The following is a 70,057-nucleotide window of genomic DNA, read 5'->3' on the forward strand; positions in this document are numbered from 1 at the left end:
GTGAGAGTTCATGTGGCCAGTGATTATTGCCTGGCCTAGGGTTATAGCAGCAGAATTAAAGAAAACTGGCCAGATCCTAGAGGTATTTAGGAGAAAAAAATCTCCAGGATTTAGGGAGAGATTTTGTGAGGGAGTGAGAAAGCAGGGGCAGGTCTCAAAGATCCCCAACAATGAAACCGTGTCTCTTACATCAGCCTGCACTGGCAAGCAGGTTCTTTACCACTAGTGTCACCTGGGAAATCTGCTTCATTCCCAGTATGGCTTAAATCTGTTACCTCATGACTTTCTTCCCCAATGCTCCTCCAGTCTGCTCCTGTTTCTAGATTCTTTATTGTGGTTAGTAACAATACAATCACTCAATAATACCACTGCTAAGCTGCTAAGTCGCTTCAGTTGTGTCCGATCCTGTGTGACCCAATGGACGGCAGCCCACGAGGGTCCCCCGTCCCTGGGATTCTCCAGGCAAGAACACTGGAGTGGGTTGCCATTTCCTTCTCCAATGCATGAAAGTGAAAAGTGAAAGTGAAGTCGCTCATACCACTAATAACTGTAATTTATTAAGCACATGTGATACCAGATGTTTTAAAAGAATAATCTTCTTTGATCACCATAACAACTTTATGGGGTATGTGTTATTCATTTTACAGATGGGGAAACTGAGGCTCAGAAAGGTTATGTAACTTCTTCAAGGTTTCTCGTAAATGGCAGTCATGATGAAAATGTCGGTTTGTATGACTCCAAATTCCTTATCCTTACCCCTCACCATACCACCTTCAAGTTCTCTGCCTTACAACCACCCCTCTCAGACTCTTTCCTTCCCTCTCCCACACCAGGTCAGTCATCACAGGTTTACCTTCTCCAGGGTCTGGGTTCCTTGGCCAGGGGCTTCAAGAGGCTGCTCCCAGGCAGACCCCTCCCTCTCCTGGTCCACTCTGCCTATGTCTGCCATCAGAGGCCCCAGAACCACGCATTGACGCGGGGCCGTGCGTCAAGCCTCCTGTATCACTTGCTACTGCCTGCCATGCCCCTCCACCCGCTATGCATGGCTGGCTGTATCCACCAGAGTGGAAGCTCCAGAAGGGCAGGGATCACTATCTGTCTTGTTCTCTGTCTTATCCTCAGGGCCTAGAATGGAGTCAGGCAAACAGCAGGCTAACACTAATTAGTGGTTGAGTGAAGAGATAAATGTCTATCAGAAGATAATTTATGGGGGACTCAAGTTTCCACAGGTCTCAGGGGTAGAGGCACTGATGGCTTTTTGTTCCAGATCATCTTTTTTGAGGAGGTTCACACAGCAAACAGCCTTGAAAGGTAGAGATAGTGTCTCCCCCAGTGGAGGGCAGTTTTGTTTGTCCTCCAGTATAATAAATATAAGGTCTCCCTTGGGGGCAAAGTTGGCAGATTCACAGCCGATTGTAAAAGACTGGGGAGTCTTCACATTAGATGCAAGGGTAAAATCTCAGAACCTTCAGAATTCATGACAATGGTCCTTCTGCCTTTCAGTAGAACAACTGATACAGCCTGCACCTCCCATCACTCCCAGACACCTGCCTCTAGTGCCAACGTCCCCTTAGTGTCCTCTAGAGCTGAGTTAATTCATCCAGGCTGCCCACACAGCCTTCCAAGTCCCCTAGGGATGGCTCCCACCTCCCTAACTGCACCTGCTCTCAGCCCACCCCTGCTCCATATCAGGCAGTCATCCCAACTGCACACCTTCTCCACTCCCTTGCATCTTTGCCGTTATCATGCTGTCCCCTCCACAAGGCTCATCCTTACCCCTTTCCACTGAAACCCTGTCACTGCTTGTGTTCAGGATCCTGTCTCATCTCCTCCATAAGTCCTCACTTTACTACTCTTGTAGGGTTCTCCCATCCTTCTGTCTTGAATTACGGGTTCCTAGGTAAACCCTACTCTGCCTCTCCCAGAGGTTCCACGCCCTCATCTCCCAGAGCAGTGATCTTCGCACCTTCTGCAGCCTCCGCCATACATAGGAGCTCAGGAGATGAGTAATGTCTTGAGGAGTTGAACCACACACGGAAGGATCTTGAGGAGTGGTAAGGTGGAAGGACAGTGGAGTGGGGAATTGAGGAGAAGAGAGTGAACAAAAGCATGGAGGTGGAAGTGGCCAGGGCAGGGGAATAACCAGGTTTGGTTGGTGCTGAGTTCATACCAGACAGCCGAAAGAGATGGGCCTGGAAAGATGAAGGAAGTGAGGCCCAGGCTCAGGAGGGCCGTGGCCATGGGGGTCCCATTCCTTTTTAGGGCAGAATCTGGTACTGCTTCTCCAGGGTCTGAGTTCCTTGGCCGGGGGCTTCAAGAGGCTGCTCCCAGGCAGACCCCTCCCTCTCCTGGCCCACTCCACCTATGTCTGCCATCAGAGGCCCCAGAACCTCGCACTGACGCGGGGCCGCGCGTGAGTCAAGCCTGCGTCACGGCGCCCCGCCGTCAGGGTGGCCTTTCTCAAAGCGAGGGAACAGTGCGCGCAGCGCTGCGCTCCGCCCCGCTCCATTCCGCTCCGCAGAGCCGGCGCGGCCCGAGTGCAGGGAGGGTGGCACTGGGCTCTGGCGCCTGCAGCCTCACGCGCTCCCTCCGCAGCTGTACCTGGGTTTCTGGACCGCTCCCCCGAGGCCCGAGCACGCCGCGGGCGGGAGACCGGGCGGGACCAGCGGCGAGGGAGGGAGCAGAGCGATCAGAGTCGCGTGCGCCCGTGCGCGGCTCCGGGTCTCCTCCCAGCCCCGGCTGGGGCCCGTCGCCGCCACACTCGGACTGCTCGTGGGAGGGGCTGTGAGCCCGCCACCCGTCGGGGACCGAAGCTGCTCGGTCCGAGTGCAGGAGCCGAGACCGCGCTACGACCCACGCGGGACAGGTGAGTCGCCGGCCGCGCCCCGCCTGGCTTTATGGGACCAGCCGCCGCAACTTCAGCTGTTCCGGCCCCACCCCAGCCCGGGAGGCCTAAGGACTGAGGTGCGAGGCGGCGCTGCCCGGGTATCCGCCTGGCTGTGCAAGGGCCCCAGCCACTTGATCCGCCGTTGCCTGGCGACGGAACCTTGGGGCCCGCACTCCTCCGGCGCTTCGCGGGTGCTCTGCGCCCAGCTCACGGGTTGGACACCCGGCTTCACCTTCCCGGACTCAGGAGGGCCGAAGAACTCCAGAGGTAATCAGGCAGAGCTGCAGAGGCAAGCGCACGCGGAGGACCGGGGAGGAGGCCCGGCAAGAACTGCTGCCTAGAGCTGCGCGCCTTAGGGTGCAGTTCTCCCCGGGAGTCTCCTGCGCGGCTGGGGACCCCAGCCCCAGCCACTCGGCTTCAGGCCCATGACCTTGACAGTAACATTGGCAAGAGAAGCAGAGCGCTCGCGCCTGAGATAAATATTTAATTCCCAGTCTTGGGGCTAGTCCTGGCTGAACTCGAAGCCAGATAGCGGAGAGCCCGTGCTCCCTCCAGGGAAGCGCGTCTGGGAACGGAATGGCGGAAATGCGGACGTAGGTGCGCGAGGTGCAAGTCTGGAGGGGGCGCCGCCTCGGGAGCGAGGCCACTGTCACGTTTATGCCTGTGCACACCGTGCTCTCCAGCGATGCGCGATGCTTGTAGTGCTCCAGGGAGGATCGCTCCCTCAGGGGCGCGGCCTCCTGCTCTTTCCTTTTAAGGCTCAAACAGCCCCGTCAGGGCTGCAAGTGTTCAGAAATCCCGAGGCCATTCACCTTACGGAATCCAGTCGCTGTCAAGGAGAGTTTAAAAAAAATTTTTTTTCCCTTTCCTCTTTCGTTCTTTGAGAAAATTTTTATCGGACCGTTTAGATGAAGAAATTTCTAGCCGGAGCTACCTTTGGGGCAATTCAACTGTGAACACGAGGCAGCTGGGTTTGGGTTGGGGAGATAGGTCAGGGGTGTAGAGAAGGAAGCTTGTTTTGAGTGCACTGCCCCTGTTAATGGGAACTTTCAGGAACTAAAAAATCCTGAAATGCTCCCCCTGCCGCAATTCAACCAAAACTTTAGTTACGCTGTATTGGACTGATGTCTGAAGAACAAGGTCAGAGTGAGTGGAGGTTAACAGAGGGCTTCTTGTGTCTCATGCTGTGCTTGCATTATCGCATGATCGGCTGAGGTGGACCTGGGCAGGAAGAGCTTTGAGGTCATACCTACTTGTCCTTGGCCGTGGCCCATCCATGGGGACCATCAGAGGCTCAGCTCCTCTGCTGGCTTTTTCTCTAATGGAGCAGCTGTGGCTAAGTAGGTGGTGAATTTCAGCAAATCCTTGCAGCTCAGCCTGGAGGGTGACTCAGTGCAGAAGGCAGATTGTGCCCACCAGCCTGATTGGAGTGTGTTTGGCCTGAGTCACATGCAGAGTTGTGTGTCAGCTATTTGTGAGTTGAATGGAAGCTCTTTACTGGGACTTGTGAGTGACAAGGACCTGAGCTTCCAGTGTTTTGACATCATTGACCAAAGGTGAGCAAGTCTCCAGAGTGAGCTAAGCAGAGATCTGGCTACTGGGCAAGTGTCCTGGAGCTGTGAGCCCATGGGAAAGGTGAGCAGGACTGGGTTGGGAGAGGGGAGATTGGAGGAGAGGGTTGGGGTGTCGGGGGAGGAGGCCCTATGATTTCAGTGAGAACTGGGCCCAGTGCTCTGCCATGTGCCAGTGTGGGGTGACCTTGGGCAAGTCCCTTACCTCCCAAGGCTCAGTCTCCTCCACTGTAGAGCAGGGATGCCAGTAGTACCTTTTCTGCAGGCTTATTTTTAAGCCCAGTGCTAGACACCTAGCAGATGCTCATTAAATGTTAGTTCCGCATCCCTTTCCTCACGGATCTTAATCAGAAGTGAGTCTTTCTCTTCTTGTCCTTGTTTCTTGGTGTGAGAGGGAGTGTGGAGACAAATGAAAGTGGCAGGGCTTTCCATGTGGTTGAGAAGGACCTATAGTGCAGCTTCAAACTGACTTATTTCCAACCCTCAAGGGTTCCCTGGGAGATCTTGAGTGGAGAAGCCTGAGTAAGAGCAGGGCTGTGGGATGTGGAGTCGGGTGGGGGGGTGGGTAGGGGGTGGGCAGATCTGTGCTGGGGCCTCTGGGTGCTGAGCTAAGATATGTGCACCTCAAGAGCAAAGAAAATAAGGGGATCCCCCCAGGACATCAAGAAAGAAGCCATGCTGACTCAGGGAACTCTAGTCTGCGACTGGAAATGTATGTATGTGAGTGAGTGTGTGTGCGTGCGTGTGTGCGTGTGTGTGTGTGTGCATGCACACGTGTGTGCATGCTCATGAGAGTGAGTGGTACATGCACCCTGGAATCACTACCCTCCCAGTTGGATCTGGGAGCAAATTCCAAGGATGATATAATAAATACAGAGAGGAGAGGAATCCTAAGAAGCAAGTTCTTTCTGTCTGTGCAGCTTCCTTTTCCTCATGCTCCTTCCTGTCCAGATTTGCTGCAGCAGGACGATGCATCATTAATCCCTTCAAAGCTGCTAAGATAAGCAACAGAACATTTTAAAAGGAAGATGGATTTTGGTTTTTTCCTAAACCAGGTCTGAGTTATTGCTCACTCTCAGGCTGGGCTGCAAGAAATCCTTACAACAAAATTTCTGGATGGGGAATTTCACCAGGATGGGGGAAAATTCTGTTATTATAGATTCCTCTTACATCAGCCTTCCTTAGTCTGGTATCCCCTTTGACTTCCAGAGGTCAGAAGCACAGTACCACGGGTAGCTCTCTAGTAGTACATGCCCTGTGATCGCAGGTGGGATGGTCATCTGTGGGGAAATGCCTGTTTGGCCTGCTTTTAGGAGGGCTGGGTGCTGGGTGCTTAGCATACAATGACAGTATCTAAGTTTTTATTGAGGCTTCTGCGCTGTGCTAAATGCTTCATTCATATACTATCTCATTTAACCTTCTTTACAGTCCCAGAAGGCATATTATTGCTCTCAGCAGTTTACAAATGTGGGACTTGAATTCAGAGAGGTTAAATAATTTGCTCAAGGTCACACGGTAGTGGGTGGCAACCTGAGAATTTGCACTCAGGTCTGTTAGATTCCAGACTTCATGTTCTTGATGTCTATGTGATGTGAATCCATAATAAGTTCTTAATAAATTTTTGCTGACGATATAGGTATTTACCCAAACGAGGTTATCTAAACCTGTGAGTTTGTTTCTTTAAGCTGTTGCTCTGAGAAGAGGGACATGAGCCTCCACTAATGGGAAACTGGTAAAGAATGAGCATACCCCAGTTTCTAAGGGGGAATACAGTATGTGGTCCCAGGTTGGTTGGAATCCAAAAGAACATCGCAGGCTCCATCTTGATGCTTTACTGTCCTGTCCATCTTTCTCTTCCTGATCTCTACCACCCCAACCTCATTCCTATAAAGTCTGTCCCAGTCTGGGGTTGTTTCTAGGAGCAGTGAAGGAAGAGTCAGAGCAAATGTGAGGATGCCTGAGGATTTTTGCTTCTGCAGTACCAAGGGCAGCCAGTCACTGGTGGGCTATGATGTGTCAGGTTTCTCTGCTGGAGAATGTGTGCCAGGGACCTGCAGCAGTTTCTGGTGAGGTCCCAGACCCCAGAGCTAAACTGCTAACCCTCCAAGGTCATTGGCAGCAGTGGCGGCAAGGGCTGCCCAGGGGGATGCTGCTTGCTTCCTGGTCCCGCCCCATGGAGCCTGTGCTCCTCACCCTTGGGGCTCTACCACGTGCGTCCTTGACTATTCTGGGAAACTTGGTCTCTGATTCCTTCTGCTTCTCCATCTCTTCTCTCTCTGAGAAATCACCTGGAAGAATAGGTCCCTATTCTCCTAGCCTGCCTCGCATCTTTGAGCCCGCTTTGTTCACGGTGGGGAAGTTTCTGAAAGTGAGAGTGGATTGTTGAAAGATAAGCACCCCCAGGGGACAAAGAGGTCTTCTCGGAAGCCCTTGCTCCATAGACAGCCATTTTGAGGAGATACAGTCTTTGGGTAATTCTCTCTCCCATCCCCCATCCCCCATGAGTAATTTTAAAAATTAAGATATGGTCCATCTCTGGATAAATTCAGTTATTAAAAAATATAGTTAGATATTCACTGTGCACAGAAAACTCACATGTGAAAATGTGAGCTCAGCTGTAAGATGCATTACTGTGCCAAATTATTCTCATGTTTAAAACCAGGTATGTTTTGTTAGAGAACAATTCTGTGTCAGATGAGGCTTGGGCAGCCTGAGTCCCCAACTTGGGAGCTGAGACTGAAAATGCTTTTGCTCTGAGGTCACTTGTGGAGTGAGGATGGGGCAAGCGTGGGGCCAGAGGAAGTAACACCCCAGCTTCCAGGCCTGGAAGTCATCGAATCTACTGCATCTGACCCAGTGAGTTGCCACTCTGTCTTCCACAGCCTACTCACAGTTCATTTGAAGATAAGTTTCCTTTTGCTGTATTCCATCATTTCTAATTATGGGTTTAATTGGAACTTCTGTTGGATTCTGTGAACCACTAATTTGCCACCTATTATTTCACTTGCAAATAGAATCTATTGGTCCACACCCCAAATTCCTGCTGGCTGCATTTTCTCTTTAATTATAAGACTTCTGGGCTCCTGTTTTAAATCCAACTCCAGGCCAGCAGTGCTCTTTGATAAAGCTGACATTCAGGGGATGTGAACAGTCATCTGATGGGATGGCTCCAGCAGGTGCTACCAGGTGAGTGCTCAGGGAGGACATGGATCTCCTCTTGCTGGGGGTCTACAGGGAGGAGAGCATGCTCCTGTAATGGGCAGCGAGCGCTGGCTTTCAGAATGGCCCGATGGGTGCTGTCCACGGTCCTGGCACACCTCTGAGACAACCTGCCTGCTAGTAGTTTGGGGACTCCTTTAGAACCACTGGAAGGAATCTCCTTGACTAGTCCCCCAATTTGCATTATGCTTTTAGCTTTGGGAATGGATCTGGCCAAGTGAGAAAGCTCCTGAACTCCGGGCGGAATGATGGTAGATGGACTTGTTCCATTGTTGACTTGCTGAATGAGATTCACACGTGTCGCTTTGCAGTGTGGCACAGTGCATTGGAGAACTTCCTAACCAGGGCCCCAGATGGGTGGCCCAGAGATAATGACACCTTCATCCCCTGGAATAGCCTTGAATGGCCTAGGATGGAGAAGCCTGCTGCATTTACCCAGTGTGCCATGGCAGTATTCTCCTCTCTGTGCGTCATCATGTGTGGAAGATTGGAAAGCACCAAAGTATGGAAGAGTACGGACTACTGAGTGAGGTGGACCACAGCTTGGATTCTGTCTCTCCGTTTCATGGCTGGGTAATCTAGTGCACGGTAGTAGTCTAGTGTACGGTAGTTATCTTCCCTCAGCTTAGGCTTCTTCATCTGTAAAATGAGCATTCCATCTTACCCCAAGTTGGGGATAAATAACATACGGAAGGACAGTAGGTCTTCAAAAGTGTGCTTCCTCCACTGTGATCTCAGGTGGCTGGCGACTTGCTCCTGATGGGGGTGCCTTTCAGCCCACCCCTCCACAAAGCCTTGCTGAAGGCTGCTGGGGAAAGAGACTCAAATGTTTCTGGTCCTCAGGAAAGAGGCATCATGTTGGGACAGTAATTAAGAGTTTCTGATCACTATTCTTTCAAGTGCTCTTCGGCGGTCTGGTGGGTAATTTAGGTAATTGGACACCCGTGATTCCTTCTGTCTCTCTCTGGAACAAGAGGAAATAGTGGCTGTAAGAAAATCCAGGTCAGAGGATTAAGGCAGAGGTTGTAAGGACCCATCTGTTGCCACTGTGGGCCTCCCACAAATAAGAAAAGCAGGGAATCAGGCTTTTGCTTGTCACTCCTGGAATTTTTTCTTTTCACAACTGACTTAAAAAATAATTTTTTTTTCCTACATCAGGACAGTCTCATGGGTCTTCTGTTCGGGGCCTGTGTACGTTTCAGTACCCTGGGTCCTCTGTTTTCCTCTCTTTAAAACCTCAACCTTATCCAACAGCCTGGCCCAGGTCACCACCATCTCTAACCTACCTGCTTTTTCTTTTTAAAATTTATTTAGTTGACGTACAAGGCTGTGTTAATTTCTGCTGTATAGCAATGTGATTCAGTTATACATATGTATACGTACTTTTTCATATTCTTTTCCACTATGGTTTATCACAGGTTACTGAGTATAGTTCCCTGTGCTGTACAGTAGAACCTTGTCATTTATGCATCCTATATGTAATAGTTTGCATCTGCTAATCCCAAACTCCTAATCCATGTGCTTTTTAACTTGTACTCTATCCATCCCTTTAAAAACAGTTTTCTGTTCGAGGGAAGACCCAAACTCCTTTCCACGGCTGATGGGTCCTGCTTGCTCAGGCTGCCAGCTATTCTCCTGTCTCAGCATATCCTACTCTACCCTGGCTTAGGATGCTCTAAGCACAGGGCCTGTGTGGCTCCTGCCTTGGGACCTTTGCACTTTCTGCTCCCCCTGCCATGATTGCTTCCCCAGGACATCCTGGCTTACACTCTCACATTATCAGGTCTTTAGCAGAGTTGCTTTCCAATACCCCCTATACATTATAGCATCCCTACCTCACTCTATCCCCTGTATATATTTATTTGATATCACTATTGTTATAGTTTATGCCTATATATACGATATTCCCTGGTAACTCAGCTGGTAAAGAATCTACCTGCAATGCAGGGGACACCGGTTCGATTCCTGGGTTGAAGATCTGCTGGAGAAGGGATAGACTACCCACTCCAGTATTCTTGGGCTTCCCTGTTGGCTTGGCTGGTAAAGAATCCACCTGCAATGCGGGAAACCTGGGTTCAATCCCTGGGTTGGGAAGATCCCCTGGAGGAAGACATGGCAACCCACTCCAATATTCTGACCTGGAGAATTCCATGGACTGTATAGTCCATGGGGTTGCAAAGAGTTGGATACGACTGAGCGACTTTCACTTTCCACTTTCATGTGATATTAATTATTATTATATGTGATTTTTATTTGTCCTCTAAATCCTCCAGAGCAGGGACATTGTTTTCTCTGTTCTCTGCTGTACTAGGACAGGGCTTGATGCTCAGCTACTGTTCAGTAAATATCTGTTGAAGGAAATAAAGGACAGGAAAGAGGGAAAGAGAGAGGGAAAATATAGAGAAGTTTTAAAATCCCATATTTCATTAGTATCTCTAGTTCATCAGAGTCTCTGGGCTCCATTCTCCTTCAGTTCAAGAGAGCAGTGGAAATACGCTGGAGCTCCAAACACCTGCATCCCCCACTAGCCCCACACGTCCTCAGGTAACCGTGCTCATTCCATGCTGGTTCCTGGACATTGCAGGCACATGGGTGAGTGGGCGTCTTCCTAGTTTAGCCCATCTCCCCCATGTTCTCATGTGGAGCGGCAGCTGATGGGGTTTATGGTGTGCTCCCTATTTCATTTTATCCTCAAGACAATCCCACGAGGTCAGAGCCTCATCCCCATCTTTTCAGGTCCAGAAGCTGAAACCAAAAGAGGTATAAACCCTCCCAAAGACTCATGACTCGCAAGTGGCTACAGGACTCAGGCCCAGGTATCCCTGACTCCAAACCCATGATCCTCCTGGGACAGTGTGGTGGCTGAGAGATTCTGCAGTCACCTTGTGTTGGTGGTTGGGACTCCGGGCCTCCACTTTTTGACTGTGTGCTATATTTCATCAATCCCAAGATGTGTAATTTTGCACAGTGTCACATCTTAAAATCAGAATGTGCAGTCAACAATGTCTCAGATGGGCTGTTGGTCAAGTGGAGTGACCTAGTTGGGTGAAAACCTCCCACGGACCCTTTCTGGTAAGTTCAAGAAAGTACCAACACCAAAAAGTCTTAAGTTCAATGAAATACAAGTAATGTATCCCCTCTGAGCCTCTACTTCTTCATCTGTAAAATGGGGATAAGAGTGGCACCAGCCTCATACAGCTTTTGGTGGGGTTAAAGGAAATAATGTCTGTTCAATACAATGGCTGCTATGGATAGTCAGCCCTCAAGGAGGATAGCCTATGTGCTGCTGGTCTTTTAAAAACTATTTATTTATTTATATGGTTGCACTGGGTTTTAGCTGTGGCAGTCAGGGTCATTAGTTGTGGCATATGGGATCTAGTTCCCTGACCAGGGATCCAACCTGGGCCCCCTGCATTGGGAGCATGGAGTCTCAGCCACTGGGATCACCAGAGGAGTCCCTGTGTTACTGTTGAAATTGCCGTTATCACCACAGTCCACTTTGCCCTCAGCACCTAAATTCTAGTGCAAGGCTCAGGTGGCTGTGGGGGCAGCCTTGGTGCTGCTCTTGCTTTCACACTCACTGGGCATGCATTCCCCCTCACATGACTTGGTAGAACTGAACCAAAAGCTTTTGTTGGCACTGGCCTCTCCCATATTTTCCAGTGCCAGTTCCTCCCCCCGTGGACCATCTGCCCCTTTTCCTGCTTTCCTTCCTCCTTGACTAAGAAAACAAAATATCAACTGCAGAGAACATGCTCAGTAAATGCAACAGGAAGGTGAGACGAGATGTAGAAGATTCCACTGGCTCCTTTGCCCGTGTGTTAGCCTCTGGAAGGCTCCATGCCAAGACCATGCCCATCCAGTGATTACTTCTCTGTGGTGTGGATGAATCCTGCCTGCAAACTGGAGACAAGGAGGCACAGATCATGGCTCCTATATGAAAGGCAAAATGTCTTTGAGCAATGGCCAGACTTCTTAGTTTATGTTAGTTTCAAACAGATGCTTGGGGCATCACATGCTCCTGGGATCAGAGTATCATGTCAGAAGATGGGAAAATTTGAAGCTGAGAAATAACATCAGATTCTAGAAAATTTGAGGAGTTCAAAATACATCAGTTCCTTGATTCACTCACTCACTTCATTCATATCATATTTATTGAGCACATGTAATAGTTGGTCACTAGAATTTGGCCTTGGGGAAGCAAAGATGCGGTCAGTTAGGATAAGGACTGGGGACCACAGCACAAAGCTGGAAGATCTTTGAAATGGAGTCAGAAGTGGCCGTTCTGTTGACTCGATGTTTCAAGAAGCTTTTCTTTCTCTTTCTCCTTCTATCCATGTGATAACCAGATGCAGTTGGTAGGTAAGAGCTGTTCCCTATTTTCCAGATGAGTCAGGGCTAGAAATCCGTCTTCCAAGGCCTAGGGTCCTCCCCACATGTGCTGTAGGGCTGCGCCAGATTACAGCCCCTGGCTGGGCAGACGACTTCTGGTAGGTTTACCACGTCTCTGCTCAGAGCTGTTAGCTTTTTGCCGTCACATCTTTGTTTCAAAGGAGAAGGGCAAAGTTCCGATTTAACATAGGAAGCAGGGAAGCAGGTTGTTCTTGGAGGGTGGGCAGGCAGAGACCTCGGAGCATCTGTGAATACCATGTCCTGTCCTGTGTGCCAGGCCCTGCTGGGTGTGGGGCAATGGGGAGGGGCATAGAGCTGATCCATCTTGGGTCCTGCCCTCAGGGAGCCTTGTGGTTCGAAAAGGAATCAGTCCTTAAATAACTAGCTATACTAGAAAGCCAGATGGTAAAAGTAGCAAATAGTCTTACAAGAAGTGTGCTGAGGAAGGGAGAGAAAGGGATGTTCTTTCTCACTGGACAGTTGTAGAAGGCGTCACGTCATTGGCTGGGCCTTGAGCTGGACGTTCAAAGACTAGAAGATTGAGGAGGCAGAGGACAAAGAGTGGTAGGTGGGCCGGGGAAGAGGAGGGAGCCAGGGCCAGGGAGGTGGAAGGGGGCCTGCAGGAGGAGCTGCCACGGCGATGCGATGGCAGTGGGCGTGGGGAGACATGGTATCTCCTCCAAAGGCCTGGAGGAGCTGTGAGCTGGGCACCTGGTGCTGGCCTTCCACGGAGAGCATGAGGCTGGGGGAGGACAGATCTGAACCCACTGGCGGGACTTTGCGATGTGGGGATGGAGGGTGGAGGAGGGAGAGGCCAGGAATGTGCTGGCGTCTGGCTGTGCCTCCTGGGCGAGAAAACCCAAGATGAGCGGCCACCCCAGGCCAGGGCCTGCCAGGAGCAGTTTGTATCAGCTGACTGCCAGAGGTTCCAATAAGATAGTTAAAAATAATTCAGAGGACAGCTTGGGTCTGTTAACAGTCTGATCTGTATTGGGCTCAGTGGAAGCCCAGAGGCTCTGAGGTAATTAGAAAAAGTGTGTGGGCCACCACGGCTTGTCACCTGGAAATCAGGAAGCGGTTAAGTTCCCTGAGAGGAAGGGACCTGACCTCACTTTCTTCTCACCACTGCTTAGTCCTGAGTTGGACTTGGCTGTATGGCCCAGGGAGCTGGGCGTTCTCCACTGCTCTTCTCTTCTGGGGTCCCACGGCTTCCCTGTGCTGTGGTGGTGGTTTAGTAGCCAAGTCATGTCCAACTCTTTGTGATCCCATGGACTGCAGTCCGCCAGGCTTCTCTGTTCATGGGACTTTTCAGGCAAGAATACTGGAGTGGAATACATTTCCTTCTGCAGGGGATCTTCCCGACCCAGGGATCTAACCCGGGTCTCCTGTGTTGCAGGTGGATTCTTTACCGCTGAGCCACCGGGAAGCCCTGTGATAGAGGTTTGCATTTACAGACTTGTAACACTCTCTCCAGAGTACCCACCCACTCAAGGCAGCAAGAGTGAGCACCCCAGGGCTTCAGTGAAGTCAGTCCTCGGGGTCTGTGGTCCCCTTGGCTCCTCTTTCCCCAAGATAGCAGCTTGTCCACTCAGTTCATCTGGGAGGCTCATGTGGAAACTGACTCCTTTGAGTTTGTCCTTTAAGTTACCAGATACCACCTTACTGACCTCAGGAGGCAGGTGCTCAGAGGGTCCCCCTTCCCCGGCTCCTGTGGGGTGGAGAAGCCCCTGGCTTGGCCTTGGTTGCAGGGTGAGCAGCCACCCCCTGCCCCCCACCCCGGGGGTAATTACTGAGTGAGTGCTGTGCTTGAAAGGTTGTTGTGGAGCCATCATCCCTCTGGCCCCGAGATATTTTTACCTGTCTGCCTCCTAGTCACACTATTTTTTTCTCTTTTTAAGAAGATTCACAGTTCACTCGCCCATCCTACTTCTCTCACATGCGCTATTCTGAGCTGTAAGCTGCATCTGTTGCTAAGTGACAGATCTGGCAACCGAGGGCTTTCTCGGCATTCGAGCCTCTCTGCATTGTGTTTTAAGTAGTTGAGGCATCCTTCCGGGGTGTACCATGGCACTGCATCCTCTGATGTGCCTCTTGGGAAAGCACCTTTACAACCCACCTCATTTACTGCGGGGGCAGTAATCTGAGAACAGAGGGCTGGTGGTCAAAGCATCACCACAGCGCCCCAGTGAGCTCGCATCCGGAAGAGGGTGGCCTGACAGACAAGCCCAAGGACTTGCAGTGTGTGGTGCCTGGGGCAGGTCACACCTTGCTCACATGCATGTGCGGGAGGAGCACTCCCCGGATATATGCAGAGCTGAAAGGGCCTCAGAGATCATCCAGACCTGCCCGTTGCACACACAGGGAAAGCAAGGTCCAGAGAGGTCAGGTTGATGGTGCCGCTTTGCATAGTTGTCTGGTGGTTGGTCAAGCAAGGCCGGCACCAAATGGGCCTCCCCTTGGCTGGATCACCTCTGGCTCCACGGCAGCAAAGGCAGGGCAGAGAGGAATCTACCTGCCTGGACCGTCTCTGATTCTGGCGCTTGTCCCCGGCCGAGCTTCAGGGTCGCTGGGTACACGTTGGATTCCCGGGCCCTGGGCTGAAAGCTCACCTTTTCCAGCATGGGGTCTCCAGGCTTCAGGGAATTGGAGGGCAGGTTCTTTGAAGTCACTGCTGCTGCCTCCCCTTTAGACATGGAGAGAGCCCAGGAGTGAGGAGACGTGGGTGCTGACAGCTGTGTGATGGTGGCCATGCCCTGTCCCACCTAGGGGCACAGCTGTTCACTGCACTTCTCGGGCCAGGCTGTGAATCCAGTGAGATGATAAGAAGAGGTGACATCTGTGAGCACTTGCTGGGGGCTGGGCCCGCTCCTGAGACCTGTCCTCCCCTTGACATTACCGGGTGGCTATGCTCTGTTCACTGGCACTGAGGGAATCAGCTCAGGGAGGGGAAGAACCCGGCCAGGCTGGTGGCTGGTGAAGAGGGAAGCTGAGATTCGAACCCAGGCAGTTTGGCTTTGGAGCAGAATCACCACCTCATACTGGGCCCATGGACTGTGTAAAGCATGTTTTTAAATGATTTCAAACTATTCCAAATATGAGCTATAGTTCTATTCATAATATTGCCAGGCTTTACTGTGAGGCCATGCTTTTTTTTTTTTTTAATCAGTAATAACATTGCTGATCTTCAGGCCTGGGGCCTGGCCCCGTATGGCCCTTACCTGCTTCCCTTTGACCCCGGGGCCAGGTGGGTGGGCCTGGACCTCGCAGGGTCCACCAGCTTCAGGGTGCTCTCTGCGCTGGTGGTGCCTCACAACGCTCTCCGCTCTCTACCCCACTCCACCCGCAAACTCATTTTGGCTTTTCCTGAGGATAAACAGGGCATTTATGTAATGAAATATAAATAGGGGGACTTACATATTTTTAAATGAATAAAGACAAACAAGACCAGAATTCCAGATTGCGGCCTCCACCCTCGGGGTCCTTCCTAGTGCCAAGCCCTGTGCCAGGCACTCTGCGTACATCTGCTCGTGGAATCCTCACACAGCCCTCCCTGGGAGGCAGGAGCTGTCATCAGATAGAAGCTTTTCACCCAGCAAGGGCCTGACACTCACATAATTCAAGAGAGGTGGCTGCCCACCTCTCTCAGGGCACCAGCCAGTGTCTTTACGGTTGGCGGAGCGGGGTCGTGAAGGGGTGAAAGTGAGAGGTGGGGGAGGTGTGGGCCGGAGGGCAGGGGCTTTGAAGTCACACAGGCACTTCATTCGCTCACTCAGGCACTTGACATACATTTCCTGAGTGCCTCTGCCCCAGTGTCGCCTCCTCAGGGATGCCTCTCCAGATCCTAACATTGCAGCCCTCCGGCTTGCCAGCGACCTCACTCTCCATCCCATGATATTTGTCATTATAGTAAAAATCACCACTGGTTATTTTGTATGTTTATTTCTTTGAGTGTCTGGCCTGTCTGCCAGAAATAGAACTTCCACAAGGGGAAGCTCTGGATTCTTTCGTTTGCTGCCGTATCCCTCACACTTAGAGCCTGCTACAGAGAAAGTCAAAGTGTTAGTTGATCGGTTATGTCCAACTCTTTGCGACCCCATAGACTGTAGCCCGCCAGACTCCCCTGTCCATGGAATTTTCCAGGCAAGGATACTGGAGTGGGTAGCCATTCCCTTCTCCAGGGGATCTTTCCAACCCAGGGATCGAACTCAGGTCTCCCGCATTGCAGGTAGATTCTTCGCTGTTTAAGCCACCAGAAGAAGGCACTTAGTAAATATTTGTCAACTCAGTGAAATGAGTGAGTGAGTGAATGAATGAATGAAATGGGCTCTCAAATCCAGGCCTTTCTGACTTCAAAGCCCTCAAAGAAGATACTGTCTTCTTCCTGTGTTCCACCCCCTGCTGGGTCTGACCCAGTGGCTTTGGGCAATTATTTCCCTCTCTCTTGGCCTCAGTTTCCTCATATATAAAATGAGAATGTTCCTAGGATCCGTCAGACTTTAGTATTCCAAACATTGGACTCCTGTAATATGAACACACTCATGGATGCAGAAGGTTCCAGTCTTGATGGCAGCCTGGCCCAGTGTCTCAGCTTGCAAGTTTGCAGCAGCACTTTGCTGATGGCCCAGAGGACCCCAGGCCCCATCCTGTGGTGCATCACTGATGTCTTGGGAAGGAAGAAGCTCATATTGAGCTGATGCCTGTGGTTTCCGTGATGCTGTTGAGGGTACCCTTCTCTGGGTATATTAGAATGTGCCGGTTTTGTCCTTGAGCCCTCTCAGTTTACAATGGTGCTTTGTTCCCCACCCCCCTTCTCGTGCTGGTGACCAGAGCTGCCACTCACTAATCTATTTATGGGAAAGTGTGTTGTTGAATTGGCCAGCCTCAAGGTAAATTCTGCTGACTTGCAGGAATCCCTGTTTTCTCCAGTTGTGACAAGATGAACAGTACATCATATCGAATGCATTTCAGGTTGTTCTGATCTAATCCTGCTGCGGGCTGGCTACCTGCAGGGAGGCTCCGAGTTCAGGTGCCCTGGTGACTGCGCTCATAGGAGGGACCTACCTGACCCCCCTCCCCAGCTCTAGCTTTTTATAAAACTCCTAACGTGGCTGAGGGATGGCAGACTAGCTGGACAAGCCGCCATCACGTGTGCCTTAGGTTTTGTTCTCCACTTGAGGGCCTGGGGACCACGATCTGATGACTGGGGAGCAGGAGGGGTTTATCTTGGCAGCCTAGGCAAGAACACAGGCCTCCCCCTGGCACAACTCCTAGGGGCACCATCTGCTTCTGCAGCTCAGGCACCATAGCAGCTTGAGGGGAGGCTGAGGGCTTGAGGGTCCACAGACATACAATCCCACCTTGGGGCACCCTCCGGGCCATGATGGAGAGTTCAGCTGACCCACTGTGAAGCAGAGTCCCAACCGAGAGCTGCGTTGCTTATAGGGAATTCTGAGGTCTTTCAGGCAGTCTGGCTCTGTCCCAAACCCTGACTGTGCCTAGAGTAGAAGGGGACAGTCACTAAAGAATCATTGCCCCCCTTAGATGAAGAGGACAAGAAAGCGTCACTTCCTTGTGTGATCCAAAACCTGGCCTGGGGAGGGCTGGCTAACCTGCAGACCAGGGAGGACAGTTGTCCCCATCTGCCAGGTCTCCTAGCTTCGTTACATGTATAATAGGATCTGGCTGGCCAGGTCTCCTCAAAGGTCAGGTGTTGGGTGGAGCCAGCCAGGAGGTCTGGGTCCAGGCCAGCAGCAGGGCAGGTGTGTGCACTTCTGCTACACAGAGCTCTTGCCCGAGTGTTAAGATGGCACGTGCAAGGGGAACAGAGGCAGCTCCTTCGCTTAGTGGAGTAATGACAGAACACGACGATTTACATCCCTAGAAAGATGCAAGGCAACTGCCGGCCGGGGTGTACGTGGTTTAATTTTAAATCCTCCAACCTTCCCTTAACGAGGAGGTGCTTTGATACAAGTAGAGTGTTGGGATCCTTCAAAGGACTAGTTTCCTTGGTGCTCTATTTGTTTAAGGGAAAGCAGGAAAGAAGGATGGGGAATGACAGAAGCAGGGGAGAGTTGTGCCTCCCCCGCCCGCGCTGTGCAGACATTATCTGCTGTAAAACTGTCACAGAAGGATGGAGAACTGGCTCTTGGCTGCGGTGGCCTTCAGATAATGTCACTGCTGAGCGATGACCCAGGATTTGTTGGCACTGAGCAAGCATCTCTAGGTCTCTGCTGCCAGAATCTTTAGCTGAGCCTGGTCAGTACTCTTGCCTGGGGAATGCTGGTGTCCAGGGGCCCTATGTAAGACCGTTAGCCTTTTTTTTTTCTTTTTTGCAAACATGAATGTCCCTCTGAATCACTTGGAGTTTCTGTAGAAATACATTATTCAGTAAGTCTGGGGTGGGACTGAGAGTCTGTGTTACTGACAAGCATGTTGATGCCACTGGCCCCCAGCTGCATTTGGAATGCAGGTGCCGGTTTCCCTGGGTCCCACCAGTCGGTTTGACTCAATAGAACACAAGAGGGCTAGGACTTGGCTACACCTTGTGCTGCCCTAGGAGGGGAGGGCAGTGGAGCCCTCCAAATGTTCTTGAACATTCTAGGATCTATGATGGTGACAGGTGGCCATGTTGTGATGGGTGACCCTTTATTTGGGTTTGGTGTATGGTGTTACCCCTTCCATCAGGCTTGCCTTTCTGATGATGCTCAGCTGAGAAGGCTCATGGGGAAACTGAGGGTGCAGACCTTGAGGCCCTCAGTGGCCCTCACTGAGGAAGAAGGCAAGCTTGAAGTTCAAGGCCACTGACCAGCTTCTGAGTGTGCGAGAGGGAGTTGATTGGGTCGTGTCCACTCGGACTCCCCACCTCTCTGGTGTGGTCAGCAAACCCTCTCCTGCTCTTCTGGTTTCAGAGGTCCCTGGATGAGAAGGAGCTGACGGCAGCCAAGTCCCACCTTCTCCACGTGCTGGGAAGCAGGGCTGCGCCACCCAGGGGGCCCAATGCCGAAGAACAGCAAGGTGACCCAGCGCGAGCATAGCAATGAGCACGTCACGGAGTCGGTGGCCGACCTGCTGGCCCTGGAGGAGCCCGTGGACTATAAGCAGAGTGTTTTGAATGTGGCCGGAGAGGCAGGCGGCAAGCAGAAGGCAGCGGAGGAGGAGCTGGACGCGGAGGATCGGCCGGCCTGGAACAGCAAGCTGCAGTACATCCTGGCCCAGATTGGCTTCTCTGTGGGCCTCGGCAACATCTGGAGGTTCCCTTACCTGTGCCAGAAAAACGGAGGAGGTAAGGGGCAGCCCTGCTTGTCCCAGAGTGCCCTGCATGTGGGCTGGGCTGAGGGGAGAAAAGAAACACCCCTTTATGAGGCAGAGCCAAGGCCCTTGTAGCCTGGAACTCAGGACTCCAGAGTGAGACTGAGACTCTTTCCCAGGAATGGCTAACAGCTCTTAAGAGGCTGCAGGAGAGAATGTGGGCTCTGGCCCTAGACAGCCTGGATTCAAGTCCCAGGGGAGCCATTTGGCTCTGGGACCCTGTGCAAGTTGCTTCATCTCTCTGTGCCTTGCTATCCTGCATCTGTAAGATGAGAATAATAGTTCCTGCCTCACAGCATAGTTGGGAGAATTAAATGAGCTTTGTATTTATTAATGGAATGCTTACCACTATATCTGATGGGGCTTCCGATGTGGTGCTAGTGGTAAAGAATCTGCCTGCCAAGGCAGGAGACATAAGGCACGCGAGTTCAATTCCTGGATCAGAAAGATCCCCTGAAGGAGGGCATGGCAATTCACTCCAGTATTCTTGCCTGGAGAATCCCATGGCAGGAGGAGCCTGGTGGGCTACAGTCTATAGGGTTGTAGAGAGTTGGACACGACTGGAGCGACTGAGCACATATCTGACACACAGTAGTGAAAAGAAGCTATTGGCCATTACTATTAAATGCTTATAGATGCCAGGCACTATCATAAGCTCTTCCTGGATATTAGGTTGAAATGCATGAAACTGCATCTTGGAACAGCCAAAGCACCAATTTCATATGGTTCATATGGTATTGTCCCCAAAAACCCATGTGAGGAAAAGTTATTATCATCCTCATATTAGAGGCTGTTACTTGAGGCACAGAGAGGTTAGATCACTTGTTCAAGGTCACACAGCTGGTGATAAAGTCAGGATTCAAATCTGGACAGCTTGGCCCCAGAGCCTGAGCCCTTAATCACTACACCTGCTGCCTCGCAGGTTGGAGGGGCCCTCATGCTGCCCCTCCAGAGGGGGATTCACTCCCCACAGAGGGTCTTACCCCTGGTATCAGACCATTTCTACTCACTATTCTAGCTCCTGGGGTGGGTAAAAGCCCCCAGGCCTTATCCCCTAGCACCTCTGAGGTAGGCTGGAATGTTCCAAAAGCAATTTGCTTTGAAACCAGGGGGAAATGAACCAAAAATAAACAACAACAACAACAAAACGTACCTAGTGGGCTTTGACAATTCCAAGCTCAGACCTCTGGTCCTGGGAGCCAGCAAAGAACTTTCTTGCCCCTGGGTCCCTGTGCCCTGGGACTGCCACGCTCCAGCCTGAAAGTGTGGGCCCAGCTAGCCCTGTCACTTCCCTCCCTGCCCCATGGATCTGCCATGTGGGCCCCCCAGAGATGCAGCCCTATTCAGAGTCCTTCCCTCCCCTCTGGGATGCTCTCACCAGTCCAGAAGGCAGAGCCTGGCTCGAGACTTCTCCTCCTTTGCCAGTTCTGTTGAAGAGCAGGGAGTGAGAATGTCCACCTGACTTAGGGCCAGAAACTTCCATCTTGCCACCAGGGCACAGTCTCTTCCCTCTGTACTCTCCTTGCTTTGAAGATCTTTATTTTTACTCACCCAATAAATAGCTGCGATCAGAGCTTTCAATCTATATGGCATGCCGTGTTGTGCTGTGCTTAGTTGCTCAATCGTGTCCAAATCTTTGTGACCCCATGGACTGTAGCCCACCAGGCTCTTCTGTCCATGGGGATTATCCAGGCAAGAACACTGGAGTGGGTTGCCCTGCCCTCCTCCAGGGGATCTTCCCAAACCAGGGATCGAACCAAGGTCTCCAACATTGCAGGAGAATTCTTTACGGTCTGAGCCACCAGGGAAGCCCAAGAATACTGGAGTGGGTAGCCTATCCCTTCTCCAGGGGATCTTCCTGACCCAAGAATCGAACCAGAGTCTCCTGCATTGCAGACAGATTCTTTACCAGCTGAGCTACCAGGAAAGCCCCTGTATGACAATGGCCAGGCCTAAGTCACTGAGTTGATATAAGGCCAGCCCAAAGAAAAGTTACAAAGGGAAGTGTGTGATTCCCTCAAGTGCTGTGAGATGTTAAAAGCTCAGAGTACCCAAAATGACTTCATAGGGCACGTTGCATTAGGGGCTCTGGCTGGCAGCCTCCGAGCGCATCCTTCATGGCTGAGATCATCAGTCCGCCTGAGCATCCAGCGCTGAATCACAGAGTCCTTCTCCCACCCCACATTCCACCGCCCCCCTGCCCCCAGGCAGCATTCTTGCCGAAGTCTGTTAGTTCCCAGTGTCATCAGACCGTTGCCATGGCACTAGACATCACTAACAACCCCCAAAAGAAAAGCATTATCAGGTCTCAGGACTCAGCTCCCCATTCCATGCTCCTACCTTCATTTCGCATCCTCTCTAATTCTTGGAATCCCTCTTTATCTCTACCTTTAACTCCTACATTTTACTGGTTTTTATAGTCATCTTAAATGTGTTTTGGAAGGAGGTAGATTGTCACAGGAGATGGTTGGTCTGAGAGTCAAAACTCTGGTTTTGAGCCCTGAGTGATCCAGTGAGAATTGCTTAATTTTGCATGGAAACTCCAAAACTCCACCTAGCTCCACCAGACGTTGACAGTTTCTTTATTCTTCATCCTCGCAGTTTGCTTGTTTTTCTCTTTATTTTTATGAGAAGTAGGCAGATGGTCATCAAGTGCTTACTGTGGGTAAGTCACTCATTTAATCCTCATGGCAGCCCTGTGCAATAGATGTACAGTTGAAGCGTATGAACTGGGCATTTTCTTAAGTAAAAAATGATCAAATATCAGCAATTTCATATGATTCTACCTAATATTTTCATCCTCTTTACATAGATAAGAAAACAATGGCACAGAGAGATCAAGCAATTTGCCCAGTCACAGAACCAGTAAGTGGTGGAACCAGGACTCAGGCCCAGAAGGTCTGACTTCAAGGTCTGGATCTCAGCGCCCACTCAGCATGCATCTCAACAGGCTGAGATCAAGGTGGTCTTTCAAAGCCCACCTTGGAGCTTGCTGTTAATAGCAAGACATGCTAGAGATCCAGGAAGCCTCAGAGATCCCAGAATCTAACTCTCTGTAGTCACGTTCTGCTAAATTTTATAACTCCCTAAACAGTGCTCCCAGCTGTTTAGACTGATGACCTGAGGCCCCAGAAGCCACTGAACCATCAAAGTAAATTCAGATGTGTCCCCAGTTGTATTTTCTAAGGTAGAGGAGGGTGCATGTCCAAATGACTTTAATAAGAGTTGATATGAAAAAGCACCTGTGATGAACCCAGGCAGAATGCTGCTCATCCAGCCTGCAGTCCCCTGAGCCCTGTGGTTAGCTAGACCTCAGTGTGTTGAAGAAACTTCCAGTCCAGTCAGAGTCCTGGGGCCTGAGTGGTGGCTGGTGGCGGCTAAGTCTTTGCAGCAGGACCTGTCTTTGGACAGCAATTACCTGGAGCCTCTCCCTAGTTTCTTGGGAAGAGGAGAAAAGCATCCACAGAAGATGCCATCCTACTTCTCTGACCCTTGAGACCTGTCTCCCTGCACATCTTCCCCGACCTGAGGACTCGTGGGTGAAATACAACACCAGGGAGCCTGTGTCCCTATGCTGTCCTTCAGATCAGTCCTCTCCTCTTCCGTTTCCCAGAGCTGGAGACCACGAGACAGAGCTGGGTTAAAAGATAGAACCAGGGGTCCTTCAGGCCCCCCTCCCTTTATATGATGCAGAGGCTCTTTAGTGACAAGTTAAATTCATGCGTTCATGTGACCGTGTGCACGTGTGTGTTGCATGAATTAGATGCTCTTGTATAAGTTGTGGGGGGTTGCTCCCCTGGGCGCCTTTTCTGACTAGCTCCATTGGACCCACGCCCCTCTCTCAGCAAGTATATGCTCAGTTGCTCGTGTGTGATGCGTGTGCAGATGCTCAGGTGAACCCGAGGTGAACCCGAGGGTCCCACCAGCTCTCCTGGGATAGTGTCTGTGCCTTCCGTGGCCCAGATAGCTCCACTGCACACCCTGGTATAGAATAGCTAACGATGGGCTGTTGCCAAGTGCCGAGTCATGGGCCCCAGAGGTGCCTGACTCCTGGGTTTATTACACATGTTGGGATGTTGCATTATGGGGAACAGAGCAGTGTGGCTGGGGGGTCTTCTAGAGGCTCCCAGCTTGCAGGGCTTGGTCTGGGGATAGTGGGGACCAGAGGCACCTTTAACAGACAGCCAGGGCTGTGCCAATAACACTGCTCACAGGACTGGGTTGTTGGCACAGCTCTCCACCAGGGTCAATTGTCTGTGTCCAGACATGGTTTTAATTCCTCTGCTAAATGCCCTGTCACTTGGAATCGAGATTGTGTCTGCAGTGAGACCTGGGACAGCAAGCTAAATTTATTGTCTGGAATCTTTAGTGAGATCCATTCTATCCTTTATGATTCTCCTGGCTATGCTTTCCTAAGCTGCTAATTTCTCTTCCGTTCCTCCCAATTAGCTATAGATTAATGGCGATGCTTGTCAGACTCTGTGTCCCTGGAGAGCTTCCAAGCTCTGCTTCCCTGGAGCTGTCCAGTCTGCTGTGTCGGCATCTGGTCCCCCCAGACTTGGGGAGGACGGTGCCCCAGGGTCTGTGCCTCTGAGGGGCCAGTGAGTGGGGGCTGCTCCTCTGTGGGCGGGAGGGGGTGTGAACAGGTGTCCACAGAATGCGTAGGGAGGTAGGGCTGTCTGCCTTGTGAATAGCAGGCGTTGACATCCATCTGGCTCCTCCTTTAGTGTTTCAGGTCAGTGGAGCCAAGGGGAAGAAGGAGGTCTGGGCAGCCAGTGTGTAGTAGGTTGCATGTGTAAGCCAGAGCATTCCTGGAGGAGCACAGGGCCTGGAGACAGTTTGAGGATGATTGGAGATGTGGCTGAGGCTGTAGGACCTGGCTGCCACCCCTGCCTTACCTGGCTGCCATGCTCCAGACGCCCTCCCACATTCCTCCCTCCTCCCCAGGTGCCTACCTGGTGCCCTACCTGGTGCTGCTGATCATCATTGGGATCCCGCTCTTCTTCCTGGAGCTGGCTGTGGGCCAGAGGATCCGCCGTGGCAGCATCGGCGTGTGGCACTATGTGTGCCCCCGCCTGGGTGGCATCGGCTTCTCCAGCTGTATAGTAAGTTGGGGGCCGGTGGCGGGCACAGGCTGGGAGGCAGCGGGGCTGCTCTCAGGCACAGGGCTTACAGCCCAGAGTCCTGGGAGGGGTGAAGGGCAGGGAGGGAGACCCTCATCCTGAGTACTGCATCCAACTGGTGTCTCAGGACCACATACTTCCTAAACTGGAAGTTGGCACCACTGCCTGAATGATGTAATATTTGGGATAGTTATGAAGGAGGAAAGGCCTGGGACATCTCAGCCAGAGTCCTCTGGGGACACGTGGACCATCCCAGATACCCGCTCTGCTTACCAGCCCATCAGCACTCTGTGAGGCAGGCCCATCCTTTCTCCTGGGTTAGAGGGTATTTTATTTGGGTGAGAAAAGGCAGCCTTGGGGTATGGTGTCTCCTTTCCAGTTTGCTGTGTGCATGAGCAAAGCTGAAGAAGGCCTCAGGGGTCTGTGGCCGACCCAGGAGGGGTGTGGCTTTGGAACAGTGGGAGATGAGGAGACTCCACTGGCCTGGATGGGAATGCTCCATGAGGGCTCCAGGCTGATCCATGGGGCTGCAGATGAGGCCCTGCTTAGCTCTCCAGGTGGGGAAACCGAGCCTCCCTTAAGAGCAAAGCCTGCAGGTGCCCATGCTCACACCAGGGATAAAAACTGGAATCTGCCTCTGGAAGGATCTGTCAGGCCTGGCAACAGGGCCAGCCCAAACCTGCCTCAGGCAGAGACTAGGAGAGATCACCTCTGCACAGGTTGACATGACCGAATACAGCGCCCTCTGCTGGGGCTGGCTATGTGTATGTGCATGAGTGTGAGTGGGGTCTCCTCCTTGGAGGGCAAGCATTCCAGTAAAGGCAGTGGGTATCCCTCCCACTATATTCCCACACATGTAAGGTATGCTGTAAGAGTGTCTGCTCATGCATACCAGGGCTCAGACAAAATTGATGAAGCCAGGGTCTCTCAGCCCTCACACTGCCCAGCAGTGTCACATACATCAGATAGCCAGGCCCCTGGAAAGAGAGGAGGTCTCTGGCTATAGGCAGGGGTCTGCATCCCAAGTGGATGCAGAAAATCTCTACAGTAGAAGCATTACTTTCAAAGGAAACCCCTTTGACCCTCAGTCAGGATGCATGTGCTTCTGTTTTAAATACAGTTCTACCAAGGTTGATTATCATGTTCTGAAAAATGAGAAGTCATGTCTTTCTAGAGGCAGGCTTCTGACAGTACCAAAGAGAAAGCAGCATCCTGAGAGAAGGGCGGACATGGGAAGCCAATAAGAAGCATCTACAAAACCTCAATAAGCACAGCTGTCTGAGGCCATTTACTGTGGCAGCGATAACTGGGCATGCCTCCATAGCCCCATAGGGCCGTTCTGGAATTATAATCCTGAGTCATCAGGAAATGATGGGGAAGTGCTTCAGGCATCTTAGAGGAATGTCGAACTGGAAAGGATTAACAGTTTAAGACTTCATTGCTTAAAGGAGAGAACTTTAATATCTGAAGCATTCCTTTGTGGATTCCCCAAATAGCAGATGAGTGGAGCATTAGGAGCAGGCCCTCTGCTGCCACCGTCCCATCTCTCCTCTCCCTCCTTCATGGAGGAGGGGATGGGGCGGAGCCGCCTGCAGCCTCTGTGACCCCCCTGGAACCCCGTCTGCAGGTCTGCCTCTTTGTGGGGCTGTACTATAATGTGATCATCGGGTGGAGCATCTTCTACTTCTTCAAGTCGTTCCAGTATCCACTGCCCTGGAGTGAGTGCCCTGTCTCCAGAAATGGGACCGTGGCAGGCAAGTATGGTTCTTCTAAGGAACCCACCTGGGGATTCCAGCTAGCTCTGTCCTAGGAACGAATCCACAGAGCCTAAGAGAGGAGGCTTAGGCTGTTGATGCTACTTTCTCCCTTCATCCCACTCTCTCCTTCCCCCACTGTGTCCACAAATCCATTTTCTACATCTGAGTCTCCATTCCTTCCCTGCAGATTTTGGGATTTCATTGACTTGCTGTGCCACCTTGGATAAGCCACCTAATCTCTCTGATCCTCATCTCTCCCACCTTCTTTTTCTTTTGACCGTGCAGCATGTGGGCTCTGTTTCCCCATTCAGGGATTGAACCCTTTCCTCCTACATTGGAAGCATGGAGTCTTAACCATTAGACCACCATGGAAGTCCCCTCATGTCCCCTTATGATGATCTCTTGCCAGCCTGTCCCACAGAGTTCTTATAGGGGTTGAATGAAATAGTGAGTGTAGGAGTAACTCTGGAAATTGTGAGTTTTGTTTAGTTATTGTTAACTGCCCTGTGTTACTCTAGCACTATTCTGTCTGGAAACAATCTATATTCACATGCCAGTCCTATAAAGGGCTGGGTGATTTATGCCACCTCAGAAATGGGTAAACTGAGGCTCAGAAACAACTTTCCCATGGTCACACCACTGATTTCGCTAAGGATCTAGGATGAGAATGTAGGTGTCTGGCTCCTAGGTCAGGACCTTTCCCAAGGAACTTGAGGCCAGTTCTGCCTAATCCTTCCTGCTTTCCATTGATGAACATGGGCAGGGGGATGGCATGAGCGGGAATTCAGTTAGATCAGTGTGTCCTAAAGCCTCCCAGGATCTGCCAGACCCTGGCTAACCCAGAACAATACAGTCCCTTCCTGTTACCGTGCTCAGCTGCCCTGGATTGGGGTCCAGCCGGGGAGGTGGTCTCACAGGCTCCTGTGGCCGCTGCTGCCATTTCAGTGGTGGAGGCAGAGTGTGAGAAGAGCTCAGCCACTACCTACTTCTGGTACCGAGAGGCCTTGGACATCTCCAACTCCATCTCGGAGAGCGGGGGCCTCAACTGGAAGATGACTCTGTGCCTCCTCGTGGCCTGGAGCATCGTGGGCATGGCTGTCGTCAAGGGCATCCAGTCCTCGGGGAAGGTGAGTGGCCAGGGGGCCGGGACACCCACACTTACTCGGGGAGAGGGTGCTGCAAAAAAAGTGTGAATGGCAGGGGCGGAGAACTCTGGGTCACCCGTGAAAGGTCCGAGATGGGAGTGTCACTGCTGTGGTATTGGTCCCTGTGGACAGCCCACCATGGTGGGTTTGTGGAAGATCATTGCCGTGACCCCAGCTGCCTCCATGCTCGGATAACTCAGGGCTGCTCTGCAAACTTTAAGGAAAAAAAAAAAACAGGAATATTGAGCTAGAATGTTTGGCTAGACCCTTGCCCCTCATCTTCCCTAGCAAAAATCCTAGAAGAGCCTGCTCAGCAATTTTTGGTGAAAACCAACAGTTCACTGTATATGTAACTAACGGGCTCTGTGAATAGGTGGGTGCTCTGAGTGAAGGGGACTTTGAGAGCCTCTGAGGATGCAGACCAGCATAACCCCACACAGCTTCTCCCAGCAGGTCATTTTCCCTTCAAATAAGGACCCTTTCTTCTTTGTCATGTATCAATATTCATGGACTGCCAGGGCTGGAAAAGATGTTAGAAATCCTATAGCTCAATCTACCCATTTTACAAATGAGGAAACTGAGGCTTGGAAAAGGGAAAAAAATCTCACCCGTGGTCAAACAGCCCCAGGGCTCAAACTAGAACCTTGTTTGTCTGTCTGAGGCTCCAGGTTCTTTGGTGGATTTGATGAGCAGGGAAACTAAGCCCTGGAAAGGTAGTGTGATCTCAGCTACCGCCTCTTCTCTCTCCAAAGGCCAGACTAGTAGCTAGCACTTCATGTCACTCATCACACACTGCCACATTTATGAGCGCATTTGGACCACAACAACCCTCAGAATCATTATACCCATTTTACAGATGAAGAAATGGAGGCACCCTGAGGTTAAATAAATAGCTCAAGGTGACATGGTTGGAAAATGGTAGAGCTGGGATCAGAGCTCAGGTGGTCTAACTCTGGACATGTGTGCTTTTAACCTTTACACCATCCTCCCCCAAAAGCCCTCTTGGTTTGTTTCAGCCAGTAAACTTTTTGTAAGCATCTCCTTTGTGGGTGGCTCTGTGCCAGGCACATGGGGATATAGAAATGTTCAAGAAATGCATGTGCTAGAAAATAACATATACTTTATAATCACAAGAGGCAGGACCTTCTTCTGATGCTTTTGTTTGGGAGCCGTGCCTGTACCCTCCTGGATGCTTTCTGTCAAAGGAGCTCCAAGGACAGGGGAGATCCTTAGGGAGTCCCCTGGAGTCAGGGACATGAAGACATTAAAAAAATGAAGAGGGAAGAGCAAAGGGTTCCTCACCCCAGTGGCAGCCTTTGGGGGTGGGGAGGCTGCGGGCCCAGCCCCAGCAACCCTTGAAAGGAGAAAACAAGCCTCAGGCACAGCCACACTGACTCCAGCCTGTCTGTGTGCCTGCTTCTGCCGTGGCTCAGTGCCAGACGTGTGGTGGGTTTGGCAGCATGCCCGGGGGGGCCTGGGGCTCTGCTTTCTACTGCCATCAGAGGCAGCTCGTGCACCCCAGCTGGAGCAGCGAGGGGGGTGGCAGCTGCAGGAGGGGCTGTGCCCCACAGTGGGTTCTTGTTCTCTCTGCAGGTGATGTACTTCAGCTCCCTCTTCCCCTACGTGGTGCTGGCCTGCTTCCTGGTCCGGGGGCTGCTGCTGCGGGGGGCCATCGATGGCATCCTACACATGTTCACTCCCAAGGTAAGGGTCACAGGCTCCTGGGGAACATGGACAGCTCTGCTGGGCCTCATCTGTTTCATGCAGTTTAACAGTCGCTGAGGGCCTGCTGCGTGGCGGGCTCTGTGTTGGTTGCTGGACGGAGGCACCAGGGACAGGAGCACAGGCCCTGCACGCAGGGTTCCAAGGAGAGAGACAACACATCAGTGTGGGTGAAATCCGAAGCTTCAGCGGGGAGTGACATCTGAAACAGCCTCGGGGTGCAGATAGATTTCAGCGGAACTATATGTGCAAGTGTGGAAAGGCACTGGACGTGCTTAAGGCCATAGTGGAAAGTCAGCTTTGGCCAGGCTGTGGGGGTGGGGGTGGGGGTTCCTTGAGTGAATCTGTGACAGTAGGAACCAAGAAGATGCCCAAGAGAAAAAAGCTCCCTGGGAACCCCAACTTGTACCCAAATCAGGGGAATGGGGTTACTATTTTATTAAAGGTAAATGACCACGTGAATCATGATTTTACCCATACTGAAGCCAGCCACGTTGCTCTCATTTAATCCTCCCAAGAGCCCAGTGAGGGAAGAGCAGGATCATGGTGCATGGCTCCCAGGGCTGCCTCAGGGGCATAAATGTCCTGAAAGTGGACGCCCAATTTCCTAAGCATGGTCTCTGCCCACCAGGTGGCCCTGTCTCTCTGTTGCTCTTCAGACCACTAGGCACAGCTGGCATGCACCAGTTCACTGAGGAATAAGAGAATTTCAAATGCACATTGGCATGCCCTTCAAGGTAACCCTAGGCAAGAAGTTCACCCTAGTGGGCAGGCTAGAAAGTTCAGTTCCAAATGCCAGCTGATCAGTAGCAATATCAGGGGCCTGGTGAAGCTTCAGTCTGGCCTGGCAGGGTTCTGGCCCTGTGCCTGCAGACTGGACCTTGTCCAGTCCTGTACCTTGACCTTGTCCCTTAATAGTGCTGTCTCACACATATGTTTGAGTAAACACACACACACATTAATGATTACACAGAAGCTCCATACAAATGACACAGAGAGAAGAATCCAGATCTAGTGGAGTTTGAAAGCCCCATTCCCTCCCAGTTCCCCTGCTCTGCAGCTACAAACAGCTGATGTTTAGGGGTGGGTGACAAGGCGCAGGACACACACCCTTCCACATTCATCAGACAGTGATGATTGGCCCTCGGCATTCTTGGATGTAACATTTGGGATTTCTGTGTGAACGAGCACAGAGGTCTGCTCTATGAAGCACTTAGGAATCTCCTGAGGCATTAGTGTGACTCTGGAGCCACCTGGCTCGGGTATGTTGTTGTGAACATGTGATGTCTGACAAAGAAGAGAAAAATGCAAACCTGGGTTCTTTGGGGTAAAACAGCCATGAGAAGAAAGTCAGTGGTTTTTATGAATGAATTCAACTGTATTTCTAGAAACGTGATCAGTCTACTGTGTTCATTTGAGACTTTCCGTTATACTTTGTTGAATTTTATGAGAAAATTATATACTCTAGAGATGATCATAAACGTGGAGATTCACACAGGTCTAATAGGCCCCTGGGTGGCGTTAGGAGAGCCTGGGACTTAACTCTAGAAGCCAGTGGAACCGATTCATAAGATTAGCTACCAGGCCCAACACACACAATACTGTTCCCTTCTGATTCACTGATTTACCACTCTTTAAAACATCTTTTTAAGTGAAACATCTCAGACATATAAACACACATATAATAATATAATAAACATTCTTAAGAAACAAAATATTACAGATGCCATAAAAGTGCCCCTGGAGAAGGAAATAGCAACCCACTCCAGTATTCTTGCCTGGGAAGCCCCCTGGTGGGCAGCTGTCCATGGGACTGCAAAAGTGTCAGACACAACTTAGCAACTATGCAGCAACAATAGCAAGTATCCATTCTCTTCCCATTCACTTCCCTTTCCCTAAAATAACCACTATCTTGAATTTGGGGTTTATTCTACTAATACACTTAAAAATTTTTGTACTATATATATGTGTATCCTTAAACAATATAACATATGTGCATACTTTAAATTTTTATATAAAATGCATTATATGCAATCTTCTGCAGCTTGCTTTTATTTTTGCTAAATACTCTTTTTTGAGATTTTAGCTATATTGATACATGTAACTCTAGTGCATCCATTTTTATGACTATTGTATTCCACTGTAATGAATTTATTCATTACATGGCCAGTTGATGGTCAAGCTAGAGGATTAATTTACTTATTCATCCTCTAGTTGATGGTCATTTAAGTTGTTTTCAATTCTCACCATTGCTACTAATGCTAATAAACATATGACACAGATGTTCATGAGTACATGTTTCTCTAGGGTGTATATGTTTTGCAATAGAATTGATGTCTCAGAGGGTATGCATGTCTTCAGTTTTACTAGATGTTGGCTGAATCGCTGTCCAAAGTGGTTGCATCTATTATCACTCCCACCAGTTGTTGATGGGAGTCCCACTTGCTCCATGTTTGTTACACTCAAATTTTTGCCAATTGCAGTGTACATCTGATTTTTGCCAATCAGATGGATGCAAAAAGTTGATGTGCACTTTGAATAATAGGAGTGCTCCTTTCCCACACCTTTTCTTGGATATTCAGAGAACAGTGTGGTCCCACTTTAGCATTTGCAGAGGACCAGAGTCTTCATGAGGTGAAGCTTAAAGAAATCAAATCTGAAAGGCTCTAGAGGAACCAGGTCAAGAACCAGCAGGTGTGGGACCTGCTCCATCTAGCTCTTGTGAGTTTCAAGTATGCACAGAACCTGGGGGTTGGGGGGGGGTGCATCTTGAGACCTTGAGCAGGAAGCTCCTACCTTTGACCCTGGAGGGATGAATTGAGTAGGGAAGGGGAGGCTTGAGGGCCTCAGAGGTCAAAGGATCAAGAATCTCCTTCAAAGTCTGTGCCATTATTTGTTTTAGGCAAGTGAGGCTCAGTGGTGATAGCTGGAGTGAAGTTCCTATTTATTACAAAACTTTCCAACCATCTGCAAAAAGTGTGGACCCATGCTCAGACACAAATGTCTGTCTGTACATGGCAAACTGCTGTTGCACATCTGGGACTGTTTCAGCATGGGCCTGGTGAGATATGGGGAACCGGGAGGCATTTCAAGTCCATGCTCTAGTAGAGTGCTATAGAGTGCCAGGGTGGCTGTACACGGGCGCCCTGCCTGTGAACTGCTCCATTCAGATCGACCACAGTGTAAATGACATCACCAGGGGTTATGCCATTTGGCAGTGGTGGGAGAGTCCAAGATTTCTGGCCAGGGCATCTCAGAATCAACCTTAACAGAGCATAGGCCCTCCATGGTGTACTGAATAATCAGGAAGATGCCCCCTCCTATTCAGTCTTCCAACATGAGAAATAACCCAAGCTAGAGGCCCTGGACTTTCAGTCCATGTTTTCAAGCTGTTACTGGGTGTGATGAATACAGTGTGGCCAGGACACCTTGATAACCCACTAGCACCTTTGATGGGAGTCCCTCATGTTAGTGGCTAATGAACTTCTTGAACTCTTTGGGCTGCTTCTCTCCATCCAGTTAAAAACCCAAGTCAGTATGGGGTACCATACATTAAATGATGTGAGCTGCCCAATATACAATGGATTAGAATAGATTATCTAACCACCAAAACCTCCAGGGAATGTTTATCAAAATTACAACTGTTCACTGAATTCCTGTTATGTTCTGGGCACTGTTGTGGATCCCGGAATCCAGCAGTGAACAAAGCAGATAAATTTTCTGGCCTTGAAGGAACTTATATTTTAGTGAAGGGAGACGGCTAATATAAGATAAAGGAGTTGTTGGATGATGTTGCTAAGGAGGAAAAGAAAAAGCAGAGAAAGAAAGATTCAGAGCACTGGGGAGAGGGCTGCATAGCTAGTGTGCTCAAGGAAGGCCTCCCTGAGAAAGTGACATTTGAGTGAAGACCTGATGGAGGTGAGGGAGCAGAGCGTGTGGATATTTGGAAGGAGCACGTTCCATTCCAAAATAAAACAATAAATGAAAAGCCCTTGAGATTGGACAAGTCTGGCATTCTCAAGGAGGCTGTTGTGGCTGGAGTGGGAGGGGAGAGAGAGAGGACATGCGGTCAAGGGGGCAATGAGGAGCCAGGCCAGGTGAGGACTCTGCTGTTTACTCAGGGTGTCGTGGGGCCTATTGGAAAGTTCTGAGCGGAGTAGTGACATGATCTGACTTCCATCTTCCCAAAGTCACTCTGGTTGCCATAGATGTCTGAGGGGGCAAGGGTAAAATAGGAAGACCTGCTAGAAGGCTCCATCCAGGTGCCAGAATTCATCCAGGTGGGAGGTGACTATGGACGGAGCCCAGGTGACATCAATGGAAGTGATGAGAAGTAGTCAGATTGAGGATATATTTAGAAAGTAGAGTTGTCAGTATTTGCTGCTGGATTGGATGTGACGTGTGAGAGAGAGGGATGACAAGGACAACGGCAAAGCCTTTTGCCTGACCAACTAGAAGGATGGGGTTGACATTTATAGACATGGGGGAAGATGGTGGGGAGAGACGGTTTGATGGGGAACTCTGAGAGTACTTTTGGAACATGGCGGAAGTATACATTTGGGAGTTTAAAGTTGTGACTGGTTATAGTCACTTGGAGAGTCAACATAGAGAAAAGGACTGAACACTGAACAGTGGGGTCCCAGCTTGTAGAGGTTGGGGGAGAGATAGTCATTGAGGGAGGTGGAGAAGACAGGGAGATAGAGAGAAGTGGAGAGAATTCCATCCAAGTGGAGAAAGTGCTTTAAGAAGGAGGGTCAAGTCCGAAGCTGCTGAAAGGTCAGATGATGGGGACTGAGAAAGGGCCAAGGCGTTTGGCCGCAGCAGGATCACTGGTGCTTTGACAAGAGCAGTGGGTTCAAGGGAAAATAGGAGGGGAGGAACTGGAGACAAGTAACAAAGACCACTTATTTTCAGGAGTTTTGCTGTGAGGGGAGCAGAGGAATGGAAAATGCAGTGGTAACCAGAAGAGAACTGTGAGATCAAAGGTGTTATTTCAGAATGTTATGAATTCTGATGATAAAAATAACCCCTCATATATTACTAGTGGGAATGTAAAATAGTGTAGCCGCTTTGGAAAACAGTCTGGCAGTTCCTCAGAAGGTTAGACAGAGTTAGCATGTGACCCAGCAATTCCACTCCTAGGCACATATCCAAGAGAACTGAAAACATATGTTCAAAAACTTGTGCACAAGTGTTCCTAGCAGCATTATTCATAATAGCCAGAAGTAGACACCCCCCAAATGTCCATCAACTGATGAATGGAAAAATAAAAGGTAGTGTAGTCATACAATGGAATATTGGCTGGCCATACAAAGGAGTGAAGTACGTGCCACACATGGATGATTTCATCCTTGAAGACGTTATGCTGAGGAAAAGAAGCCAGTCACAAAAGACCGCTTATTATGTGAATCTGTTTGTATAAGATGTCCAGAATAGGGGACTCTGTAGAGACTGAAAACAGACAAGTGGTCACTTAGGACTGGGCTTCTGAGAGGTTGGGGGGGAAGTGGGGAGCAGTGGTTAATGAATATGGGCTTTCTTTTCGGAGTGACGATATTCTAAAATTGGTTGTGGGAATGGTTGTACAGCCCTGTGATACACTAAAAACCATTGTATTGCACACTTTTTTGAAAATAAAAAAGGGGGGGGGGATTGATGCTATGGGAGAGGAGGGAACGAAGTCCTTGAATAAGCAGGAGAGATGGGACGCAGCGCCCGGGCGGAGGGGTTGGTCTTAGCTCAGAGCAGACGTTGTCCCCCAGAAGCAGGAGCGACGGGCCGGCCAGCCTATGGCACAATGCTGTCAGCTGAGAAGCGCTGGCCAGAAGCTTCTCACTGTGGGAACTCTCTTCTCATTGGGTCATTTTTCGATGTGAAGTGGGCAGCAAGGTCATCAGCTGAGAGTAGAGATGGTGGGGGGGGATGGGGTTGGAGGCCTAAGGAGGGATGAGTGTGACGTAATTGCACACGAGATGGGGAGTGTGTTCACGCAGGGTGGGTGGGGGACAATGGAGGTTAAGGGTCGAGCGCCGCGGTGAAGACGGCAAGTGTGGTTCCAGTTCCACGGTGGACAGCTATTCACACTTTACCAGCTCTGAAGGCAGGCTGCTCCTACAGTGAAGCAGTTAAACCAATCATGTTTTCCAGCAGACAGTATTTACTATGTAAGGCATCTTATGTATATTAACTCATTTAAATTCATAATGATTCTAGAAGTGTTATTGTTAAAAGATTTTTTAAAAAATCTTTTTGCCTCGCGACACAGAATGTGAGATCTGAGTTCCCTGACCAGGCATCAGCCCCACTCCCCCGGCACTGGCAGTGCAGAGTTTTAACCACTGGACTGCTAGCAAGGTCCCAAAGTATTATTATTCTTCCCATTTTGCAGCTGGGGAGTCTGAAGCACAGAGAGGTAAATAATCAGTCTGAGGTCCCATGTGTCAGGGCCCAAGATTTACATTGTGTCCAGCACTGCTGCTTGGGGACAGCCCAGAGGAGAGGGAGGCTGGACATCACCCGGGTCAGGAGCTTATCAAGGTGACAATGGAGAGATTGCTGGGCAGATGAGAGTGTGAGGAAGGAGTATGAAAAGGATGGATATTGACTAAGTCGGTGATGAAGGGAAGTTAGGATCCAAACAGGGTGAGGGGCAGTGAAATGGAGGGAAGCCAAAGGGCTGGAGTTCCCAGCAAGGCTGAAGAATGTTGTAGAGTCTAGATACTAGAGGTGAGCTAGAAAGTTGGGTGTTTTGGAAGATGGGATCTTTAAAATTAAGGTTTACTTGGAGCACAGCTACTAGTCATGACAAAGGCCATGGTGTGACTGTAGAAGTGGGGGGAAGGAGAAGAGTGGGGAAGGTTGCAGGAAAATGGGGTGCCAGAGGATGGTTAGGTTCTAGATCTCATGAGTCCTTCTGATGGGCTACCAAGTAAGGGTTCTTGGCTTCCCTCAGGAAGAATTCAAGAATGAGCCATGAATGAATAAGTGAAAGCAGGTTTATTAAGGTACACAAAGGTAGAATGCAGTCTGTCTCAGCAGGCAAGAGGAGTCCCAGGGAATGGAAAGTTCAGTTCAGTTCAGTTCAGTCACTCAGACGTTTCCGACTCTCTGCGACCCCATGAATTGCAGCACGCCAGGCCTCCCTGTCCATCACCAACTCCCGGAGTTCACTCAGACTCACGTCCATCGAGTCAGTGATGCCATCCAGCCATCTCATCCTCTGTCGTCCCCTTCTCCTCCTGCCCCCAATCCCTCCCAGCATCAGGGTCTTTTCCAATGAGTCAACTCATCGCATGAGGTGGCCAAAGTACTGAAGTTTCAGCTTTAGCATCATTCCTTCCAAAGAAATCTCAGGGCTGATCTCCTTCAGAATGGACTGGCTGGATCTCCTTGCAGTCCAAGGGACTCTCAAGAGTCTTCTCCAACACCACAGTTCAAAAGCATCAATTCTTCGGTGCTCAGCTTTCTTCACAATCCAACTCTCACATCCATACATGACCACAGGAAAAACCATAGCCTTGACTAGACGGACCTTTGTTGACAAATAATGTCTCTGCTTTTGAATATGCTATCTAGGTTGCTCATAACTTTCCTTCCAAGGAAAGTTCAAGTGGCCCCCACATATAGGGTGGTTAGTTTTTCTGGGCTGGGTAATCTCATAGGCAACTGTTTCGGGGAAGAGGGTGGGGATTTCCAGAAATTAGGCCATCACCCACTTTTTGGTCTTTCGTGCTATCTGGAAACTGTCCTGGTGTCTGTGTGTATCTGTCATGAAGCTAATATATTACAGTGGGCATATAAGGAGGTTCAGGGTCCACTGAAAGTGGAATCTCCTGCCATCTTGGGCCTAACTGGCTCTAACCAGCTTTTGTCGTATCCTCAACAGCTCTGGCATTCTTTTAATGGTTGTGCCCTGCCCCCTTCCCTCCTGTCTCAGAAGGGAGAAGGAAAAGGGACCCAGAGGCAGATTGTTGGAGGGGACGTTGATGGAGATACGGAACTCACTCAGATGACGATTCTCATCACTCAGATGACGATTCTCATCATTCAGATGACGGCAGCAGTAGTGCTGGGAGGCGAGGCAGTGCACAGGGGAAGGTGAGCGAGTGGACTGGAGATCAGGCAGCACCCTGTCCACCCAGGCCCAGTGGTCCCAAATGTGCAAGAAAACAGCCTTCACCCGAGAAGCTGCCGGGGCCACCTCGGCTTTACGGTCATTTGCTCAGCCCTTCCCTGCGTATCAGGCTCCCCTGGGAGCTGCAAGAACCAGGAAAAGCTACCAGTGCTCAGGCCCACCCTGACTAACCAGAATCCAGCAAGCAGACTCGTTGATCAGGATCGCTGGGGGTGGGGTCCAGATGGAAGCAGATTGTCAGAGCTCCCCGGATGATTCTACTGTGCAGCCAGGATGGTGAGCTGCTGAGTCACAGCAAGAAGGTAAAGAGAACATCCAGAGATGGTTTGCAGCAGTGGGGGATTGTGCTGATGACAGAGCCCAGTGGTAGGGTGCAGGCAGTTGGAGAGGGGCATGGAGGCTCTAGTCAGAGCAGGGGACAGACCTGGCCATCCTGGGGTTGAAGTCCTTGTGAAGAATGACCCAGGAGTCATGGGCATCTTGCAGCAGCCGAGCTAAACTGGGCCCTGGGACCAAGGACCTGGCCTGGTGGTCTCTCAGTCTGACTGTGGAGATGAGGGTATGAGCGGGCAGGGGTAGAGGGGGAAGCTTGTCAGGAGCCCTGGAACCCTGTGGATTCCCAACTTTGTAGGATGGGAGAGTGTTGAAATTTGGGGTGATATCTCCAGTGGACAGTAGGGAAAATATGAGGAGAAAAACAATAAATATGCATGTGTGTGATGTGTGTGTGTGGTGTGTGTGTGATGTGTGTGTGTGATGCGTGTGTGATGTGTGTGTGTGATGTGTATGTGTGATGTGTGTGTGTGTTGTGCGTGTGTGTGTGATGTGATGTGTGTCTGTGTGATGTGTGTGATTGTGTGTGTGATGTGTGTGTGTGTGATGTGTGTGTGATGTGTGATGTGTGTGTGATGTATGTGTGTATAATATTTATGGTGGTGGTAGTGTAGTCGTTAAGTTGTGTCTGATACTTTGGGACTGTAACTTGTCAAGCTCCTCTGTCCATGGGATTCTCCAGGCAAGAATACTATAGTGGGTTGCTATTTCCTTCTCCAGGGGATCTTCCCAACCCAGGGATTGAACCTGAGTCTCCTGCATTACAGGTGGATTCTTTACTGCTGACCCACCAGGGAAGCCCCTTAGTAGTTGGACAAAAGTTCATTTGGTTTTTTCCATAACATCTTTACCAAAAAGCCCTGAATGAACTTTTTGGCCAACTCAATATACATCATTGATATACATATGAAATATCACAGGAAGGGTAGGCAAGATACTGGTACCATGGTTACATCTTGGGAAGACGAATTGAGTGTCTGGAATACAGGGGTGAATACCTTTTTGTGCCTTTTCAGTTTCAAGCCACATAACCCCTTTACTATTAATCAGTCGTGATAGAAGCCACACTTTTTCAGGGCTGTAGCCCAGCACAACCTGAACCAGGCAGGAGCTTTGGGCATCCGCTTTGTGGCCTCTGGATGAGACGAGTGAATGGTTCTGCCTGATGAGGATGGGCCTCAGGGTCAAAGGTGTATGGTAACCCCTAGAGAAGAGAAGTGGGTTCCCTGCAAAGGCCCAGGCATAGCAGTTCGTGGAGGAACTTTGTGATCCCCACAATCAGAGTCAGGCTTCTGAGCAGGATGGTAAGGCAGCCTTGATCCCAGGGGTAGGCTCTGGAGTTGGACGGTCTAGTTCCAAGCCCAGCTTATCAGTCAGTCATGGGAAGACTAGTTCCTTGTCCCCTTGGGGCCTCAGTTTCCTCAGCTGCAAGATAGGGGGACCCATGGCAGCTTGTTCACAGCACCACCAGGAGAGCATGTAGGATTGTCCTGGGGTGCAGAGACGGTGTGGTGAGCGTTAGCTAGTATTTCTTCTCATCCATCGTGAAGGTGACACTGTTCTTGGGCAGCGGGAACCTGGTGCCTCTGTGCCATCTGGTGTCTATGGGCCCATCTGTACTGAAGCAAGGGCACGCGCTTCTTTTTTGCACCAGTCCAGGCGAGGGCTCATCAGCTTCTTGTTGATTCAAAAAGCATCTTCATGCCGCTGAGTCAAAAGCCGTGGAACACCTTGCTCCCTGCGTCAGCAAGTGACTCAGCTGTATGCCTAGCAAATGGCAGGAAGCTACTGCTCTGTGCCAGGGAGGGCACCCAGAAGCAGGTTCGAGCCTCGACTTCAGTGAGGAAAGCCCATTTCCCACCTCTCCTCTTGCAGTCACATCCTGACGTCTGGAAAAGACTCTGGGCTTTCTGAGGTCTGGCTGTGGGCTCATCCTCTGAACAGTATCATCAGGACCTTGTTGAAATCAGGCACCATGATCCCTAAAATCCTGAAAGAGCACCTTTAAATTTAAGGAACACAGGCATTCGATGGTGAAGGTGCCTGTTTATCCCCAGATGAGCACTGGGCTTCTGGTCATTTCCACTGGCAAGGGTGCCCATCCATGCTGCAGGCTGGAAGCAGGGATGCCCAGGAACCACTCACCAAAGGCCAAGCTTTGGCTCTCTCGGCTGCTTTCCTGGGGGCTTATTAATGTCAGATTTGGATCCATTACTGTACTTCAGAGGAGTCTAGAGGTGGGAGGGGGAGGAGAGAGAGTTGGGATACAGAGGAAGCAAGAGTGGCCATGTGTTGATAATATGCTGAAGCTGGGCGATAGGTACATGGGGGTTCATGACACTATCCTTTCCACATTTGTACATTACACAATCAATGTCTCATAGTTTTAAAAATGGAACAAGAACAGCAACCAGGTATAATCTTAATATACAAACAAACACAAACCAGTTTTTGTTTCTATCCAAAGTCCTTGCATGTAAGACAGTCCTAGCCCATGTGTATGCATGCTCAGTCACGTCTGACTCTTTGCGACTCGATAGACTGCAGCCTGCTGTGCTCCTCTGTCCATGGGATTCTCCAGGCAAGAATACTGGAGTGGGTTGCCCTTTCCTCCTCCAGGGCATCTTCCCGACCCAGGGATCGAACCCGAACCTCTTGTGTCTCCTGCATTGGCAGACAGTTTCTCTATACCTCCTCCGAGAAATCCCACACACCATGGAGCCAGCTCTGTTGGTAGTTTGGGATGATGGTGTCCTTCCTTAGGTGGCTGCCTCCCTTTTTGAGATTTGGCCCTGATGGTGGCCTAGGAATTTATCCACATCTTAGTTTTAGGCTTAGGGAATGGTGAAAATCCTAATGATGATGTGTGTTTAGGTCTCACACATGGCCCTGACCTTTTTGTAAAAACTTTAGTAATGACTGTTGTTCAGTTGCTAAATCTTGTCCATCTCTTTGCCACCCCATGGACTGTAGCCCTTCAGGCTCCTCTGTCCATAGGGCTCTCCAGGCAAGAATACTGGAGTGGGTTGCTATTTCCTCCTCCAGGGAATCTTCCCAACCCAGGAATCAAACCCGAGTCTCCTGAGTTGGCAGGCAGATTCTTTACTGCTGGGCCACCAGGGAAGCCTGGTAATGACTGACCTAGATCAAAAAGGAAAAAAATCACTTTAGAAAGAGAGAGGGAGAAAAGAGAATGAAAGGAAGCCAGCTTGGAAATAGCCTTGTTTTATAAAGTAGAAATTTAAATTCTAAGGATCTTCTTGTCCTAGAAGACTGGATCTTAGCACAAAAGGGCTGGCACTTCATAGCCCCTGATCTGGTCCTTCCTGCTCAGCTCACCTCCAGGACACAGGTCAGACTCTGTCTGTCTCTTTCTTACCCTCCATCACTTTTCCCTTCTCTCCTGTGTGCCAGGCACTGCTCACACAAAGATGAACAGGAGATGGGCTCCACCCCTAAGAAGCACAGAGTGTGGAAAGAAAGACAGACACATAAGCCTGTCATGCGGCTGTTGACAAGAGCTGTGAGAGCCCAGGGACCACAACTGGCTCTGCCAGAGGCAGTCAGGAAAAGCTTAAAGAGCAGGTGATATTTGTACTGGGTTTTGAGAAATAAATATGTGTTCACCAGAAAGTGAATGGGTGCAAGGGAATTCCAGGCAGAGGAAACAGCCTGGACGAAGACCAGACTGTAAGGTCATGATGCTTTTGAGGGGTAGTTCGGATGTTCAGAACGTAGGATGGAAACAGATTTTCCAGCAGACAGTGCTGCTGCTCAGTTGCTCAGTCATGTCCAACTCTTTGCGACTCCATGGATTGTAGCCTGCCAGGCTCTTCAGTCCATGGGATTTTTCAGGCTAGAATACTGGAGCGGGTTGCCATGCCCTCTTCCAGGGATCTTCCTGATCCAGGGATCAAACCCTCATCTCCCATATCTCCTGCTTTGCAGGTGGATTCTTTACCCAATGAGCCACCAAGAAAACCCCAGTAGATAGTGGGGAGCCATCAAAGATACTTCAACATGCAAATGACATGACCAGAGCTGTGTCTGTTTCAACTGGTCCTGTCTTACAAAATTTTGTGCTCCTTCCTGGTTGGAACTCTCCAAACTACCCAGAGCCCTCCCACTCTGTCTAGGTTTCTAGCCTGAGGTTCGAGCAGCTTGGTAGGACAGTCATGACTGACATCCATGAACTTAGATGGCATGCCTTCTAAGCGTAGGTAGTCCACCCACTGGGCTTCCCTGGTGGCTTAGATGGTAAAGAATCTGCCTGCGATGCAGGAGACCCAGGTTCAGACGCTGGGTCAGGAGGATCCCCTGGAGAAGGGAGTGGCTACCCACTCCAGTATCCTTGCCTGAAGAATCCCATGGATGGAGGAGCCTGGCAGACTATAGTCCATGGGATTGCAAAGAGTCAGACTGAGAGGATCATTTAAAAAAAAAAAAAAGCCATGCAGGAGAAGGGAGGTACCGAAGCTCTTTCCCACTGAGACTATGATTATTTTATTTTAAAAATAATCTCCAAATTTCTGTTAGGAGCATGTATAGGTCCCTAAAACTTTACTCACAATGCCAAAATCCAAATTGCCCTGAAATACAGAAAAAATGTTTATTCTTTCTCCCATAACTCATTTGGCAGTAAGTGACCTGAACAGATGTGAGGCTATTTATAGTCTTTATTCACTTGGTGTGAATTTTCATATTCTGCTTCAGAAATACAAATGTATCTGATTAAGGGTGCTGCCCCAGACCCTACAGGGGGTGTCATGCAATTATGTGGTATACACACCATATTATCCTTCTAAAATAAAATTAGAAGCAAAGCCTGATTTCCAAAACCAGTCTGGCCTTCAGGTTTTTAGATGAGAAGATGCAGGTCTGTATTACCTTTGTAAAGAAGATGACTCGGCAAGCAGAGCAGGCCCTCAGCAGTGTGGGATGACTCTGTGCCATTTCTCTGGCCATCTTTCTTTCCCGGGTTCCATAGTGAACATTTTAAACCGCTTCCACTGTCTGAACCTTCTGACCTCTCTTCCCAGCACACCTCACCCTTAACAGATGATTTGGCCTCCTGCTTTATGGGAAAAACAGGGGCCACCAAGACAGCAACTCCCTTAGATGACAGAGACAGAAACGAGATATACAAGTTTATCCACAGCTGCCCCATGCTGTCCTCCTTCCCTCATCTCCTATGGATGACAGCTCCCCTTCTCTCCTCTAGATCCCCTGCTCTCCATCAGCTGTCAAGTCACTGCATTAAAAACAAAAACGAAACAGCAGATCTAAAAGCGACCCTCCAGTGATTTCTTAGCCTTCCCCCGACACTGCCCTGTCTTTCACTCCCAGCCTAGCTTCCCCACCGAGTGTCCACCTTTTCTCCCCGTTTCTCACCTCTCCTCCTTCCTCCTTGTCTTCTGGCCCCAGGACTCCCTGAACATCTCCAGCTAAGCTCACCCCTGCTCTCGTAGCACCTTTCACTCTGTGACACGGGTCCCCCTCCTCCCTGGTAGGCTGTTTTCCCACGGCCTCCATGACCTCTGTCGCTTTTCCTCCTGCCTCCACTGCTGCTGCTCCTCTCCCTCCCTTGTTTGAGCTTCTTCCCTGCTGGCTTTTTTGGCTACATTAGTTGCAGTGAGCAGGGGCTACTCCCTAGTTGCGGTGCATGGGCTTCTCATGGCGGTGGCTTCTCTTGTTACAGAGCACAAGCTCTAGAACATGGGCTCAGTAGTTGCGGCACACAGGTTTAGTTACCCCGTGTCATGTGGGCTCTTCCCAGACCAGGGATTGAACCCGTGTCCCCTGCACTGGTAGGTAATTCCTAACTCCTGGACCAGGAAAGTCCCCTCCTTCCTGCTTTAAACTCGCAGACCTTGACTTGGCCCCGGCTCTTGCCTCTTCTCGCTCTACCCACAGCCTCAGCTGCAGTCCCTTCTGGTCCATCTGCTTCTCACACATCATGCCTCAAGCTCTGTGCTCCCCTCGAAGCTCCGAACTCAGTTGTCTGACTGCTGGCTTGATATCTCCTTGTAGAGATCTCAAGGACACATTAAACTCAGTATCTCTAGGAGGGATGTCTGGACCTCCCCTGTTCAAACCCCATCGAGTCTTGCCCCTCTTCCACTGTTTCCATCTCCACCCACTAGGGTCTGCAGGCCAGAGATGTGGCCGTCACCCTGGCATCTCTGCCTCCAGCGCCCCCATCAGCAGTCCATCACTAAAGCAGGCTTGGGTTTTCCCGCTATAGCCTCTCCATCTGTGCCTCCCTGACCCCAGACAATGCCACCATTATCTCCCACCTGGGCCCCAGAAAGTGTTTCCTTGCAGGTCTGCTGCATTCGCTGGTTTCTTTTAGAAATGCCCACCTGACAGTTTCCTACCTCTTTCACACCCCTCACTGCTTTCCCTGTTCAGTGCTTTTTTAGGATCAAGACAGGATCCTCACGCTCGTCTGCTCAGGCTCCACTGACTCTCCCAGCCTCTCCTGTTCCACTCCGGCCTGTCCTCAGCACTCCAGTCAGGCTGGCCTCCTCTACTTCCCTTCTTCCACACACCCCATGTGAAAAAGGTATCCTTCCTTTTCCCCCCTCAGGGCCTCTGCACACACTGTTCCCTCTGTCTGAGTCCTCTTCTCTCCCTTTAGTGAGGGCAGCTCTAACAACCCTTTCTGGACTCCCTGGTGGCACAGTGGATAAGAATCTGTCTGCCAGTGCAGGAGACACGGGTTCAATCCGTGGTCTGGTAGATTCCACGTGCCACCATGCGCCACAGCTACTGATCCTGCGTGCTGCAGCTACTAAGGCCTGTGCACCTAGAGCCCATGCTTCACAACCAGAGAAGCCAGCACAGTGAGAAAGCCTGTGCACTGCTACAAAGAGTAACTGCCCCCCCCACTTGCTGCAATTCAAGAAAGCCCAAGTGCAGCAATGAAGACCCAGTGCAACCAAAAAAAAAAAAGATCTCTTCCTCTGGAAGCTTTCCCTGACCTGACTCAACTCAAATCCCCCATCACACGCTCTCCTAGAATTAGGTACCTGGCTTTCTCAGCCCTTGTCACTTTTGGAACTTAGCATCTGTTTATAGGCTCGTCTGACCAATGTCCATCTCTCCAACTAGAACGTCAGCTCCATGAGAGCTGGGACCTTACCTGCTGTGGACCAGGCCTGGTCCACAGGGTTTGCTGAGCAAGTGGCTGATGTCGTATCCACAGGGAGCCCCCAGCACGTTATAGCTGTTGAGAGTACAGTGAGGGAGAGGGGGTGGGAGGATGCAAGGGGCTCTTGGCTCCTTAAGGTCTGCACATTGGGCTTTCTTGGTGGGCCAAAGATGGCTTTATCTCTTCAGCACATGATGGGAGACTGTAATCTCCCTGGAATTCGAATACTAGCCAGCCAGGCAGTGCTCCTGGGCCTCCACCTGTGTACAGGACCCGAAGCCAGAAGGCTCTGCTGTCACCTTCCTCTTCTTCTCCTCCTCCCTGAACCCATCATTCTGCCAACCTCCATGCATGCCACCACCTTCTCAGCTGGGGAGTGACTCCTGGTGCTCAGACATGCCTGGGAAGCTGCTGAGATGCTGAGCTTCTGCCCTCAGTGTTAGGGCTGAAATATCAGAGCTGGAAGAACCCAAGCCCATCATTTTACTGTGCCCACAAGGAACAGACTCCCTCACAGGCATACAGCAAGGGGCAGCCGGCCTGGGACCATGTGGGGCTGTCCCCGCAGGGGAGGCAGATTTTCTAGTTCACCCCTTGCCTTCCTCATCTGTGTGGAGTCAAGTCACTTTGGTCAGCCTCAGCAGCAGAGGTCTGAGGGGAAAGTGGTCAGAGGAGTATAGCTGCAGGCCAGCTGTGTCAGGAGCTGGAGCTGGGAGGATGCCGCTGCCCAGTGTCGGACAGTCTGTATTTAGTAACTCCTGAGTCTCAGCGGGCTGGCTCCAGTGCTTTGAGTGAGTTATTTCATCCTTGGTCTTAGTTTACTCTTTCCAAATATGAATAACAATTCCTTCCCCTCCACCAAAAAAATTCCCCCAAACACCCGCAAAAACCAAAAGCCCACCCCTGGCTTGACCTGGTCAGAGGCCTTTTGTCAGGATTAAATGATCCTGTGCACGAGGCACTGCTTAAGACTGTACATTTGATCTTCACAATCACTTTGGGAGGGAGTTGTTCAGTCGCTAAGTCATGTCCAACTCTGCAGCCCTATGGACTGCAGCAGGCCAGGCTTCCCTGTCTTTCACTGCATCCTGAAGTTTGCTCAGACTCGTGTCCATTGAGTCGGTGATGCCATCCAACCATCTCATCCTCTGTCGTCCCCTTTCCTCCTGCCTGCATTCTTTCCCAGCATCAGGGTCTTTTCCATTGAGTTATCTCTTCACATCAGATGGCCAAAGTGAAGCTTGGAGCTTCAGCTTCAGCATCAGTCCTTCCAACAAATATTCAGGTTTGATTTTCTTTAGGATTGACTGGTTTGGTCTCCTTGCTGTGCCATCCAAGGGACTCTCAAGAGTCTTCTCCAGCACCACAGTTTGAAAGCATCAATTCTTTGGCACTCAGCCTTCTTTATGGTCTAACTCTCAAATCCGTACATGCCTAATGGAAAACTCATAGCTTTGACTATATGGACCTTTGTCAGCAAAGTAATGTCTCTGCTTTTTAACATGCTTTCTAGGTTTGTCACAGCTTTTCTTCCAAGGAGCAAGTGTGTTTTAATTTCATGGCTGCAGTCATTGTCCACAGTGATTTTGGAGCCCAGGAAAATAAAATCTGCCACTGTTTCCACTTTCCCCCCATCTATTTCCAGTGCAGTGATGGGACCAGATGCCATGACCTTTGTTTTATGAATGTTGAGTTTTAAGCCAGCTTTTTCACTCTCCTCTTTCACCTTCATCAAGAGGCTCTTTAGTTCCTCTTTGCTTTCTGCCAGAATAGTGGTATCATCTGCATATCTGAGGTTGTTGATATTTCTCCTAGCAATCTTGATTCCAACTTATGATTCATCCAGCCCGGCATTTCACATGATATACTCTGCATATAAGTTAAATAACAGGTGACAGTATATAGCCTTGATGTACTCCTTTCCCAACTTTGAACCAGTCTGTTGTTTCATGTCTCATTCTAACTGTTGCTTTGTGACCTGTGTACGTTTCTCAGGAGATAGGTAAGGTGATCTGGTATTCTCATCTCTTTAAGAACTTTCCACAGTTTGTTGTGATCAACACAGTCAAAAGCTGTAGCATAGTAATGAAGCAGAAGTAGATGTTTTTGTGGCATTCCCTTGCTTTTTCTATGATCCCACAGATGCTGGCAATTTGGTCTCTGGTTTCTCTGCCTTTTTAAAATCCAGCTTGTACATCTGGAAGTTCCCGGTTCATGTACTATTAAAGCCTAACTTGAAGGATTTTGAGCATTACCTTGGTAGCATGTGAAATGGGTGCAATTGTATGGTAGAACATTCTTTGGCCTTTTGGGACAAAGACTTTATTATTATTCCCATTTTTCAGCTGAGAGAACAGAAGCTCATAAAACAGGCACCATCACTTGCCTAAGCCTTCTCAACGGTTTCAAGAGGGAGTCAGACTTAGATCTGGGTCTGTCTGACTCTAAAATCCTATGCCGGGCCCAAGCCCTAGTCGCCGCCTTGAGGAGCAAACAGTAAAAGGAAAACAGACATGAAAATGTTTGGAAGTTACTCCATGCCCTCTAGATGCTGTGGAGGCCCTGACTCCTCTCACGTCTGAGGGTCTGGCAAGGGGTCCCCTCTCTCAGAAGTGTCTGAGTTCTATGCTTCGAGTTGGGTGAGCTGAGGGGGTGGTTCTTCTGTGATCTAGGGCATGTGCAAATGAACTTTAGGTCTTTTTCTTTTTTGGAAAAGGGAGTTTGGGTGAGCAAGAGGGAGAAGTTGGTGTCTTTCTCATGGTTGGAAGTGGAGGAGGTATCGGAGATATTGGTGTTCTTACTTGTCTTGTACTATTGTGTGGGCTGTACGCTGCATGACTCCAGGAGGCACCATTCACACTGTAGTCTGAGTGAATGACACTCCCTAGAGTTTGCCCTACACATCATTGCTGATAGCCTTGAAGATGTTCCTTGATATGATAGCTCCATGGTAAGCAGTGATAGCAGTTAAAATTAACTTGGAACTTACTATTAAGCACACAGCATTGATTTTATCTTACCTAGGGCCCACAACAATCATCTGAAGTTGATACTATTTTTTTTATTAAAGTAGAGTTGATGTACAGACTTCCCAGGTGGCGCAGGGGTTAGGAATCTGCCTGCCGATGCAGAAGATGCAAGAGGTGCAAGTTCAGTCCTGGGTCAGGAAGATCCCCTGGAGGAGGACATGGCCACCAGGAAAATGCCATGGACAGAGGAGCCTGGCAGGCTGTAGTAGTAGTCGTCCATGGGGTCACAAAGAGTTGGACATGACTGAGCGCACGCATGGGCGTACACACACACGGGCACACACACACTGGCACACACACACGGGCACATACACACACATGCACACACACAGTTTTTGTACGATATTATTAAAGTTACAGGTGTACAATATAGTGATTCACAGTGTTTAAAGGTTATACTCCATTTATAGTTATTATAAAACATTGGCTGTGTTCCCTGTGAGGTACAGTACATCCTTGCAGTTTATTTGAAGCCTAATAGTTTGTGCCTCTTCACCCCTACTCCTATGTTGCCCCTCCCCACCTTCTCCAGCTGGTAACCACTGCTTTGTTCTCTGTGTCTGTGAGTCTGTTTCTTTTTTGTAATGTTCACTAGTTCATTGTATGCTTTAGATTCCTGATACGCTTGTTTTCTGCGTTTCACCTGTGGGGAACATGAGGCTCAGGGGGCTGGGGGAGTTGCCCGAGGTCACACAGCCACAGTTCTTTACCACTGTGCCACGCTGCCTCTGTGAGGCTGAGGAAAGGGGGTGTGGTGGAAATTCTACTGCAGGTGAATAAAGCTCTTTTTTTTTTTTGGCTACCCCACGTGGCTTGTGGGATCTTAGTTCCCCCCATCAGGAATGGAAACCAGGCCACGGCAGTGGAGGTGCTGAGTCCTAATCACTGGACTGCCAGGGAATTCGCTAAAGCCGTTATCTCTGTGTCTCTTTTCTTCGCCCTGCCATGGCTCCCCCTCCCCGGCTGTAGCTGGACAAGATGTTGGACCCCCAGGTCTGGCGGGAGGCAGCCACACAGGTCTTCTTCGCTCTGGGGCTGGGCTTCGGGGGCGTCATAGCCTTCTCCAGCTACAACAAGCAGGACAACAACTGCCACTTTGATGCCGCCCTGGTGTCCTTCATCAACTTCTTCACCTCGGTGCTGGCCACCCTCGTGGTGTTCGCTGTGCTGGGCTTCAAGGCCAACATCATGAACGAGAAGTGTGTGGTCGAGTAGGTGGCACCTCTCCTCCTGTCCTCTCTTCTCCAGTCCACCTTCCCCTGGGAGAGCCCCCCTCCACCCGGGCTGGGGGATGGAGGTCAGAGCAGCTCTCTGTCCTCAGCCCTGGACGACAGGGCCAGCTTCAGAGATATCTGTGTCCATGGTCTTCAGTGACCTTCCTGGGTGTCTGCGAGGTGCCCCTGGATGGTGCCCAGTCCTGCCTTTTTACCTGCACTTTTTTTTTTTAATGTTTTTACTTTGCTGTCTCTTTTGTGCTGCAGAAATGCTGAGAAAATCCTGGGGTACCTCAACAACGACGTCCTGAGCCGGGCCCTCATCCCTCCCCACGTCAATTTCTCCCACCTCACCACCAAGGACTATGCAGAGATGTACAAGGTCATCAAGACTGTAAAGGAGGACCATTTCTCAGCCCTGGGCCTCGATCCCTGCCTTCTGGAGGATGAGCTAGATAAGGTATGGGGGAGGCTGTCCTTCCATGGACGGGCAGGAAGACAGATGTGGGAGTGCAGGGCCCAGAGACAGGCTATGGGTGGCTGGAGCTTGGGTGCAGAAAGCCACCAGGGACTCATTCTTTGGCTTGATAAGCAAGGATCTACTATGTGCCCAGAGTGAAAGGTACTGGCCAAAACCCCTGCCCTGAGGTAGGCTGAGTCTCACTGAGAAGACAAGACAGACACATCCCAGAAATCCCAGGGAATGGGACAGCTCTCCCGTTTCTTGAACGGGTTTCCTGTGCAGCCATCACTGCCACGTGGAATGCACTGGGACCTGTGCCTTAGACACGGCATACAGGATGCGAGTCTTTGCATTAGTGTCTACCCCTTGCTGCCTGTCCCTCCGGGCCCTCATGGCAGCTCTGAGAGCTGAGTGTTAATGTTGTCTCCTGTTTCACAGGCAAGCAGCCTTTAAGCTGGGAGCATGCTCGAGATCTCATAGCTAGGAAGTTGGGGAGCCAGGGTTCAAGTCTTGATGCTTCTGCCCCTCCCCCACTGGCATGGCCACAATGACCTTTAGCCCCTGGGGAAGGCAAGGATATGCTGCCCTTCGTTGACAAGCAGGCCCAAGCTTAGACACTCTGCTTCTGTCCCCGTTTGCACAGCCAGAGACTTTCAAAGTGTTCCGTGAGAAGGGGTAACAGGAGACAGACATGCCCATGGGGTCCTGGGATCCAGCTCATGCCAGGGCGCACTGGGGGCTGCGCCAGCTCCCGTCTGTCAGCCTCTGCCAGCCTCCATGGAGCCAGGGATGGTGAAGCTTTCCCTGCTTGTTGAAAAGTCATTGTTCAGTTGCTCAGTCACATCTGACTCTTTGCAACCCCGTAGACTGCAGCACACCAGGCTTCTCTGTCCTTCGCTATCTCCAGGAGTTTGTTCAAACATCAAGAACCCCATGAATAGTTGAAAAGTTAGCTGCATTCTACTGGCACCGACCTAATGCTCAGGGACTGAGTCCCCTGTCACCTCTCTCATGTGATCAAGAGCTAAAAGGCCCTGTCTGGGCTCCCCCGCCCTGGTTTCTTCCCCTGACAGTATAAAGGATGGCCCCCTTCCTTGAGACCCTGCCCCATTCTCACAGGTGGGGCCTGGTCCTCTGGATAGAAGTAGGATTTTTTTAAAATATAATACAATCTTGATAACAACCAAATAACAAGAACTACTCTCACACAGTTGGGGTGGGTGTTCCCTGACCCTGACGCTACAAGGAGAGCACAGAAGTGACGTCAGTGGACAGTGTGTGGTCAGATCCCCATGAGCGGGGGCCCCAACATTGCAGCAGTGGTTCTCTACCTTGGCTGCCCATCAGATTCCCCTGGGAGCTTTATAAAACCTTAATATCCAGCTTTACCCCTAAGCCAAGCAGATCATTGTCCTTGGGGAGGGACTCAGGCATCAGTGTTTTTTAAAGGCTCCAATGTGAGTCCATTGGGCAGCAGAGGCTGAGACCACTACGGTAAGGTCTGGAATTCAGAGCTGGGGGGGGCTGCACTACTCAGAGGAGGAGAGTCTTGAGCTGGTTATGTTTCTAAAAGAGAGTATCTTCATGTGAATCGCTGGGGGTCCTTGGACAATGCGTAGATTCCAGGTCTCACAGGTGAAGTCCCGAATTAGTGTTTTACTCCCTGGGGTGTATTCTGATGCCCACTCAAGTTTGAGACCCACTGGCCAGAAACAAGAGAATTTAGGTGGGGGCAGGGATCACTGGGAAAGAGGGAACGGTTATTCCTAAAGCTCCAAGGGCAGAGAGAAGGAAGCAGGAGGCTCCCAGGTGGGCATGGCCCCCACTGAGCCCCACCCTCTGCCCCCACCCTCAGTCTGTGCAGGGCACAGGCCTGGCCTTCATTGCTTTCACCGAGGCCATGACGCACTTCCCTGCATCCCCCTTCTGGTCTGTTATGTTCTTCCTGATGCTCATCAACCTGGGCCTGGGCAGTATGATCGGCACCATGGCGGGCATCACCACACCCATCATTGACACTTTCAAGGTGCCCAAGGAGATGTTCACAGGTAACTCCTCCCAGTGGTCCCCAGTGGCCTTGTGGGCTGCCCCGGGAGGGTGGGGGGAAGTGATCAGGTGGTGGTTTTGACTTTGGAAAGATTTGGTTCCCACTGGGTTATTCATGACTCCATACTTAGAAAGCTTCCCTACCCCCACCCAACCCGGGATGCATCTGGAACCACCCCAAGAAGAGCAGTTCAGAGCCAGAAGGGAGAAGGCTATTTGGGAATCTGTGCCAAACCTGGGCTGGGAACTAGGCCTCTTTCTTGGTTCACTTGCCCCTCTCCCCAAGGGCCTGCTGAGGTGTCTGGGCAGGATGGCCTCCTTCCTTGCCAGCCCTGCACCCTGTTTCATCCTGATCACTCCCAGCTCCAGGGTGCTCCCCACCTAGTGGAGTGGGAGCTCAGAACCTGGGCATCTGGACCCCTGCCCCACTCCATGCAGGGCTGGGCCTTCTGGAGGGTGAGCTGCAGGCCTGCTGGGGGGAGGGCTGGGATGGGAGGAACCTGGGGGCCCTGAAGACACCCCAGGCCCCACCCACCCTGCACCTTTGCCCCCACACTGGCCTCCCGGCTCTCTGTAGTGGGCTGCTGTGTCTTTGCATTCTTCGTGGGGCTGTTGTTCGTCCAGCGCTCCGGAAACTATTTCGTCACCATGTTTGATGACTACTCGGCCACCCTGCCACTCACCGTCATCGTCATCCTCGAGAATGTCGCGGTGGCCTGGATCTATGGGACCAAGAAGTAAGGGGTGGGGGTGCGTGGGGAGAGGTAGGGAACAGGAGGAGAGGTCCGTCCCCTCATGACTCCCTGGAGAGTGCTGTTTCCAGGGCTGCTTGTGATTTAGGCAGGAGGTCACAGAGTCAGAATGTTAGCCAGAAAGTGCCCCCCTACAAATCATTTAGGGAAACCAAGTCTCAGAGAGAGGATGCAATTGCCCAAGGCTGCTTGGCTGGAGTGAGGCCATTCTAGTTGCAGTGCGTGGGCTTCTCCTTGCAGTGGCTTCTTCTGTTGCAGGGCATGGGCTCAGGCACGCAGGCTCAGTGGTTGTGGTTCTCTGGCTCTAGAGCACAGGCTCAGTGGTTGTAGTGCATGGGCCTAGTTGCCCTGAGGCATGCGGGATCTTCCTGGACCAGGGACCGAACTCGTGTCTCCTGCATTGGCAGGCGGATTCTTAACCACTGAGCCACCAGGGAAGCCCTTAATAATGTTTTAAATCTGTGATTACACATGTGCTTTATTCTTAACTGCATTAAGTTACAAGATCTAGCTGTGGGTCTAATAACAGTGGTAATTTCTAAGTAGTGATGAGCATGAATGAGATTTGTAGGTATCTCAATTGTAATGTGATAAAATATCTGTGATTTAAGCAACTCTTTACAGCCTCATGGGTACTGATAATACTGCTGTCATTGCTTGCTCTTGTAATAGAAAGAAACACAAGATTTCAGTTAGGTGTTACGGAGGTAAAGATGATTTTTTAAATGCTATTCATGTACACAGTCTGCCAGTCTTCCGAATTCCACCCATAGGCCCAATGGTTAGAAACCTGAGTCGGGGCAGCCTTCTGCCTTTGGACGCCAGGGACAGGCACTTCTACCTCTCTTCCAGCAGGGGGAGTCTAGAGCCAGGTCGGTGTGAGTGGGGTTGGGTGCCCAGGGCATGTCCTGTGGCCTGTACCCTTTCCCTGGGTGAGATGTGATGTGACATAGTCAGAGTAAGTTAGAGGAGGTCAGCAGAGGCTTTTCAGAGGCCAGCAGGGCCGCAGAATAATGTACTGAATGTGAAGAGTAGAAGAGCCTGGAGAGAAGGGACTGGGGAGTGAAGGCTTTGGAAGAGGAGTCTGGGGGTATTGGGCAAGTGCAGTGGGGGTGCCAACTTCTGGACTCTCTGCTGCTCCTGGCAGGTTCATGCAGGAGCTGACGGAGATGCTGGGCTTCCAGCCCTACCGCTTCTATTTCTACATGTGGAAGTTCGTGTCTCCGCTGTGCATGGCTGTGCTCACCACAGCCAGCATCATCCAGCTTGGGGTCACGCCCCCAGGCTACAGCGCCTGGATCAGGGAGGAGGTGAGAGCGGGGGCCTGAAACCCCAGGGATCTGGGGTGGCATCTTCCCAGGCCTTTAATACAACAGGAAACAGAGATAAACCCTTACAGGGCGACTACTCGATGCCGGGCCCCACCAGGGGCTCTGTACATCTGATCTGTAACTTTTCAGCAACCCAAAGAGAGAGGTGGTTTTATTGCTATCACACACATGGGAAAACAGGCAGAAAGCTGAATGCACTTGTCCAGTCTTTCTAACCCATGTTTCCCCTCCCTGTGGATGACTCTGTGACCAGCCCAACTTTACACAAGTATAGAAACTTGGGGAGGCTCAGCCCTTAGCCAAGGGGACCAGCTGACCCGAGGATCAGCGCCTGATGACCCCAACTCTGCCAGTGCCTGGGCAGTGCGGGAGGGGTGGGAGTGGGGAGGAGTCTGAGATGGTGAGGCTGCTGCAGAGCGAGGCAGGCAGCAGCACTCACCCGTGTGCACCCCTAGGCTGCCGAGCGCTACCTGTATTTCCCCAACTGGGCAATGGCTATCCTGATCACACTCATTGTCGTGGCCGTCCTGCCCATCCCTGTGGTGTTCGTCCTGCGGCACTTCCACCTGCTCTCTGACGGCTCCAACACCCTTTCCGTGTCCTACAAGAAGGGCCGCATGATGAAGGACATCTCCAACCTGGAGGAGAATGACGAGACCCGCTTCATCCTCAGCAAGGTGCCCAGCGAGGCACCCTCCCCCATGCCCACTCACCGCTCCTATCTAGGGCCTGGCAGTACATCACCCCTGGAGACCAGCGGCAACCCCAATGGACGCTATGGAAGCGGCTACCTCCTGGCCGGCACCCCTGAGTCAGAGCTGTGACCACTGCCCTGCTCTGCCCGCCTCACCCCTACCCCCAACACACACACCTAGCCAGCCCACGTGTCCCCATCTAACCTCGCCTTCAGGCCAGGCCCTCAGCCCAAGGAGTGGGGCTCTGCCCTGCCTCATGCCCCACCCCTGTCCCAGCCGACTTGTGCTCCCTAGATCTGAGTGGGGGCTGGGAGAAGCTCTGTCCCCCGAACTAAGCCCCCACCCCAGCTAACCTTCTGAGATCGTCTTACCAAATTGCAGCTGAGTAGCTGGAACCACCCAGAAGTCCCAACTCCTGGCACAGGGGAGTCTCCAAGCGGCTGCTCTCGAGTCCCTCCCTCTCTTGCTGGTGCCTGCAGTTCTTAGGTCTTGGGGCCCCTTAGGTCTGTGCTGCCAGGTGGTGGCTGTGGTGAGGGGCATCGGGATGGGTTAGGCAGGGTGTCCTGGCCCAGAGGTGCCCAACTGCAGGTTAGTGATGGGACAGAGGTGCCAGGACTCAGGGCTCTGATTTGGGGATGGAGTCTGCAGAAATCCCCAGAGGGCTCTGATTTGGGGATGGAGTCTGCAGAAATCCCCAGGCTCGGCTTGGTGAGGCAGATGGCTCCCGCTGGTTTGAGCATGAGCTACGGCAGCAGAGGTGGTGAAATGAGGGAGCTCCTAAGCACCTTAGCACCCAGCTCAAGACGGACCTTCCAGTGTCCTCGGCCTTGCCTGGGTGGGTGGGGAGTGCTCCCACATCCTGCCTGAGAGGGCGATGACTGGCCCCAGAATCATTCCCCCTCCCTTAGGGCTGAGCCTGCCTGCCCTCCTCCCACCCCTGTCCTGGAGCCCAGAGTGGTGCCTCTGCCTCTGCCTTCGGAGAGGAGAGGTTTCCAGAGCACACCTAATGGTTCCCAGCACAATTCAGGTGATTTGGAGCACAATTGTGAAGCACACCCCCTCCCCTCTCGCCCAGGGCCTGCCTGTCTTGCTAGTGGCAGCTTCTCTCCTGGAACAGGGGGCCCTGGAGTTCAGGGGCTCACACCTGGAGAAAGTGATAATTTCACTGCCCCTCTGGGCCACCTCCACTCTCCTTGGATAAGCACAGCCACCCGGTGTGCACGGCATGTGTGGACACCTCAGAAACCTTTCCCAGGCTGCCTGGCCAGTGGTAGGGAGGGCCACATGCAGTGCTGGGGACACCGAAGCTGCCCAGGGCAAGGGCCGAGACTGTCCTGTGTCCCAGCCTTGAAGCATCCCCACCCATGCTTACATTCACTCCCCCAGGATAGGGTTGTAGGTTAAGAGGATTAGGTTCTGATCGGAGGTCAGAAGTGTGCGAAGCGATGAATGGACTGATGAAAGGATGCAAGGATGGGTGGATGGAAGGAAGGAGAGAAGGGACGGAGGGAGGGAGCAAGACTGGCTGGGACAGCAGACGTCCAGCTTTGAGAGCTGTGGTGGGCACGGAGGGGACAGGCCCTGGTGCTCGGCCTGACTCCCTTCACAGAGGGTCCTGAGTCAGTCTTGTGCCTCTGAGTGCTCTCAGCACTGGGGCACAAGAGCCCCAGATCCTCTCCTCACCTCTTAGTCCCTTGGCTTCCCCCCCACATTTGGGGTCCACTCGCCATCTCTCTTCCTCATCCCTCCCCCGCACATGCTCCCATTACCAGCCTTCTCAGCCCCACCCATCCTTCCTGAGTGTATGAGGGGAGGGGGGCCCACATCTACACAAAGACATGAGCTTTGGGGCACAGCATCCCGCCTTAGGCACCCCTTCACCTGACAGCACCTCCTACCTGGCCCTATGCCTGATCCCGAGCAGAAATAGCAACAGGAAAAGCAAGGCCCTAGGAGAGACACTACTATATATACTCTTCTATATATTCTGTTTCTATTGTATATTCAATCTGTACATGTGGGTGTAAATGCTGTTAAATGACAAACCCAATATTATGCTGTGGCTGGTGGACTATTTTCATCCTCAGTGCTGTACAGATCTATTTTCATTGTATATTTGATATATTTTTAATTTTGTAGCGTGTGGCTGGACCAGGCCCTATCGTGCCAGCCTGTGACAGGGTGGCTGAGCTGGGGCCGTCTGCTTGATCCTGTGGGCTTGATAGTGCTTAGAGCTGCTGCTGCAGGCTGGGCCCATCCCGTCGTGTCTCTGCCATTAGACGTAGGGCCCAGAGCTTTGTGTGTGTGCGTGTGTGTGCGTGTGTGTGTGTGCACATATGTGGGTGTGCGTAGGGTGCTGATCTATGACTCCTAGTGTGCACGTTCCTGAAGACCATGCTGCCTCCTCCTCTCAGCTACGTTGGGCAAGGCCTCAGGGTAAAGTCTTGTGGGAAGCCTGTGAGAAAAGCATATGCCTCTTGCTGGTGACTTACTGCCTTCACACCGTCAGGCTTGCCAGAGACAGGAAATCAGGGGTCTTAAGGGGTGGGAGAAGTCTGCACATTTATTTTCCAGCCAGACTTCTGGCTGTACCCACTGGCGTCACAAGCTCTTCATCCCCTGGGAGAGTGCTGGGTTTCTGACGATGCTCAGGCCCCCAGAGGGCCTCATCTCAGAGTGCCTCTGTCCTGCATTTGCCCTTGAGACATCCCTGACTGCTTAGAGAAGGCTGCCCCTCCTCTGTGCTTCTGACACACACACCTCTCTGCTCACTCTCAGGAGAGCTGGGAGTGGGCGGGGCCAGTGGGGTCAAGGGTAAGTGGGGCATCTGACAGGTAAGAGCCAGCCCCAAATTCTCTGGAGGAGCAGGAGGTGGCCAGAGAGGGCTGGGCCCCTGTGTTCCTGCACAGAGTCCCCAGGTGGCTCACTTTGGTGCTGTCCATGCAGTGTCCACAGGGAACAGAGCAGACTCCTGGGCGGGGCGGGGCAGGGTGGGGCAGGGGTGTCCCTGAAGGAGTCCCTGGTCCCTGGTCCCACCTCTGCCTGGCCTCCAGCCCCCATCACCAGCTTCTTGCTCAGGGAGCCCTCTCTGCTGAGGCAACCTGAAGCCTGAGTGAGACCCATGTTGGGTGGACAAGTGGGCACACAGGTTGATGCCCACTAGACTGACTTTTGCCCTTGAGCAATAAGTCCGTGGGGACTGCTGCTTTCCTAGTGCCAGGAAGAGACCCCTCGAGTCAGCCTATAGGACGTGAGGCTAGGGGTCAGAGCCTGCATAGTCCGGGCCCGAGTAGGCCTGCAGTGTTACAGGCAGGGGACTGCCCTCTGCCTTTCTTCTCAGCCGCACTACCCCCACCCCTTGCCACCAGAATACAGGTTGGGACACGCTTGACACCCTGAGCCCCCGCCTGGCCCCTTCACTGGGGCTTGCTGCCTCTTCACTGGGGCCTAGTGACTGGGGGTGGAGAAGGAGAGCCCAGACTCCCTTCTCTTCGCAGGCACTGCTTTGTACAGACCCAAGCACACACGGCCAGCAACCCTTTCAGTTCTGGCTTCAGTTCAGAGCGATTCCAGTCCACGTGTCCCACGCTGGTCAGAACCCTGGGTCAAGGACGCTCGGCCAGGGGAGGGGATGAGGCACCGTCACCCCTGCAGCCCCTCCTTCCTCTCTACTCCCCACATGGTGTACAATAAAGCATCTGTTCTTACCAAACGCCTCTTGCCTTTCTGACCTGCTCCGGGATGAGGGAGAGGGGATGGGGAGGTCACAGATCCTGAGGACAGCTTTGGGGTGAATGCCCGGATTGGCGGGGGTGGGCGAGGACCGCTGTGGGAGTCTGGAAGCTGCCTGGCTGTCCAGTTGAGGAGTCCGAGGGGCATGAAGAAGGGCACGCATTTATTTCCCTAGGAATCGTCCAGAGTGATTGATAGCACATACGCTGGCAGCAGGCCTTATGGATTCCGAGTAGTTCACACATCTCATCTCCTGTGATCACAGAGTAACAGCTCAGAAATGCACCGTTGTCCAGGTTTTTCCAAGTGAGGGAAATGAGGCTCCAGCTGATGGTGTTTGGTGTCTGTGTACAAGATGTCATAGGGGAAATTCTTGTCCTGCTTTACTGCCAGGAAGAAAGCCAGTAAGTTCTGCCAGGGTGGAGGTGGGAAGGGCTGGGGGTGGGAAGGTGCCTGTGTCCAGAGGCCTGGGACTCAGGTAGGGGGCAGTTCTCCAGGAGCAGGCCGTGGTGTAAATTCTGAGGGAATGGCCCATCTCTTCAAGGTAGCTATCTCTTTCGCAAACTTCATTAGAAGGTAGAGATGAAATATGAGACTGTACATTGCTTGTTTTCTCAAAGTTCAGTCTCAAGTATTTATTGAGCATCTGCTGAATGCTCAGCTCTGAAGAACAGAATGAACTGGGGGGATAGGGGAAGCGCTACTTTGCTCACTCTCAAGGAGCACAGACATTGGAAGAAACAAAAAGTCTGGCTCCTGGAGGAGGCCCCATCCCACAGCACCCCACTCCAGTCTAGAATGAGGCTGCCTGATCCCTGACACAGCCTAAGTCCCCCAAGGAACTTGCATTTCCTTTTCCTGCCACAGAAAAGAAAGTGGTGTTCCAAGAATGGCCACCAGATGGCATAACAACCTCTCGCTCCAGCTCCTACTCCACTTAACAGTTTCCATCTCTTATTCCTTTGTGGGCTAGTTTATTCTTGAACAATCATTTATTAAGTGTCCACCATGAACAGACTCTGTGCCAGCTATGGATATACAAAGATAAATAAATCAGCACCCACTGTCCTGAGTTTGGAGAAAGGAGCCCCTCCTCTCCCACCCACCATCTCCAAATCTCCTCTCTCTCAAACAGGGGAATGTCTTGGTACTAAAAATATCACTCCTTGAAAATTAATTCAGTTCTTTGTTTGGAGGTAATGTTTGGGGTTGGAATGCCAGCCCTAAAGGACACATTGATTCACTAAGAAGCAGTATCACAAATTCTTGAGTTTGAGGGAGTTAAGAGTCAGATGTCCCAAGTTCAAGTTCAAATGACAACTAGACTTCCGCTTCCTGAGAGAATAATTAGAGAAAGTTATTTAAGCCCTCTGAACTTTAATTTTCTAGTCTGTAAGACAGGTATAATGAATGGATTGAATGAGATAACATGTTGTTATGTATCAATTTACTCCAAAGCTTAGCGGCTTGAAACACCCATTTTATTATACCGCGTGGTTTTTTGGGTGAGGAATTCAGGCAGGGCTTATCTGTGTGGCTCTTCTAGTGGCAACTGAGGTTGCTCAGTGGTATTCAACTAGCAGATAAGCTGGTCCAGAGGACCCAAGGCAGGCTTACTCACATTCATTCAAATGACCGGCACCTCAGTGAGAACAGTTGGCAAGCTAAGCTCACGCACTCCCCAGACAACTAGACTCCACAGCTCAGTTCATATCTGGGTGGCCAGACTTGTATGCGATGGCTCAGGTTACCCAGAGAGACCATTTCAAGAGACAGGAGGTGGAAGCTGCCAATTTCTTAAGGCCCAGGCCTGGAAAATGGCAGTGTCACTTCAGCCGTACTCTGTGGGCCACAGCATCTGCCCAGAGTTATGCTAAGTCACTTCAGTCATGTCCGACTCTGTGTGATCCCATAGACGGCAGCCCACCAGGCTCCCCCGTCCCTGGGATTCTCCAGGCAAGAACACTGGAGTGGGTTGCCATTTCCTTCTCCAGTGCATGAAAGTGAAAAGTGAAAGTGAAGTCGCTCAGTCGTGTCCGACCCTCAGCGATCCCATGGACTGCAGCCCTCCAGGCTCCTCCATCCATGGAATTTTCCAGGCAAGAGCACTGGAGTGGGGTGCCATTGCCTTCTCCGGCCCAGAGTTAATGGAAGGGCATACAGACCTCGCCTATTGATGGGAAGGGGACCAAAGGAATTGTGGCGTATTGGAGGATGCAGAGATCATCAGTCATTGGCACCTGAGTTGGGCACAAACAAGTAAGTTCTCACAGGAGGTGAATTGTTAAACTTGGGCCCTGCCCTGGGAGCAGACAGGGAGGAAGAGAAGGGCATGTGGGCAGGGGACATGGGAGACAACTTCTTTCGCTGCATGTTTGCCCAGGCAGGTGGCATGAGCTAGGTTTGAGTCATGGCTCTATTGTCAACCCTGCCACATGAGGCAAGTCCCTGAACCCTCTAAACCTCCACTTTCTAAAATGAGGATAACAATAAAATCCCTTCCTCACAGAGACGTTGGGAAGGAAAAATGAACTCCTTGTAGTAAACCTGCTGGAATACAGTATAGAATTCTTTCTAAACTGGAAAAGAATAAGAGTTCATTAAATATTAGCTTCCTTTCTTCTTGCGACTAGAGTACATTCATGCACCTGCTTCATTCCAGGGCCCCCGTTACCCTTGCAGTGAGTCATTCTCCAAGAGCTATTCAGAAAGGTCAGTCTCAGCCTAAAACTCAATGAAATCAAGGAAGGAGGGGAGAGAAGGCATCATTTGAAGGAAAGGGAGTATCAAAGTGTGGAGGTCTCACCAATCCCACACACCTTCCTGCTCCCCCAACAACCATTACCAGCCAAACAGCCTCACCCAGCCCCACCCTGAGGGCCTTGGACAGAAGGAGAAGGCTTCTACAGATCATAGGCATGTGGTGGCTTTTTTTTTTTTTTAAGGCCTCAAATTCTTTAACACTCAAGGGAGCAGAGTCCATGCTCCACCCCTGGAATCTGGTGGGCAAAAGCTTCCTTTGACCAATAGTATATGGCAGAAGTGATGCTACATGACTTCTGAGTCTAGATTAGAATAGGTTATGCCACTCCCACTGGGAGTTCTGGGGAAACCCAGCTACCTTCTAAGAAGTGCAACTATCCAGAGACCAGCCTGTGCCAGAGAGGACATGTGTTTGCAGGTATTCTGTTGACAGCTTCAGCCAAGCTCCCAGCCAACAACCAGCATCAACTGCCAGCCACATGGATGCACCACGGTGAACATTCAGCCCAGCTGAGCTTCAGATGTCTGCAGCCCCAGCTGACACATCTGCTTGCAGCTGTATGAGGGACTCTAAGCAAGGGCTGTCTAATAGTCTTTCCTAACTCCTGACCCATAAAATCATGAGCAAAATACAAAGCTTGTTGGATTTACACCATGAAATCTGGGTAATTTGTTTCACAGCAATAGTAACCAGAATATGAACCTTAGTGCTGATCTGGCCCAACTTTCTCATAGAACAGTCAGGGAAATCAGAGCCTCATAAACCATGGAGTTAGAGTCAAAGAGCTGAAAGGGACCTGAGTGTCAACCAAGTGGGGGCAAAACTGAGCCAAAGACTGCGTTTCTCCCAATCCAATGCACCCTCCAGTATAGCAAGATGCTGACAGGGAGGGCTCCGGCCCTCTTCTACCCTCATCTCACTGCCTCATTAATTCCATCCATCAAACATAAACCACATGTTCTGAGCACCTGGGACTGTGCTAAGCACTGAGAATATACAAAGAAGGATCAGGCAGGGGTCCCTGCTTTTGTAGAAGCAATAATAATCTGACTTGGCATGTCCTGTCCCTGTTATATTCCCCAGTGCTAGGGACTCTCCTGCATTTACTTACATAGTGGGAAGAAACCCTGGGAAATGGGGAGAAGACAATGTCTGCCACTTAACAACTACCCAGCCATTATTAGGATTACTCCATGTGAGCCATGGTGCCAGCTACAGAGAAGAGCTCCGCCCTTGGCTCCCTGGGTTAGAGCTGGCTGCCTTCTAGGTCTATCTGCTCTTCCCAGAGCTGACCCAAGCAGGGGAGGACCCTTAGGCTTCATGAGCATCCAAGAGAACCCAAAGTTCTTTCTGCCTCTCCAGACACCGCTTTCCTTTCTCCAAGACCCTGCTAGAGGGGACCGGGCCCATGGGGACTAATGAATACACCAATGGAATAAACCAGTTTTGCTGGAATTAGGCCCAAGTGGGAATAATCTGTACTCTTCTAGATGGAGAAGCACTGAGTGCCAAGGAGTCTTACCAGCTGGGCCCTGAGCTACTGTGTGTGCACGGGCACTCTCGCTCTCTACCCCCAGGCTAGGTCTCTACCTCAGCAGCCTTGAGCCAGGAGGGCTCTGGGGGTCCACTTAGCTGCCCCAGTCCTGTGATTCCCATGAATACTGTTCTACCTGCAGAAGCCACATGGACCCTGGGTCTTTCTTGACCCTTGGTGCAACCCCAGGCCCAGCTCAGTCTCCCAGCAATCACTGCTGCTCCTCAGGCCTGGACTCTCCCAAGGAGAATGTGCCTGTGAGTTGACACCCAGGTCCCTTCCAGTCTTTTGACTCCAAGTTCATGGTTTATGATACTCTCAGTCCTGGCTAGGCCTGAGCTTGTAGTCTACACCATTCTGGTCCTTTTCCTTTAAGAGCTGGACCACCAAAAGGCCATCTTTGGAATTCCCCTGGGGCCCCAAATATACCTTCACTAGGATTTTCACTGCAACCCAGCCCTGTCTCTGTCTTGTGCAGAGCCCTTCCGGCTGACCTCTGCAAGGCCTGGTGGGCTGTCCTAACGTCTGGGTTCTTCCCAGATCCCTCCTGGAAGGCTATCAGCATTTGATTTGGAGCCTGCAAGTCTCTGCAGGCTGCTTGGGGGTGGGGGTGGGAGTCAAGATAAAGTGAAGTGATAAGCACAAAGGAGATTTCAGCCTCCACTCATCCCCCCTACTCTCCCTCCACAAGGGGAAAAGCTCTATCACCCTCTGCCTCCATGATGATGGCTGATAAAGCAATTCAATTAACCAGTCTGGGAAGCAGGGAAGGCTGGGAGAGGATGCTGGCTCCTTGACCTGTATCTGAGGGAAGAGAGGTCAGTCCTTGGCTGGAGCTGGAATACCGAAACAGGGGTATATGAATAGCAATGGTTAGGCCCTTGGCTTGGAACCTACTGGCCTGTTGCTAGGCCTGGAGCCCCCCAAAACAACCAGAGTCCAAAGCAAAAAATGGAGAGGAGACTGGGTGGCTCATGTCCTCCCAAAGTGCTCGAGCCCTGCACCAGGTAGGAAATCAGGAAGTGTAAATAACTTTGGTGTCAGGCTTTCAAGCCTTCCGTATCAGCCTCAGCTCTAGAAGAGAAAGGGCCTTATAGGGGCCATTCCAGAGCCGACACCCCCCATCCAGGCCACTCTGGGATCAAACACTACTCTCTTTTCTTTTTATTTGCCATACCTTTATTCCTACTGAGGAAGGCGCACTGTGGCTGACACCTAAGCATGAACTGGCTCCCAGATGGATGTCATTTCCAGCCAGCCAGAAGAAACTTGGGCGTCCAGGGAAGGAAAGTGGAGAAAAGGTGATAATGAAGGGAAAGAAGTTTGTGGAATTCAGAATTTCCAACTGTGACTGCTTTGTGGTCTTGCTTAAAACTGTCAGTTATCAAGGTCTTAGAACAACGGAAAAGGGAGAGAGCAAGCTGAGTCCCAGATGGGAGAGATAATCTGAGGTCCTGGAATTGAGGGACCCTTTTTCTCCCAGGACCACAGCCAAGTGAGGTCTGGAGCATGGTATCCTAGCACCACCAGGGGGCAGCACCCACCCATCTACAGTAGGCTGTCACATGGTTGGCTGAGCAGGGGGCTCTCTCCTTCCTGAGTTCTGAGCTGTGAGGAAATAGGAGGTCCTCATACACACAGAATAGAGGGAGACAAGCCCTATGAGGCCAACTGCCACATGCTCAATTCTCCGGAAAATTTCAGAGAGGCTCAGGTAACAGATTAGCCCAGAGCTCTAGGATAAAACCTTCAGCAAGTGGTGAGGTCTTCTCTGGAGGCCTCTGGCCTGAGGCAGAGTCCCCTACTCCAGAAGCTGGGCAGTGTGCTGAGTCAGAGGCCCTCCTACCCAGTTCCCTTTCTCCCCACTGCCTCTCCCAGGCTAGGCCCTCTGTTTTCGGTTACTCCTTTTGGGTTCCCCTATCTCCATCCCAGTTTTCTGATCTCCAGGCCTCCTTTTTCCCTGGTAGCCTTCTCCCTCCACCCATCTCCCCACAGGCTTCTCACCATCTATACACCCTGCAGTGTGGAAACACCAAGAGAGCAGAGATTTACCAGGGCGAGGCTGGAGACATGTTTTGTTCATTGTTTTCCAGTGCCTGGAATAGCTTCTGGGACATAGTAGATATTCAAGAAATATTTATTGAATGAACAAGTGACTTAGGAGTGGGATGCTGGCAAGACTTTTTTCACCTCTCCCACCTACCCTCAACATCCTCTCTCTTTTCTTGGAATGACTGAGTTTAACCACCCTGAAGAATGGAAAGTAGGGGAGAGACCCCAAGGGAGTTTGCCAGGATACAGTCAGCTAGGGCTTTAAAGCTATTCATTACAGTCAATTCTTTAATACCCTTGTTGTGATTCTTCCTCATTCTAGCTTCTGGCTTGTCCTGGGTCTTCTCTTCCCAGTCACGTTTGGGAGATTTCTTTTTCACTGCAGCAAACTCAAAGCCAGCTAAACTCTGAAATGCAGACATCATATCCAAGGGGTAGGGAGACTAGACACAAAATGAGTGCCAGCAAATTTGGGTTTCTGATAACAGTCCAGAATGCTGTTTAACTTGTCTGTGTGTTAGTAGAGATTACTGTTCATCATCACATTATTTTGCTTTTTCTGACCTCATTAAAATGAGACTTTTGCTTATAAGGATTCCCCACATTTGTACTGGGCTTCTAACCTTTCCTCAGAGCTATAGCCAGATGGTGAACCGGGGTCTGGGGAGGTGTGTCAATCACCTTGCATTTCTGCTTTAAAATCCTTCTTACAGTGATCTGGACAGATATGGAGAAGGCTTGCCTAAAACTGTAAAAAAAAAAAAAAAATCATTAAAAAAGAGGACTAATTTAAAGATGTGGAAGAGTTCTGGACTTAACAAATAAAAACAAATGAATCTAGACATTGCTTTTGGATTGAAGCCAATGCAGTCGGGCTAGTGCCTAATATTTTGGATATGGTACCTTCTCAATCACTTAGCAAACAGGTTCTCAGAGGCAGGCACTGTGGGAGCTGTCAAGATGAAAAAGCAGTGTGGCCTGTAAGAGCTCAGGGTCGGAGAGCGGAGATGTGACAGAAAAAGGGCAAAGTCAATTTGCAATGAGTGAAACAGTAGAACCTGGAGGGAGTCACAAGGTGTGGCATGGACGCTTCCTATGTGCCCCCTGGGACAACGATGAGCCACGGCTTTAACCTAACGATCTTTCAGGGCCACCTGCCCCACACCCGTAACAGCGCCGGACTACGCTTTTCTTCCACCCAGAACAGGAGCTGCTTTTCTGCCAAGGCCGCCGGTGCCTTATTCCCGGCGGGGGCTTCGGTGACTGTGACAGAAGCCAGCATCAGGACGACGGGGATCTTGGACCCAGTTTGGGGCGGAGTCGTCAGGAGGCCCTAACACAGTGTCTGGGGCAGGAGGGGGCAGCCTCTTCCTAGCGACACTGTCTCTCCACTCTTCCGCCCTCCCCCGCCGCCCCCGGCCTCCAGTCGGCCACAATTAAACCGCAACAAAGCGATCGGCTTGATCGGGAGGAGGAAACGGGAGTGGCCAGAAGGGACAGGCGGAGGTTAGAGGTCAGAGGTCGAGAGCGCTTCGTTGGCCGCGGGACTGCAGTGGGAGGAGCTGCGGGTTCTAGGAAGGCGGGGAGTGGGGCCTAAGGGGGCGGGAGAGGATGGTGGCGGAGGCGCGCAAGAGCGGCGCGCCTGGCTGAGCTGGGCTCGGCTCGGCTCCGCGGAGGAACGCAGAGCTCGGCCGCCTGGGCCCTGCAGCTAGCCGGGTCGGCCCGGAGCCGCGCCCCGCCCACCCCGCCCCGCGGAGGGCGCGCCCGAGCGAGGCGGGGCCGGGAGGAAAAGGTGCCAGCGGAGTGGCGTCTGCTGCCAACGCCGGAGGGAGACGGAGAACCCTCGGAGCCGCAACCCACCGGCGTGGAGGCAACCCCCGTCCCTAGGCCACCTCTCGCTCGCCCCCTGCTGCGGGCCAAGGCCAGCGCCCCGCCCAGAGATGGGTAAACGCTTGGATGGCGTGGCTCCCAACGCCGCCAGATCGCAGGAGCCCGGCGCCGGGGCGCTGCGCTGAGGCTCCCTCTCGGCGCAGCCCAGGAAGCCTGCAGGTGTCCTTGGCTGCTCGGCCGCCACCCGGGAGACTCCTTCACCAGTGCCCAGAGCCCTGTTCCCTGGAGCTGCCCCGCCCCCCAAGCTCGGCGCCGCGCAGGACGCCCCGTCTGAGGCCCCCCCGCCCCGGCACGGCCCCCGCAGCGCCCAGCCCAGCGCAGCTCCCCGCCGCTGTCGAGCCGCGGACGCAGGACCAGAGGCTCGCTCCAGCGGGCGCGCTTGTTTTCCTTCTGCCGCCTCACCCTGCGCAGCACCCGCCTGTCTGAAAGCCGCGTTCCGCCCCGCCCGCCATCCGTGTCCTGCGCTGGATTTATGAATGGGGGGAAGAGGCCACATGCCGCCGCCGCCTCTTGTTGACCGCACGCAGCCCGGGCCCGCGGAGCTCCGGCTACCGTGAGAGCGCCGGCCCGGCCCCGGCAGCCGCTCCCAGGACTTGTTGCTGCTGCGCTGCCGCCGCCGCTGCGGCGGGGAAGCCGGCTGCTCCGGGGCTCGGCGCGGACTGGGAGCAGGAGGGTGGCCCGTGTGGGTGTGAGCGCGCGCACTGCCCGGACCCTCGCAGTGCGCCTGGACAGTGCACTTCCCCGTCTTTTGGGAGGTGAAAGGGGGGCGTGTCCCGGGCCTCTAGCGTCTGAGTGCCTCGGGTCCTAGCGGGGGGAACGTGTGTGTGCTTGCCCTGCTTCCCCGGGCGCCTCGCTTGGGTCCTCGGCTCTCCTTTTCCCCTCCTGACTCCCTCCCCGGCGCTGCCAGCCCAAACCCCAACCACCTGTGCACCCGAGAAATCCAACTCCTCTCGCTCCGTGCCCCGGGGGGCAGGCAGGGGCAGGGCCACGCCGCAGAGGGGGCCGCCGCCGCCTCCTGCCTCCTCGTCTCCTTCCCCTCCCCCGTCTGACGCTGCCTCCTCGGGAAGGGTGTTTGGAGGGCAGCGGCCGCCCCAAGCCGAAGCCCCGCAGCGCTTCTTATGATCAGCTCGGTGTGTGTCTCCTCCTACCGCGGGCGCAAGTCGGGGAACAAGCCTCCGTCCAAAACATGTCTGAAGGAGGAGATGGCCAAGGGCGAGGCGTCGGAGAAGATCATCATCAACGTGGGCGGCACGCGACATGAGACCTACCGCAGCACCCTGCGCACCCTACCGGGCACCCGCCTCGCCTGGCTGGCCGATCCCGACGGCGGGGGCCGGCCCGAGTCCGATGGCGGTGGTGCAGGCAGCAGCTGCGGCGGGGGCTGTGAGTTCTTCTTCGACCGGCACCCGGGCGTCTTTGCTTACGTGCTCAACTACTACCGCACGGGCAAGCTGCACTGCCCCGCCGACGTATGCGGCCCCCTCTTTGAGGAGGAGCTCACTTTCTGGGGCATCGACGAGACCGACGTGGAGCCCTGCTGCTGGATGACCTACCGGCAGCACCGCGACGCCGAGGAGGCGCTTGACATCTTCGAGAGCCCGGACGGAGGCGGTGGGGGTGCGGGACCCGGCGACGAGGCCGGCGACGACGAGCGGGAGCTGGCATTGCAGCGCCTGGGGCCCCACGAAGGAGGCGCGGGCCCTGGCGCGGGGCCCGGGGGCTGCCGCGGCTGGCAGCCCCGCATGTGGGCGCTCTTCGAGGATCCCTACTCCTCACGGGCGGCCAGGGTGAGTGGCAGGAGCCTGGGTCTCCTCTCGACAGAGACTGACTGACTTGACCACCACCTCCTTCCCAAATTACCTTACTTTACATGGGGCCCTGTGGAAATTATACCTTTACCCCACATCGCGCCCCCTGCACGCTTCAGGAGAGTGCACCCACCTGACTTACTACTTGGACCTAATCCAGCTCCTACTTTAAGGCATCCCCCCTCGCAGCGAGTAGACAACCCATAGCTGCGCTCTTGCTTTTCCACCCCCTCCTTCCTGCTCAGGCGGCCTCTCTACATCTACCCCCAATTCCTCTGAAGAACAGAGTCCCGGAGAGCTGGAATGAAGCCTTGAGCTGGGGTCAGGCAGAATTTGGGGCGATGGGAGGGAAACTAGGGTGTAAGTGGCCGATCTGGTAGGTCGTGGGGTTTGTTCCTTCCTTGTGTCCTATCTCATAGAAACCCTCCCAGCAGCTCAGTGTGCTAAGAACTGTGAGTTCTAGAGAAGGGGCCTCAGGCTTCAGCTCTTTAGCCATAATAGGCAGAACTGGGACCAGAACACCAGGTTTGGGAGAGTCCTTCATTTTCCCGAGAAGAAGCAAGCAGGAAGAGCAAGATAAGTCAAGATGCCTGCCCCAAGCTATGCCCCTGAGGCTTTCTGGACACCAGAGTTGTCCTGGCCTCTGCTGGGATGAAGGGAGAGTCAGACAGAAAGAGCCTAAGGTTCTGGGCCCTTCGGCTCCTACAGCCAGTGGCCAGCCACAGGCTGCCTGGTGATGATCCCAGATTTGTTGCTGCTGCTTTCTTCATGCTGCAGCACAAATTGGCTTCCCAGAAAGCCCTGGTTCAGGTTACTGCTTGAAATAGGTGACGGGGATGGATGGGGGGGGTAGGAGGAAGTGTAGATTGATTTAGGCAGGATCTGGTCCCTTCCCACCACCCCCTCCTCAAGTCAATCCACTTTTCCTTAATCCTTTTAGGTGGAATGGGGTGGTGGAGAGGTAGGCTTAAGCATCTTAAAAAAAATAAAACCTGAAGGATGGCTTTAGATTCTCTAAAAAAGAGAACCCTGTACCTTAGTGTCTTATCTCAAGCCTGGCTGGGGTCTATCTGGGAGACTGAAGACCAACGTGATGCATTGGATCTGGGTGTGGGGACGCTCTCCTGCTTCGGAAGCTGGTAGTTACCTCTGGCATCCCAAGTTGTCACATTAATGAGTCTCAGAGCTCTGCTGCCTTCCTCAGCACCTCTGGTGCTGGGCCTCAACCCAGTCATGGAAGGAAAAGTTCCACTCCCCCCACCCCCAGGGGAGAGCAGGAGATTGGGAAATGGGGCTGCAGGGAGGGGCCATGCTGGCATAAATGCTCTACCAGGGCACATGCATCTCCTGTATCTAAGAGGAGGGAGGAGCAGAGGGGTCAGCGGCTGAGGCACATGTCCTCGGGCAACCTCTGGAAGGCAGGGACTGGTTTCAGGACTGACAGCAAAGTTAGGGTGCCACCTCTGCTTCTTCCCCTGCAGCCCTGAGACCCGCTCAGAAGGTGAGGGCTCAGTGAGGCCCTGGCAGGCTATGAACCCCATGGGCTTCTCATGCAGTCCTCCAGCCCTGCTGGTGTACGCTTTCAGCTGTGTGCATGGTGAGAGGGGTGGGGAGGGGGCCGAGACAAGTGCAGATCCTTTTGGTTCTTTCAAAGTTGGCAATAGAGGGAGGAGGAGGCTGATTTAAGTTGGTGGAGTTGGGGAAAGAGAGAGTGCCAGGGAAGCAGGAATGAGATGAGATGCTTAGCGGCCCTGTTTCTGAACATTCTGGGGTCTCTGAAGACTTTTTGCTTACTGGGTTTCCTCTTCCTTGGATTCCAAGGGGCTGTGCCATCAGTGCACTTATTTTGTCCTTAACTCACTGCCAAGTGGCCCAGCCGGGGCTCTGTGAGTAAGCTCAGAGCCTGGTTAGCCTCTAGAAGTCCTCCATGAGGCCAAGATATTAATGCTTGGCCCTTTTGATGTATCAATAGAATCACAGCAGCCAGGGCAGTCCACTTGAGG

At 51.7% G+C, this 70,057-nt stretch overlaps 2 protein-coding genes across 5 annotated transcripts in view; both read left to right on the forward strand.

Moving 5' to 3' along the window:
* Positions 1 to 2,475: 2,475 nt before the first annotated feature.
* Positions 2,476 to 57,986, forward strand: SLC6A17 (solute carrier family 6 member 17). Of its 2 annotated transcripts, none has more exons than XM_086391720.1 (12): positions 2,476 to 2,866; positions 18,978 to 19,351; positions 24,325 to 24,482; positions 26,128 to 26,254; positions 27,203 to 27,384; positions 28,996 to 29,106; positions 48,743 to 48,984; positions 49,255 to 49,447; positions 51,306 to 51,498; positions 52,074 to 52,233; positions 53,396 to 53,558; positions 54,035 to 57,986. In XM_086391720.1, the coding sequence occupies exons 2-12, from the start codon at positions 19,066 to 19,068 to the stop codon at positions 54,401 to 54,403; spliced, it is 2,184 nt and encodes a 727-aa protein (XP_086247846.1). In that variant the 5' UTR covers positions 2,476 to 2,866; positions 18,978 to 19,065; the 3' UTR covers positions 54,404 to 57,986. The 2 variants fall into 2 exon arrangements, with proteins under 2 accessions (XP_086247846.1, XP_086247847.1); XM_086391721.1 differs by having other exon boundaries at positions 2,527 to 3,154.
* A 7,970-nt stretch (positions 57,987 to 65,956) lies between these two features.
* KCNC4 (potassium voltage-gated channel subfamily C member 4) overlaps positions 65,957 to 70,057 on the forward strand; it is a 23,478-nt gene continuing 19,377 nt past the window's right edge. For 2 of the 3 annotated variants that reach the window (XM_086391724.1, XM_086391722.1), the window contains exon 1: positions 66,005 to 68,033. In XM_086391724.1, the coding sequence (XP_086247850.1) occupies positions 67,365 to 68,033 (669 nt within the window). In that variant the 5' untranslated portion in view covers positions 66,005 to 67,364. Of the gene's footprint in view, positions 68,034 to 70,057 lie in introns of all 3 variants that reach the window. The other variant, XM_086391723.1, reaches the window with a different exon arrangement.

The sequence above is a fragment of the Bos grunniens genome, chromosome 3 (genome assembly GCF_055505025.1).
Source record: "Bos grunniens cultivar Pamir isolate PY7600 chromosome 3, Bosgru_T2T1.0, whole genome shotgun sequence".
NCBI lineage: Eukaryota > Metazoa > Chordata > Mammalia > Artiodactyla > Bovidae > Bos > Bos grunniens.

Coding starts and splice junctions, on each gene's coding strand:
- SLC6A17 (XM_086391720.1), top strand. CDS start 19,066: ATGCCGAAGAACAGCAAGGTGACCCAGCGCGAGCATAGCAATGAGCAC. Junction 52,234..53,395: donor TGGATCTATGGGACCAAGAA/GTAAGGGGTGGG, acceptor TGCTCCTGGCAG/GTTCATGCAGGAGCTGACGG. Junction 53,559..54,034: donor GCGCCTGGATCAGGGAGGAG/GTGAGAGCGGGG, acceptor GTGCACCCCTAG/GCTGCCGAGCGCTACCTGTA.